Below are 72,089 nucleotides of genomic sequence, written 5' to 3'. Positions count from 1 at the left end.
CCTGACATACATGATGAGAAGTGTTCAGAAAAAGAAAAAAGCCAAAAAGAAATCTACTTGGATTCAACTGAAGCACCAGCCTGCTCCATCCAGGGAAGCACACTTTATGTGAACCAAAAGAAAGGACCCTAAGCAGTTGGAACCATTCCCTATGAATTTATGAGGCATAGTAAGTGTTCAAAACAAAACCAACAAAAACTTCTGAACTGTAAAGACAAAACAAAACAAAAACAAACCCCTAAACTTACTTTGCTTTTGCCTGCTCAGACTTCTTTAGTGGTGTGTGAGACAGGATCTTAGCTAAAGATCAAGGTACTGCAACCACACAGCCTACAAGATGGTTTTCTTTCTCTCCCCTACAAACCCTCTAACCCGACATGCCTCAGTTAGTAAGTGTCCTCTCAAATGTGCTGCCCAAATCCTAGACAGCATGGGACTAAACATACAAGAATGTTATCAGGGAAAATCTTCTGAGAGAAAATTAAGGAGACAGAGGAAGATAGGGGAACTAGGGGGCCAGAATGCAGTCAGACGTCCAGGGAAGGACAGAGGGGGCGCAGGGTGGGTGGAATTCTCAGATCTCTATGCAGGCTCAGGAAGGTGTAGCACGCTGCAGGGGAGTCATTGAGCTGAAGATGGCCTTCCAGGCTTCCTGTTTAGCTAAATTCTCAAATCGTTAATAAAGTTTCACAGGCCCTATAAAATCTGACCTTCACTCACCACTCCAGCCTTACCCAGCCCTGTTTTTTCTGCTCCAGCTATATCAGACTTCTCTCAAATCCAGGAACACAACCCACTACTCTTCCTCAAGGCTTTATACATTCTGTATCCCTTATGGAGAAAGCTCATTCTGATCCCACCCCCACCTTGGCTTATCTATGTTCTTTACTCAGCCTTTACTCGTGTCCTCATTTAAATACCGTCTCCTCAACTCCCCTGCCACTATCCCTCAGACTGGATTATGTGCCTCGTGATGTGCTCCTGAGATGGTTAGTTCTCTGATATAGAATAGGTCAGATGATTAAGCATCTGTCTAGTGTCTGACTTTGCTGCCAGAGGTAGCTGCATGACAGCTGGACCCATCTCTCACTCACCACTGGACCCCAGGGCCAATACATGGCTGATGCTCAAGAGATATGCAATAATCCATCTTGACTGTCTGCTCAGTAAAAGAAGATCATGTAGAAGGTGGCTGCTAGCAAGATCAGGACAATCACAGTCCTACAGTGCCAGCCACGGTGAAGGTTTAGGGGAAAAATTTAGCAAGCAGACTAAAGCAGGATTAGAAGAGAAAGTCAAATAAAATGGTTTATTCTGTAAAGGAAAATTAAGCCCAAGATCATACTAACAATGTGAGCATTTTGCTGAACTGAGTGTGAATCTAGGATATAACTATAGGTATCTTTCAAACAACATGGCACCTGAAGGCTGTTCTCAGTCAGGATTAAATTTATCTGTATATAGTAGGGAACCTAAATATGAAGCTCTATCCATCAGGGATCCTAGGGATCCATCAAATAGATGGCACATCCAAAAGGGTTTAACCAGAACAAAATTTAAGGAAGGCACTATTACAGAGGTATGGCAGGATGAAGGGAACCAAAAAGGAATGGGTGAGGGAGCTCCCTGAGGTTAGCAAGAGTGAGAAGCCATTACCACCTCTAGGCTGAAGGGACAGTGGAGCAGTAGTGTTACTGGAGCCCATCAGGAGCTGGAGCCAGGGAGAAGAAGCCACTGTGCAGGAGCTCTAGCCACAGAGGAACAAGCCTCTGCTAGAACTGAAACAATGCAAGCAGGGTGGTAACAGAAAAAAATCATCGTTCTCTTCTCCTCATTGATCTGCCAAGTGCCTCAATTGGCCAAACCCAAACAGAAGTCAGCGGGCAAGGGGGCCTCTTAGGGTATAGATCATGGAAGTCAAAAGTGGAGAATGGATCTGGGGGAGAGGGATGCAAATGGAGAATAAGCAATACAACAGCTTATTGATCTCAAATTATAGCAGATCCTGATGTAGGTGCCCCATGACCAAGATGCCAGCTCCATGGTCTTCAGCCACCCAGACTCCTTCTAACTTTCTGATCAATTGTCTTTAACAATTGGCTTCCTTCCTTACAGTCATATCATGGTCAAGATGGTTTCTGGTGCTTCTGATAACCATTCTCATTCCAGGAAGGAAGAAGGAGAAAAGAGAGAAGGCTGAAAGACACTTTCCAGTTGAGTAGGGATTCTCTAGTAGCCAACCCAAGACCTCCACAGATAGCTCATTCACTCCCCATAGCTGCAAGGGAGACTGGAAGAGGTATGCAGAACTTTGGCTGGGCATGTTATTCCCAGAAAAAAATCAGGGGAATACTAAGTAGACCTTCCTTTAAACAATGATTGAAGAAACATTGCCAGAGATGGACTTCCTGAAAGATGATATGAGTTTTCAGAAGGGAAAAACCTTTTTTTGCCTCATATAACAACTTTATGACCTAATATCTATTTAGGTTTCCACAGGTTCCTATGATTCATAATCTTTCTAAACCACAGAGACCATTTGCTTTACATCTTCTTACTCACATAGTTCTCAAGGAATATCTGTCAATTAGTGATTGGCTGATTTTCTCAGTTGATGGTAATGAATCATACATCCAGCTGATGAAAGATGAAAATTCTTCCTTCATTTGCTCAATACATATTGTGTGCCTACTATGTGCTAAGTACCATTCTAGATGCTGAGATACAGCAGTGAACGAAATAGGAAAAAAAAATGTCTTCATGGAACTTCACAGACCTTAAATATACATAGATACATGTCAGTTGGTTCACCTGAAGGAAAATAAAGCTTCAAAGGGAAAAGGAGTGTTAGATAAGAGTTGTGATTTTCTGCAGTCCAAAAGACTTATGAAGACAACATATAAGCACAACCCTACAAGAGGGCATGATTTGCAGGTAACTGAGAGGAAAGTAACTCAGGCAGACAATAGCAACAGGTAGAAGAGGTAGCTCCCTGGGGTACTTGGGTGGTTTAGTCGGTTGAGCATCTTCCTGTGGCTCAGGTCATAATCCTGGGGTCCTGGGATCGAGCCCCATATTGGGCTCCCTGCTCAGCGGGAAGCCTGTGTCTCCTGCTCCTTCTGCCCCTTCCTCCTGCTGTGTTCTGTCTTTCACTCAAATAAATAAAATCTAGAAAGAAAAGAAAGAAGAAAGAAAAGGAAAGAAAGAAAGAAAGAAAGAAAGAAAGAAAGAAAGAAAGAAAGAAAGAAAGAAAGTCTCCTAGGGAACGGATATAGTAGGCAGAATAATAGCTCTCCCAAAGAAGTCCAAGTCCTAATCCTCAGAACCTGTGACAATGTTAGATGGCAAAGTTGCTAGTTATCAGACTTTAAATGGGGAGATTATTCTGGATTCTTGGGTGAGACCAATGTCCTTAAAAGTGGAAAAGTTGGGGGACGCCTGGGTGGCTCACTGGTGGGGCATCTGCCTTTGGCTTAGGGTGTGATCCCAGGGTCCTGGGATTGAGTCCTACATCAGGCTCCCCATAGGAGCCTGCTTCTCCCTCTACCTCTCTCTCTAGTCTCTCATGAATTAATAAATAAAATCTTTTTTTTAAAAAAGTGGAAGAGCTGGAAAATGATATCTGACGGATACAATGTGAGAAGAACTCAGCTCACCACTGTGGGCTTTGAAAATGAAGGAAGGGAGCCACATGCTGGGGCAAGTGGACAGCCTCTAGAAGCTGGAAGGGCAAGGAAATCAGGTTCTCCTCTGGAACCCCCAGAAAGGAATGCAGCTCAGCCAACTCCTTGATTTTCACTGAGCAAGACCTATGTCAGGCTTCAGACTAACAGAACTATAAGATACTAAAATTGTGTTGTATCACACATGAAACCAACAAACATGGAAACACATCAGAAAGTTAGTGGACTAGCAAGGAAACATCACTGAAACAGAGTGGACAAGGGAAGGAGTAGAATACGCCCCTAGAGAAATAATTGGGGGCCAGATCATGTCATTTCTTCTTGGCCATTTTAAGGATGTTGACTCCCATTCCAAAGAGGAGAAGAGAAACATTACATGGTTTCCAGTAGGGCTGTTACATTGAAAATACACTGAGAAGGCAGGGCAGATGCAGTAAGATGGGTTAGAAAGCTACCCCAGTAAGCTGAGCAAGACTCAATGACTTCCTCCACACAGTAGCACTGGGCTGTGTGAAATGATTGGATTCTAAACGTATTTTTATGGCTGAGTTGACAAGATTTTCTAAAACACTGGATATAGAATATGAAAAATAAGAGTTAGGCATGATTCCATGCATTTTTGTCTACGCAGCTAGAGTTGCCAGCAATTGAAATGGGCAGGAATGAAAGAAGAATAGGTGTGGAAGGAAGATCAGGAACTCAGTGTTGGATATGTTAAGCCTAAAATGTCTAATACACATTCTGCTGCATTATGTTAGTGTTCAAAATAATTCACTCCCTTTTCAGTTGACAGAGTACACTTCTTTGTCACATTGACTTTGGTCTTGACCACATGACTTACTTTGGCCAATAGAATATAAGCACATGTGACATATGCTATGTTTAAAGGCATCAAGTTTCCACCTGCCCTCTTGTTCCTACCCTCTGCTACAAGAAAATAGTTCAAGTCAGATATAGGTAATACCTTTCGCCAGTTTAGGAGTCTGAGAATGAGAAGATAAGGAGAGAAGATTCATCTGTGGAACAAAGAAAATCTGGACCTAACACATAGCCTGGAGCTGAGATGTAGCTGAACTGCAAATCCATGAACAAGAAATAAATGTTTATCAGTGTAAGCCACTGAAATTTGGAGGTTATGTTCTTTTAAACTAATGCAGTCTAGAGTTTAACGGAGAAATCTAGGTTAATATATACATACAAAGCCATGAGACAGGATGAGATCACCAAGATGATGAGTAGAGATGGAATTAAGAAGAGGGTCAGGGGGCACCTGGGTGGCTCAGTGGTTGAGCGTCTGCCTTTGGCTCAGGGCATGATCCTGGGTCCAAGGATTGAGTCCCACATCAGGCTCCTTGCAGGGAGCCTGCTTCTTCCTCTGCCTATGTCTCTGCCTCTCCCTCTATGTCTCATGAATAAAAAAATAAAATTTAAAAAAAGAAGAAGAGGGTCACAGGCTGCACACTGGGGTACTCCATTGTTAAGAGATTAGGGAGATGAAAGGGCACCTGGGCAGCTCTGTCAGTTAAGCATCTGCCTTTGACTCAGGTCATGATGCCGGAATCCTTGGACTGAGTCCTGCGTCAGGCTCCCTGTTCAGTGGGGAGCCTACTTCTCCCTCTCCCTCTGTTGCTCCCCCTGCTTATGCTGTCTGTCTGTCAAATAAATAAATAAAATCTTTTTTAAAAGAGAGAGAGAGAGACTGGGGAGATGAAGAAGAACCCACTAAATAGGGATTGAGAAGGAGCTAGCGGCAAGATAGGAGGAAAAACTGTAACATGCTGTGTCCTGGAACAGGGAATGATCACAATATTAAATATTATTAACAATTTAAGTATGATGAGGACTGAGAGATGATAGTTTTAGCAGGTGGAGGTCACTGTGAACTTCTCAATAGTTTTAATGGAACGATCAAATGGAAACATCACTCTTTGTGATCATAGTCACCTATGCATTCAATAACTATTTCTTGAGCATCTACTATGTGACAAGCACTATTCTAGATATTTGGTATATACCTATGAAACATACACACACCCTCCCCACTTCTCTCCCTTCAAAATCAAAACAAAACAAAACAAAATAAAACAAAACCAACCCTGTGCCCTCAAGAGGCTTAGATTTTAGTGGAGAGAGAGACACATAAACAAGAAGCATAATAAATGATTCAGAAGGTGATAAATGCTATTTTAAAAATAGTGCAGGAAAGGAAAATATCAGGAATTCCTGAGGGGTTGCAATTTAAATAAGGTGGTCAGGGTAGGCTTCATAAAGAAGGTGACATTTGATTTATAGCTTTAAAGAGCTGATTCTCTGATCCAAGACTTTCTCAGGATTTTACTTTCCATGCCCTGTTTACAGCCCTCAGCTGGCATTAAGTAATCGAGTACATGTACAAGACCTGTGAGTGACTCTAAAGTCTATCTAAAATGTAATTAGTTGAATAAATAAACCAAGGGTAAAAAGCCAAGATTCAATCTCCACTTATTTCGCTGTTACCATTAAAATAATCCAATTAGTACTGTGCTCTATCAGAAACACCAGAGAAAAATTATTTCCTATTAAGCCTGACAGAGGTTCATAGAGCATTACCAAGAACAAAAATCCATCACTATTAGAGTATTTAAAACTAAATTAAGTATATGTTTCGAGGCTCATAGAAGAGACTAAACTAAGCGGGGATGTTAAGAGCGCCAGCTTAGGAAGTTACTTGACACAGACAAGGGTCAAATTAATCTTTTTTTTTTTTTAAGATTTTATTTATTTATTCATGAGAGACAGAATGAGAGAGAGAGAGAGAGGCAGAGACACAGACAGAGGGAGAAGCAGGCTCCATGCAGGAAACCCAACGTGGGACTCGATTCTGGGTCTCCAGGATCAGGCCCTGGGCTGAAGGCTGCACTAAACCGCTGAGCCACCTGGGCTGAAGGGCCAAATTAATCTTGTGTCACATGAGGCAGACAAGGGCCAAATAAGGCCTTTTCTGCTCCTTCTTGGTTCTATGACTGTTCTCCTCAGGCTGTTACTTTTGAATGAACCTTACACTCACTCCATAAGCTCCTGATACACCTCTTTCCAAGGATAAACAAAAATGAATAACAAGTAACAAAATCATCCCACACATTGTTTCCAGTTTTTTTTTAAATTTTATTTATTTATGATAGTCATACAGAGAGAAAGAGAGAGAGGCAGAGACACAGGCAGAGGGAGAAGCAGGCTCCATGCACCGGGAGCCTGATGTGGGATTCGATTCCGGGTCTCCAGGATCGTGCCCTGGGCCAAAGGCAAGCGCCAAACCGCTGCGCCACCCAGGGATCCCTGTTTCCAGTTTTAAATCACTTATTGGAATATATAGTAAGAAGTGAGGGGCCCATCATTAGACACTCTTTCTTTAAGGTTTTAAGTGGAGAAAAAAGAGCTTTGATGAAAAAGTCTAGTCCGAGCACGATCCAAGAAACTTTCTCTAGTGATGGAAATGTTTTATAATTGGTGCTGTCCAGTATTGTAGCCACTAGTCATGTGGCTATTGAGAACTTCAGATATGGCTAATGCAACTTAGGAAGTGGATTTTTAACTTAAAAATTTGTTCATTTGATTTGAATGGCCACCTGTGGCTAAGTGGCTACTGGACTAGATGACACTGTTCTAGAGGTCTTGATTCTAAGCAGTCTTTCTACTGTTTCCCTTTCTTTCCAGAAAGGAGTTTTAAGGTGCCTTCTACTTCTGACATTCCTACTTCTAATTTTTTAACCCTAACTACCTAATCTTAAACATGATCACCTTTTTCCTAAATGTGTAAAGGATGAAGGGACTTTTACCAATGGCCCAGAACAGAAGTAATTTCTTATGATCGAGATAGTTTCTTTACTTTAAAAAAATTTTTTTTTTTACTTTTAAAATTTTGATATTTGATTTTCCAAAAGGAATCCCCAAAGGAGCAGACATCAAAAATACAAAACATGATATAATGCATAGTATACTAGGTGAAAAGAAAAATTGTCTGAATTCTCCCACAGGTAGCTCATTTATGTCCCTGACATGTAGAATTGCCAGTATATTCACTTAACATTTAACAGACAGCTAGTGGGTAAGACCCTCTACTGACATTATAAATACAAGATGTCAAGAACATAGGAGAGCAAAATCAATGACTCGATATGGAATTGCATCATATAGTTTCTACAGCACAACAGCCTTACCAAGTTCTCTGTACCCCACGATGGAGCAACTTCATGCCAACACATCATCCTTGGTAAATGCTAACATTGTAATTGGTCAAAGCTGTTTTCATCTGGCCCTGCCCTCCTCACCACACTCCTACACCACCCCACCACCAGCTGCAAAGACACTATTGCCTTTGAAGAGCTGAAAGCTTTCTTCCTTGACCCATATTAGAAATGTGACCTGGGAGCGTATATATTCAAAATGAGCACATCTCCATGAACCATGAACTCCATTTACTTCATGACCTTTCAGACTTCCTTTCTTTGGGGTATAAAAATAAATTTTGAAATCTTCAGACTCATATTTAGTATCTTGTTAACTGAAATTATGTGTAAACCAAGAAAACTAAAAGTACTAAAGTACCTGTTCCAACCTCAAAATAGAAGCGGTTCTAATGACAAAAAATTTCAACTTGACCATTTTAAGAAGAAACATTCTTCTTCTTAGATAAAATCATCTCTTTTGAATTTTAAAACTTAGCAATTTTGAATAAGCTTTCTCACATAGCTTAAATAATTTGCTAGAGATATTTTCTTAAAACTTTCAACTAATGCAAATTTAAATATGCACATCAACTTTAAGAGAAATCATATAAAGTTTTAGCAACAGAAACAGAATATGCCTGTCACCTCTTCTGCAATGTTTTTACCCCAAAAGCTATAATAAAGCATTAGTACTTCTTACACTAGGCATCATATAAATGCTTAATGTTTTTAAAAAAATCCCAATTCTAAAAGAATAAGAACAGCCCATATCCTGCCCACCCAGATACCAGATTAAAGGCATCTGGAAAATGATTGAGATTCCAACACAATTCTTCAAGAAGCTCTTGCTTCTCTGCACACAACATGCTGCATATGCATTAATAAACCTGACAAAAATATAAATGACAGATATGCCAGGAGTGAAATTCCTTTCAGACTTTTTTCAGTCTAATAAAAATCTTAACCTAAAAACGCAAATCTTATAAGTCAAATGCTCTGTTAGAATTTCAATTAGTTCTTTTAAAAAGGATCTACATTTAAGCTTTCATTTCAATGTTAGGGTAATATCACCAATGAGCAGTCATTCTCAGCAAGAACTATTTTAGGTGTACATAACCTCAAGGAGCTTGTCCTCTCTCATGGAATGATGACACTTCAAAAGTAGAATTCAGTAAGAGTTTTTAAAAGATTTTCACAGCTATTGAAGATCAGTCAGCCTTCTGAACAAATAATCATACCTTGTTAACAGAAGCATGTGCACATAGTACATGCTCAGTAAACAGTGTATCTCAATAAAAGTTGAATTAGATAGCATTTAGCATGTCAAGGTTGACAGGTGAAAGTAACACAGTCACAGCTATCTAAAACCAGGGATCAAAGGCATCTGGGATAGATGCTACTGTTTTAAAGTAGAATTGGGCACCTGGGTGGCTCAGTCAATTAAGCATCCAACTCTTGATTTTGGCTCAGGTCATGATCTCAGGGTTGCAAGATCAAGCCCTACACCAGAATCTGCCTGCCCCTCTTCCTCTGCTCCTCCCACCCCTAGCCCCCTGTTTGCGCTCTCACTCATGTGCTTTCTCAAATAAATACACAAATAAACAAACATCTTCAAAGTAGAATTAAATGGAATATCACTGACTTGCTCATTTTAATAATGTCTCATGTCTATTTCTCATTGATGAGCTTATAAATTCATTTAGCCTATTAATTCATTAAATCTCACTCTAAGAACATTAGAAAGTTGGTATTTGTATTTGCTTTAAAGATTTTACTTATATATTCATGAGAGACACAGAGAGGCAGAGACATAGGCAGGGGGAGAAGCAGGCTCCCTGAAGGGAGCCCAATGCGAAACTCGATCCCAGGACCTCAGGCTCAAGCCCTGAGCCAAAGGCAGATGCTCAACCACTGAGCCACCCAGCTGCCTTGGTATTTGTATTTTCATGCTATAACAGAAAGCAAATGTTAAAGCATGCTGTAACAGAAAGATTAAGTGATTTGCCTGAGTGTAAGAGGCACAATATAAACCGGAGCCTCCTGCCTCTGAAACCAGCAGCACTGCTGCCAGGCACTGGCCCTGTTGGCTGAGCGAGTTCAGATGCCCACTGGGGGTTAATGACTCTCCAGCATTTCAACAGACATATCTTGCAACCTAGGACACCCAAGCTGGATGGGGCCAGTAGAAGCAAACCTCCAACACCAAAGGGCATTGTCCTGACTAGAAAGAATGATCATAATCTGTTTCTATCACATTCCAAGCAAGTATTATCATCTGCAAGTGGCATTCACTGCACTAAGTCATGAGTGTGGAGCACTGCCCATCCTTCATGGGCATGCTTCAAGTGAAGATATTATCACTATAACAAAACAGATGGCCAGCTCTTTGTTTTCACCACCAAGGGGAAGAAATGAACTATTTTCCAGCCCAAGAAGTAGGTTTTGGAGCGTAGGTCTCAGTTTGAAGCTAAACCCAAGTGGAGAAAAACAAATACGGCTTTCACAAAATTTCTAACCCACCTTCCTAAATCAGATTTCATGTTTATTCATCCCACAACCTTCTCAACTGCCTTCTTACCTTGCTGCCTTGCTTCACACGCCCACTGATTTTAAAATGTTCACAGCTATTGAAAGCGACCATCCTTCTGAACTAGGAAGACTGCTCTCGAAGCTCTTTTAGGAGTGACATAAGGTCTGCAATTCCTCCATAGTATCAGAGAACACCCTAGGTTTTCAAGAGCCCCTCTGTAAGAAGCCTCCAGAGAGCCTTCCTTTGGGTTACCCACTTTTGGTGACACACCAAGACCTTCAGCCCTGTATGCTGATGTGTTGAACCACGTTCTTCACCTGTAAAATAAACAGAGTGAGTCAGATAATCTCTGAGTCTTTCCTGCCCTGCCATTGTAAGAATGCTTTCTGAAATAACATACATAACCATAATAAGGCACATTTTCAGCACTTACTACATGCCAGGGATTGCAGAGAGCCATTTATTTACACTGTTTCACTTAACTCTTAATAATACCCTTGTTTCAGGTAGGGACTCTTAATATTTACAGGTGAAGAAAGTAAGCATCGAGAGCTTCAGCTCTCAACGGACATTTGCTTAGTCAATCCAACAAATGCACTGACTCTAACTCATGTCATAAAGCTGCACTGTGATGAACGCTTGTGGCTGGTAGGCTCTCTGCCTACAGTTTCCCTCCCCACTACACAGTTGTGTGCTAACCAAGGGTTAGTCCATGTTTGTTCCCGAACTTGTTCATGCCAGTTATATTTGTCACTGCAATAATGTAATTTAATACAAATACTATACCTACCAATCACGCTTAATTATAAAAAGAAAATACTGTTTCAATAACTCAGTAGGATGTTTGGAAATAAGGCAATTCTCTCACACACATACACAAAAACATTGTTGAACTAAATGTCAGAATAAAACACTTAAATATTAGAGGACAGAAATCCCAAAAGGGTAAAGAGTTATTATATTTATGGTTTCTCCTGTGTCTTTAAGTTCTTGTTCCGTTTTAAAGAAAACCCAACAGGAAGTACTCTTAGAGAATGCACCACAAAAGATATTGCAGCAAAGGCAGCAAGATGCCACAACTGCACCATTGTGCAGGAACCACACACTAAAACAAAAGAACAGAATATGTCATGAATGAGTATTCCTGATTTTAATTTAAATAAAATGTTTATGGTATAGGGCATCCCTTGGTAGGGGGGTATCTCTCTGCTTTATGAAGGTATAATTAACATACAATAAAGCACACATTTAAAGTACACAAGTTTTAACAAATGGATACACCTATGAAATCATCATCACAATCAAGATTATGTACATATCAGTAGCCCCCAAAAGTTTCTTCCCACCCCTTTGTCACCATTTTCTCTCTCTCCTCTCCAATAATAACTCTCTGCCCAGCCCCAGGCAACTACTGACAGCACACTATAGATTTATTTGCATTTTAGCAAGTTTTATATAAATGGAATCATAAGGTATGTACTCTTTTTTTCCTCTGGTTTCTTCCCTTCAGTGTCATCTGAGATTCACCCATGTTGTTGCATATTATCAATAGTTTGCTCCTTTTTACTGCCGAGTTATATTCTATTGTATACATATCCCACATTTTGTTCACCCAATCTCCTGCTGATGGACATTTGGTTTGCTTCTGTTTTGTGGCTATTACAAATAAAGCTGCTATAAACACTCAAGAACGAGTCTTCCTATGGACATGCTTTCATTTCTCTTGGGTATATACACAGAGTAGAATGGTGGGGACACAGAATAAGCACAATTAACTTTTTAGGAAACTGCCAGATGGTTCACCATCAGCAACAAATGTGAGTTTGGTACCTCACAACTTGGCCGCAACTGGTATTCTGTCTATAATCATAGTCATTCCAGTGGGTGCGTAGTGATATTTCATTGTGGTTTTAATTGGCATTACCCTAATGATTATGTTGAACGTCTTATTATGTGTTCATTTACCATTCTTATTTTTTTAGCAAAGTGTTCAGTTATTTTGCCTTTTGTTTGTTTGTTTGTTTTACTATATTTTGGGAGTTCTTCATAGATTCTGGACACAAGTCCTTTTCTTCCGGTCTGTGGTTCATCTTCATTCTCACCAGTAACTTTGAAAAGTTCTTAATTTTACTAAAATCCTACTCATTCATCTTCAGATTTTTAGATTTTCTTTTCATCATAACTGTACTCTTTTATCCCTATCACCCATTTCACCCACCTCCTCTCTGAACCATCAGTTTGTTATCTGCAGTTAAAAATCTGTTTCTTGGGGATGCCTGGGTGGGTCCGTGGTTGAGCATCTGCCTTTGGCTTGGGGCATGATCCCAGCTTCCTGGGATCGAGTCCCACATTGGGCTTCCCACATTGGGCTCCCTGCAGGGAGCTTGTTTCTCGTTCCTGCCCTGTCTCTGCCTCTGTGTCTCTCATGAACAAATAAATAAAATCTTAAAAAAAGAAAAAAAGTCTGTTTCTTGGTCTGTTTGCTTGTCCAGTTTGTTTCTTAAATCCTACATTGGGGTGAAATCATGTGGTATTTGCCTTTCTCTAACTTATTTCACTTAGCATTATACTCTTAGGTCTACCCATGTTGTTGCGAATGGCAAGATCTATTTTTTTTTTTTTTTGGCAAGATCTATTTTTATGGCTGAATAATATGCCGTTGTGTGTGTGTGTGTGTGTGTGTGTGTGTGTGTGTGTGTATACACACACACCGTATCTATTCACTCATCTTTTGATGGACACTTGGGCTGCCTCCATAGTCTGGCTATTATAAATAATGCTACAATAAACATAGGGGTGCATGCATCACTCTCAATTAGTGCTTTTGTATTTTGGGGGTAAATAGTAGTGCAATTACTGGATCATAGGTCAGTTCTATTTTTATTTTTTGAAGAACCCCCATACTGTTTTCCAGTGGTTGTACTAGTTTGCATTCCCACCAACAGTCCATGAAGGTTCCTTTTTCTCCATATCCTTGCCAACATTTGTTGTTTGTGTTGATTTTAGCAATTCTGACAGGTATGAAGTGATACCTCATTGTAGTTTTGGTTTGCATTTCCCTGATGAGTGATGTTGAACACTTTTTCACGTATGTGCTGGTCATCTGTAAGTCTTTTTTGGAGAAATGTCCGTGCATGTCTTCTGCCCATTTTTTAATTGGGTTATTTGGTTTTGGGGTGTTAAGTTGTTATCAGTTCTTTATGCTTTGGATATTAGCCCTTTATCAGATATGTCATTTGCAAATATCTTCTCCCATTCCATATGCTGCCTTTTAGCCTTATTTTTTCCCTCGCTGTGCAGAAGCTTTTTACAGATTTTACACTTAGATCTATTATCCACTCTGAATTTCTTTTTAATATAGTGTGAGTATAGATCCAGGTTTAGTTGTTTTTTGCATATGGATAGCAAATTGTTCCAGCATCATGTGTTTCACTGCCCTTTCTTCACCAAATTCTCTTTACACCTGTATTAAAAATCAATTGGCCACATATGTAAGTATGGGTCTACTGTATTCCTCTAGTGATCAACTAACTTGTCTATCCCTACGCCAATTGTAGGGATCTCTTTTTTTAACTAACTTTTCAAATGTGTTAACTAATTCATGTCTGGGTTGGTCAGGGAGCTTTTACCATTATTCCAGTGGTTAAGAAACTTGATACAACAGGACAGGCAGGAGAAAGGACAAGGTAGAAAAGACAGATGGGCAGGTATGAAAAAGATAAGGCAAAAGTATCACAGCAGATAGAAAAAGATTAGAAAAAGTAGACACTTCTAAAAAACGTCATTTTCCAAACTCTGCCATCGCCAAAGACCCCCACCTAACTTGACCTTATCCTGTTCTGAAAGATTATGTCTGTAAAATAAACACCATTTAATAGGTAGTAATTCATTTGTTTTCTCATATATTATTCATCAGAGACATATGCTACTGCCAGTGTCTCTGATGAGATAACCAAGGTTGCGACAAGTCCTGCCAAAAATAAATTGATCTTTTAGATATTCTGTGCAATCTCGTGGTTGGGCCATGTTACATCCCTTTTGAAATATTCACAGTAGTCCCCAGAACTGCCACCATTTTGCTCCCTTGCCCACTCTTTTTTAGAGCCAGGGGGTTCTGGAGCCTCAAACTCTAGTCTAGGGCTTCACTTTAGCTTTACTTTTTTATAAACCACAAGAGAGCTTCAGAAAAATGTGTGATTTGAAAAAAAGAAAAATGTGTGAAGTTAATGTGATGAAAACAAGTATAAGGAAGGCACCGATTGCCCACACATGGTATTACAGTAATTTGGAGTATTGCTAATTACTACCTCAAGATATAGCCCCTGTACCATGAAAAATCTTAAGTCTCTGAAACACATATATAACCAGCATTTCTAACCCCTAAGGCTGTGTGGAATACAAATAAAGTGCTCAGGTTTAGCAACTCAGAAAAGTCTGAGCTTCAGACAAAATAGTGAGAAGCTGAAAATGAAACACACCAAGACAAACTGAAAAGTTAGAAAAGAGGAAAACCCTGCCCAAATTGCAGAGACCAAGGCTATCAAATCCAACAGCAGGGCATGTTTGAATCAAAACATAACTGAAAATCAGATCACAAAGCGAATAAAATGATGGATTCTTAGTGTAGACTATTGAAGTGTCACCTTCCTCTCTCAAGCAATGCTCAACAAAAGGGAACAAATGTCAATAAATTAATGCATGAAAAATGAGGAAAGACACAATTACTGATTTCAAATACTATTTTTCCCTTTTATAAAAATGTTCCTGCTTATTTTTTTTCTTCTAAAAATAGGGGATGCTTTCAAATGTACTTGTCACCCTTATACAGGAATCAGTGGAGCGTCTCAGAATTATTTCCATTTTAGAACCTGTGCAGCCAAAGCAAGGGCTACTATACCTTTTAAATCTGCCTTCTTACAATGAAGAAAGCAAACCCAAAGTGATCTCTCACCTGAAAACAAAATGCCCATTCGTTGATCTTATCTGGAGGATTGAGAGGAAACCCAGGCTTACTACTCTCAGCTATTAACTATGTCAATTTATTATATAGATTTAAATTCTCAGGGTCTCTGTTTCTCTCTAAAATAAATACAACAGTCAATACAATTTAACATGCACTACTGTGAATACAACTGAAAACATAGCCCTTGCTCTAAATTCTGGTATCTCTTAAATTCTAGACTTTTATGGCTATGAGTTCTTTACTTTTAGGTTTGTGAGAAATTTAGCTAGATAGTTCTAAACTTGATTTTAAGATATGACCTAAACTATCAATCACGTGTATCAGAACCACTTGGCATGGTATCCATCACCAGGAAATGATGCAATGGTGGCCGATTCCATTTGCTGAACACCAACAAATGTAAACAGTGTCGTTCTACTGAACTCCATAAAACAAAGTGCTTTGTTAATTTTCATTTTGCTGTCCCTGAGGCATAGCAATACCAGATTGAGCTTGTATAAAGTCATTACCACAAAACTAGAGGCCATCATTAGAAGAAAAATATTCCCTAAAAACAAGAAAACAAAAAACAAACAAACAAAAACTACTTAAAATAATTTGTAACTATCTTCAAAGATATTTCATATTCATTAAATAGGACTTATCCCAACTATGGCCAGCTAACGAAACATGAAAAGAATACAAGCTCAAAGCCAGCTTTTTTCTTCCAAAATTTAACTCTTTACTAGAGAAATAGCCTGCATAATTAGCAATCTAACTGCTGCTAAATTTGAGTGAAAACAATATAAGCCAGATTTAAAGAAACTGGAAACCACTACAAACAAACAAGATTCTTCTCCCATTAAACTTAATTCTTATCAATCACTGCTTAACTTTGTTTCTTCTTTCAGCTCTGTCACAGTAAGAAGTGTATTTTTCTTACAACTGCAAAGGAATTTTGTTGACATAAATTACACCAGCAGAAACCACAATATCTCATGTCCTTAAGCCTTTAAATAAAATAAATGTATGCATAAGATGTCTGTAGTAAGTGGGAAGTCAGGCCTTTGAATCCACTGGTAGACTAGAGACACTTCCCTCACTCACATTTCCACATCTTATCCTATTCTAATGTTTTTTGTGGCTTTCAATCCACTAGCTGAGAATGATATTTGAAATGAAAGGAACAATGAGATTTAAAAGATAAAACATACCTGACCACAGTGCATAAAGTCACAATAGTTTTAATTACAACTCAGTTTTCATTTTCTTACAATGAAGAAGCATATGATCAAGTCTTTTCATTATGAAAATTGTTACAGGCCTCAGAACCACAGAAAAATCTGTAGAATAGGACTATTTACCCATTCAATAGAATTCTCTATAACCAGAACAATAATTTTGGACTATCCATATGGGACCAATCTACTAGTACAGCAACACTTATTTTATTGTGAAGGTAGGCTGCATGCAACACACCACCATCAAACAGCATATAACGTCCACAGTTCTTGTGAACTGCAGTAGTGACTGTGACCTTGAGCAGTGATCAAAACCCAGAAAGTCTTCCCTGTCTTTTCTGATCAAACAACCCCAAGCTCTGAAACCTTGAAGCCCAAATAAAAAATTAAGTGACACACTGAAGAGTACAATATTAGTTTCTGAAATTTTATTATTTTTAATACATACATTTCACAAACAGAAACCTTCAAACACCACACACAATTCCATAACCAAATGTTTCAGTTTTATCAACATTCTTTAACTATTTACACTGTCTTCCCTCAACAAAAGTGCAATCCAAGACATCTTGACAAGAAATCTTTAGGACAAGAATATATTTTTGAGCTGGTTTTAATGACGCCCATCCATTACATTTTCTTTCAATTACCTGCAAGAATAACAAAGTCAACAACAGGACATAGAAATGAGCTGGGTTAGGCAGCATCCTATTAAAGGAACCAAAACACTGAACAGATGCACTTTCTCCTCAAGTCCTCCTCAAAAGTCCAACTAAAACTGTTAAGAGCTGCAAACGGGAGACCAAAGAGGAAAAGCCAAGTGGAGGTCCTGACCTGAGCACAGGAAAACAGACTGTACGTTAAGGGTTGGTCTTACAGGACAAAACAGATTTCAGCAAATTAGTTTTCAGGGTCTAATAAGTTATGCATCAGCCTAAATGTTAGTAGTTAAACACCTAATAATATTCTTTCCTGATGAGCTAACGTCCCCTCAAAAGATATGAAAATACTTTTTACTCTGAAAATAAACTTCCTTTGCAAAAACTGGAAATTAAGACTAGGGAGAGCTCTTTCTCACTTAGAATAGAATAATACACTCCACTCTTCAATTTCACAGCCAACGTCTATCTTTTATTCAAGCAGTTGATAAACTCGGTGTATCACTTGCTTCAGATGCAACAAGAAGAGAGTGGAGAACTGAGTCAGCCTGAAGAGGAAATGATAAAGCCATCAGAAATGGTTTCTCACTGAACTCAAGCAGGTAAAACTTTATTTGTTCCAGGTACAGAACTCTTAAAAATAAATGATAGGGAAAAAAAAAGTTAGAACAGATGAAAAATCACTTTGAAATTATTAAACACTTCTGAGTGGTTCATTTTATTGAACACTATTTATCAGAAACACGGAAAATGGATCTCTTGGGTGATGATATCCTTTAATATCCACACCATAATAAAAGTAGTCTTTTTTTTTTTTTTTTTTTTTGACATGCTCCAATTTCCACCAAGGTCTTCAGAGCAAGGTACTTTGATAAAGTGTGGTGAAAATACTCAGGTCAGCAGATTTCCAAAATAAGATTTATTCTCCACACTATTGCATATTCATTATATTTTATTCTCAAATAAGCCAGATTTTCTACTTTAGCTGAGAATGTGATGCTTTAAAGGCAAACAATACCCTCAGATGATATCTCTGCCTCTCCTTTTACAGAACTGCAGCATCCACAGAATCCTAACTTTCTTGTCCAAAGAAAGGCCAAAAGCAAACTTTATCTAATTACAGGATAAATCTTCTCCTCCTTATTTTTCAGAGAGTAGAAACCAAAAGAAGGAGAAAATACAGTATGCATCAGATAACACATTCACAGCAGTTTTAGGCCAAGGGGCTTGTGAATGGGATCTATACATAAACTCTAAGATCCAGAACATCAATAATAAGCAATAATAGGGATAAAATCTTAAGTGGATTAAAAAATAGCATTACAAATATTTTACTATCCATTGTAAATTCAGAACTGAAATCCAAATATTACTCTCAGGACATGAGAAACTTACCAATTTTTATACTTGGTACATGACAGAATCAATGGGGAACCGGTTAATTCACAAATGCAGCTTTGTGTATTAAGGACAAATTTGCAAGGGCTATGTCCTACAGATATTTGCAGTTGCATCGAATACTGTCAGAGCAATATCGATTTGTGGCTTCGCAGAGACATTGAGCATTTCGCCCCACTGTGAAATATTTTTCAGACCATCAAACACCAAACTAGATGCAGTAAACCGAAGTATAATCATCCAAACTGAAAGATAAGAATTAGTCGATATACTGATTCTACAATGCTCTCTTGTTTCAAACAAAACATCAAATATTTCATACAGTAGAGCTGAAACTTGCTGGCAGTAATACCTAAACACTTCTGAGAGGAAAAACAGCTGTTTTTCTGAGGGAAAAAAAAATGGCATAAACCAAATGAGTCATACAAACTGTTCATATAACCCCAAATTTGGCTATCCATAAAAGACTGTATTTTCAGCATTTTACTAGCATATATGTGTGTAAGACTTGAAATTATCAAATTCATTTATAAGAAGTCATATTCCAATTCCAATTCTATGACGATATGGGATGTCAGTCATTTAAATCATCAAGCTCTAATTAACAAAAGGCTGGTTTTTGGAAAGCTCAATGCTCTGATTAATCAAGTTATTTAAATTATCATCTTTTTTCACTACTGGTTAAGTGTCATGGAGAGCTTCAAAACAATCTATTTTCAAACATACCGTTAACACATTACAATCAGTGGTTTTGAAAAATGAAACACACTTTAAAGTAAAATATTAAAATTATTATCATATTCCTCACATCCTCACAAGCAATTTTTTCCTTTCTTTCTTAAAGTCAAACCTATGATTTGGAAAACTCAGCATCAAATGGGTAAAATGTGGCCATAACAATTTTGTGGAAGACAAAGCATGGTAATGATGGTTCTGAAACCACCAGTTAGGGTCTATGGCTGTGGGACTGACCTGTGAGAGGGATGCGACATCAAACAGCACTTCGACAGAGCAGCCGACATACAACCATACCACCCAAACCAGGTCATTCGTGGATTCTCCTTATGAGCTCATTTGACCAACTTCAAGGACACAATTCCAAGGACAGGATTCTGCGTGTTCTTGGCCCCTGGAGTCAGTATGCATCACTTCCAAATTCATTTAGCATATTCTCTCTGTTACAGGTCACTTTACCTACAAATATCCATTAACACCATTCGTTTTCTTATGTCTTATGATTTGGATATATTTTCAGTAGGAAAACTGCCTGCTAAATCACAACAGTGATAGAAAGAACACTCATGTCCACTTTGAACGATCTGTGAGTCAGTGTGCACAGCTGAACACAGAACCCAGGCGACTACTATGCTGTCAGATCCCCAGGCACAGACTTACATTCACGCGTCACGGGGTTTTCCCAGGGCCCAGAGAAGATCTGAAAGTGGGTCTTTGGACAGTTAACATTTTAATAAGACTTTCCTTCCAACTCCTACTGTGCTTTTAGTTCCTAACCACAGAATCCCTTTGCTAGTTAAGTTCACCCTATCCTCCCCAGCAGTGAACCGCTACCCCAGAACCATCCGTTTGGGCTCTCATAGGGACCACAGACTAACACTCAGGAGTTGAGAGAGGGCAAGGGGCCAACCCCATGTTAGTGGCACACATACGCAAAGGAACCCTCCTTTAAATTAGAAAAGAAGGTAATGTCACAGAATGTTTCCCTATAAAAGATATGTAATAAAGAAATAAAGTCAATAAAATAGCTATTACTAAAGCAAAGCTTTCATCAATAAGCTTCAAGAACTTTGAAGGAGGAAAATGGCTTCACGAAATGGTAGTCCAGGTTCCCACAGTGCGGACACTGCTGGACGTTGCTGTACTCGGAGAAGTACTGCATCCCAATCCGCACGTCTATCACAGGCTTCCCGCAGTGCTTACAGTTCAGGCGGGCCTGGGGGGGGAAAACACAGATGCGTGAGCCACCATGCCCTCCTGCCTCAAGACACTGTCAAGGTCACCTAAGCCAAAGTGCAACACTATTATGCCTGAGAAGCCCCCACCAAGAGTTTGGCGAAGCATCCCTCTTATGATGGAAGGCAAGGTATACAGAGCAAAAGATATGTATATTCAAATATTCACCATCAATCTGACAGATTGACTCCTGATTTCTCTCTGGATAGGCAGCCCTGCTAGCAGTTGCATCTACTGGTAGGAAGAAAATTCTAAACTCGCACTGCCTGAACTTCTCCACTGAAGTTCCCCTAACAATAGGACACCCTTTCCCTGTGGGTTATAAAGAGTGGCTGATGCTGACTTCCCTCATTCAAAGCCTCATGAAACTTCATGGAATGTGTTGAGTTTATTCTAAAAATTCATATATATTTCTCATTCCGCTCCTTACTACACTTTTCTTTGATGTAAAAATAAAATTTCCTGAAAATACTCCAGCAAAATTAACAATCCACGGAGAAGTGCTCTGTCTATCCTGAGGCTTCTGGAAACCACACACACCAGATCTTCATTCACACCTGGGTCTCTAAGAGCACATTCAAAAGGTTCCAAGAACTTAAATGAATAATCAGAAATGATAAATACAACAGACTCTCAATTTAGAATTTGTTGTAATAACGTAATAAAAATTATAATCTCGTTTTGTCCTCAATACACTCATGGGTGGTATGTGGTAGTAGATGAATTTTTGATGAAGAAACAGGCATATAGTGATAGATGGCCAAGACCATGTAGATAGGAAGCAGAAAGGCTGAGAATTGAACCAAAGTAGCTATTCCAAAGTCTACATTCTTAGCCATGACATGGACGACCTTTCTGGAGCTAAGATAAATTCCCTTTTAGCTGACTAATCACTTTGAACAACAAAAGCGGGATTCTGGGCCAACCTCTCTCTTCAGTCTGTTATTCCTTTCAAATAATTAACCATTAGCTTATTTTTGGCTAAAAGTCTTATTAGAAGACTTCTCTTGATTCCTTAGTAGCATCTAACACTTGTACCTTCATAGCGGGTTGAACAACATGGTTCAGCTGTTCAAGCTGACCCTTGAACAACATAGGTTGCACTGCACGGGTCTACTTATAAGCATACTTAAAAAAAAATAAATACAGTAATATAATACTACAAATTTATTGCCTTACTATTTTCTTAATAATGTTTTCTTTCTTCTACCTTACTTTATTGTAAGAATACAGTATTAACAAAATAGATTAATCAACTATGTTATCAGTAAGCCTTCTGGTCAATAGTAGGCTACTAGTAGTTAAGTGCCAAGTGTTAAGGAGTCAAAAGTTATATGCAGATTTTCGGCTGCATGGGGGTCAGGGCCTCTAACCCCCATGTTGTTCAAGAGCGAACTGTAGTTGACTGACATTTTTCTAAAAGCCAAAGAGTAATTAAACATGTTTTCCATTTTAGTTGGAGGCCCAAAAACAAAGGTCTGGGCTTACATTGTTTTAAGGAAGAAATTCATGAGTACCAACAGGTTAGCTATGGCAGGATGCCATTCTACTTTCCTCCTTAAAGATAAGGAAATAAACCCGCTGCCTTTCAGTGGTATAGTATAAAGAACAGTAGACTGGGAACTATAGGTTTTAGCATGGCTGTGACACATTTGTAAAGACTTGGGTAAAAAGACCTCCACTATGTGTGGAAAACAAGGAGGCTGAACTAGCTCTCCCAGGTCCTTTCTAGCATCAACAAATGGCCCCAAACTCTTTCACTTCCTTGGTTTTTTTAAAAGAGAACCCTCTCTCGTGTGTGTAAAGAGAGAGGAACCACTTCCTTCTGTTTCTCTCATCTCAAGACCTGGCACTGCAGCATAGTGAGCATTACAAAATCCTACAGCACATACTAAATGAGATCCATTTCCAAGGCTGATGGAATTTTAAAACGGAAATGTGGTCAATATATTAGAATAGCAGAAAAGTAGTCAGTCCTATCTGGAGTCAAATGAAAGGCTATGGATGACCATTTGGGTCTCTCATGGCCATACATCTCTTTGAGAACACTAGTAGAGACAAAGTAGAGTTGAAATACCCACTCCACCAAACTTTTCACTCAGCCGACAGTTTTTCACAGGATATTCTTCTTAAAAAAATCAAACCATAGTCTAAAGATACAAAGCTATGTAGTAATTAATAAAGGTGTTTATCGGGATCCCTGGGTGGCGCAGCGGTTTGGCGCCTGCCTTTGGCCCAGGGCACGATCCTGGAGACCCGGGATCGAATCCCACGTCGGGCTCCCGGTGAATGGAGCCTGCTTCTCCCTCTGTCTGTGTCTCTGCCTCTCTCTCTCTCTCTCTCTCTGTGTGTGTGACTATCATAAATAAATAAAAACTAAAAAAAAATAAATAAAGGTGTTTATCAGTTATTTATATTAAAAGCCAACTCAGTGACCAAAGAGCAAAGGAAAATTCTTTCCTATCCGTGAATATTAAGGAATGACAAGGCTTTCTCTTCCCTTTCTCTTTCCCTAAATGAACCCAATGTACTTTCAAGGATTTTGTTTTGTCTCTGGTGTTTCCATGGACTTATTTAATGTGTTTTTACAGGCTATTACTTCCCTTTTTTTCTGGTGACGCCTAAGTTTTGGAAAATGCTTCCTCTTAGCAGTACTTTAAGGATTACAGATCTTTCAACCTCCAATACCACGCAGGCAGGCAGTTCCTGGCTAATTGTGCTATCCCACAGAAAGGGAACAAAAAGAAAATCATGTCTATTAAAGAAAGTAAAACCTCCTTCTTCCTTTTAAATAAGAACTTTTTCTTACTAGAACCGAGGTATGTGTTACTCATACAAACCATAAAAAATTACAAGCAAAAAAGAAAACAAAAGGAACCACTTAGTATCCCACCATCCAGAGACAACCTTTGGGTAACAGGTTACTAGATCCCTTTCCATTGTCACTTTTCATACTATTAGGCTATTTTATAAATTACCTTTTTCACTTAATACACTAAAAACATTTCCCATTAATTGTACATGACTCTACAATGTCTCCTCTTAATGGCTGCACAGTATTCCAGCAATTGCTTCATCACACTGTGCTAGGTCAGCCATCAGTCCTGGACTTTGTGTGAGATTTAGGACTGCTCACTACCTTCCTCACCCTCTCCCTATTTAACTACATTCACCAGGAGACAGAAGCCTGAGATCATCCGCTGCTCGCCCTGTGGGGTCCATACCAACCTGACAGCACGGAGAGGCGGCTAGGATGTCGTAGGTGTACATGGTGCCCAGCTGGTGCCAGCTGCCATCCCATCGCGACTTACACTTGATGCAGATGATCTTGTGAACCCCTTCCAGGCAGTCTACACACACCGCATATAGGTGCATGAGTCTCCCTGTGCACAAAAGACACAATGCTGAAGAGTGGCTGTCATGGGGCTAACGAGTGGCTTATCTACTGATTATAAGCAGACATGTTATGATCCAGATAAAATAAGAAGCAAAATAGGTCATATTTATCACATATCTCCATGCTGTCCTTTTAGAATAATAATGAATTACTAACTACTGTCAATGGGACATATACTTAAAATTTCTATCATATTAAATACTGCTTCAATTCACTTTTCTAAAAGGCATACTGTCAGGTTTATAATATGGACAACCAAATTCAAATGACCAAACCCTAAGTGCTAAAAACCAGCTAGCAATCATGAAGGACTCTCTGCACAGAAGTCCATGTGTGGCACGGAGACCATCCAACAATGCTGGTCTGCAGTCACGAGCTTTCATCCACTGACAAGTCCTGTCATAAAAAATTCAAACATCTGTCTTGGTATTGGTGGCCCAGAATTATACCATAGCCACAATTACTGTGTTGAGTGTCCCTGTCTCCAAAATTGCTCAGCCATCACCATATTTAATTTAGGAACCAGAATCGTATGTTATTTTTAAGTAGTTATTTAAAAGTTCAATGTCTTAGTATTTACTGGGCTCTTAAGAGATACAACCCCATTCCTCCATCATTTGTTTAACATCTAATGCTTGTGATGGAAAAGATGTCACCCTTGTTTACATGGAAGGGTTAAGATTCAAATCATTAGGAAAGACTGGGCATGTCCAGGATCCACCTCAACAGTGTATAACAGCAACACTGTTACTCTCTACGTAGAGACCAGGTAGCTCCACCATGCTGAAAACTATGCTCAGGAGAACACGTAGCCCTTCAGAATGTGCTGCTCCTTGCCAGCAGCCAGATCATGGGTCTTCACCTTTCAATGGTTAGGACCAGCCTGCTCCTTACCCACTGGAAAGAGGTATACAGTACTTACAGCATAGCTTTTTGTTGCATTTGCTTACAAAGCTCCCTCTTCCTCCTTGAGGGTAGGAACCATGTTTTCACACATCCATACAGACACTTCCCAGGCCTATCTCATTTTCGTCTTTCTCCATCAATTCCACGACAGGTACCCTTCAGATGTGGTCCTGGGCTTTGTCACATACTCTTCCCTTGCCCAAAGTCTAACACCCCTTCAAATCCAACACACACCAATGCCCCCGTCTTCCTTCCCCTAAGACAGGTCCCCTTCCCAATGTTCTCTGCTCCTGTCCATTGCAGCATCATTTATCTGCTCTAGAGCCAAAGGGAGCCAACCAGGATGCATCTTCATCCTCTACAGGTAAGTTGTCCCCAATACCACAATTTTTTATTTAAAATAATATTTTGTAGCTATTCCTTTCAGTTCCCACTCTTAGCACCCAGCAGTCTCTCATCTCCTGCCATCTAGGTTGAAGATTTAAGTTCCACCTCTCTGGAGATAGGTTTCGCCCCTTTCAAACAACTTTTCCCCCAAGAGATCATCTGCTTTGAAGAGAAAAAATGAACTTCTTCAGTTCTTAAAGAACATAGCAAAACTCTTATTATGGCTTGAAAGGACATCCATAATCTGTTCTCCCTATGTATCCTACTTGTTTTCCACTGGAGAACCTCTGCTCTCACCAGTCTGTTCTCTCCAGTTCTCTTAGTCTCGACTTTTTTTTAACTACCATTCCTTTGCTCACATTGCTTCCTGTCCTTATCAACTAAGGCCTGATGTGGCCAGACCCTCTGCTTATCAAAATCTAGCCCCCCTTCTGATATCTGCCTTCACACCGCCTCCTTTAACTACCCAGGCCAAAGTGACCCCTTCCTCACTGGAAATTATGGGATGCTTAAAGTACATCATTATCCAAGTGTTATTAATTCCACAGGGGGTACTAGAGCCTTAGGCCTGGCGAAGTTAGTTACACTTTTCTAAAAGAATCTTATATCCTAAGATTATAAACTGATGAAAGGCAATGACAGAGTACTCAACACATGTATGAGATTCATAAATTTGATTCACTGATGAATGGGTTAAGTGAAAAGAATCTGTCCATCACAAATAGAAAAAGAACAACACTCCTCTCGTGTATGCTGAACCCCTGTACTCTCATCTTCACAGAAAATATTTCCAGCCTTAAAATGAAGTGAATGTAGTTTCCACCTACTTCCCTCTAAAATTATCCCCAACCAGGATCAAGAACAAGAAATAAAACACAAACTCCATCTTCCAGGAAACTAGGAGATATCTGCAAACCTGAATCAAAATAGGTCAGACATCAGATGAAGGAATTTTAAATTGCTTAGCTCTGAAACTGGACAGCAAACAGAGTGGAGAGTGAGACAAGGTGCCAAAAGGGAAACAGTGTGGTAGACAAGTAACCATACACTCTATGCAACTTTTTCCATCAAGAAGTAGAATCTATTTGATCATCCCGTAAATCTGGGCTAGCCTTATTTTGAAAAACACAATGTGATGGAAGTGATGATACTCAGTTCCAAGCTTACACCTCTCGAGAGAGAATGCAGCCCCCATCCTCACCACCCTGAATGCAGGAAAAAAAACGGTCTAGCCTATTGGAAGATAAAAGATCACACAGAACAGTCATGAGCCATTCATTCCAGCTGAGGCTCTCTGCTAGGCCAACCAGTCTGCCAACCGTCAGACATGCATGTAAGAGGCCATCCTAACCAACTCATAGAACCATGAAAAATCATAAATCATCACTCTTTTAAAACACTGAGTTTTGTAGCTGTTTGCCTTTAACCAAGGCTAAAAGATATAAAGGATTAGGTGAAACTCTAGAAAGGAATGAGGCCACTCCCTGTAACTTCACTTCCTCTTCCCTACTGAGAAAGTTAAGACAAGAAATTGTATCCATGCAACAAGAACAAGATGCTATTAAAAAGAGCTCTTGGAAATTCTAAATTATCATTTATATATTTACAGAACAGAAAATCTGAAGCTCAGTAAAAATACTCGGATATGAAATCAAAGAAATATTCCAGAAGGCAGGATAAGGATAGAGATAAACAAGAGGATATATAAGAGCTCTCTCTATATCTCAATCAGTTTAAGAGGTCCAATATTGGGTGCCTGGGCAGCTCAGTGGTTGAGCATCTGCCTTTGGCTCAGGTCGTGATCCTGGCGTCCTGGGATCGAGTCCTGCATTGGGCCTCCTGCAGGGAGTCTGCTCCTCTCTCTCCCTCTGCCTATGTCTCTGTCACTTTCTCTGTGTCTCTCATGAATAAATAAATAAAATATATTTTTAAAAAGAGGTCTAATATCTAACCAATAGTTTCACGGTTGTTTTAAAAAATGAAAGAGGAAATCATCAGGGAAATAAATCAGAGGAAAATGTCCCCAAACTAGGCCATACATTTACACAGCCAAAAATCCAAGAAGGGTGCTGCACAATGAATGGGGGTAGAGGGGAAAATCTATGTCACAGTGAAACTTCAGAACACTCCGTATAAAGAGAAAATCCTGGGACGCCTGGGTAGCTCAGTGCTTAAGCACCTCCCTTCAGCCCTGGGTATGATCCTAGAGTCCCGGGATCGAATCCCACATCGGGCTCCTTGCATGGAGCCTGCTTCTCCCTCTGCCTGTGTCTTTGCCTCTCTCTCTGTCTCTCATGACAGAGACATTTATTTATGATAAATAAATAAAATCTTTAAAAAAAAGAATCTTAAAACCTTCAGGGGATGGGAGGGGAGAACAAAAAGACAGGAATAAAATCTGACTTCCCAACAGTGACACTGGAAGACCAGAGACAGTAAAGAAATCAATGCCTTCAAAACCTACGGGGAGAATATTTATAACTTGGAAAACTATACCCAGCCAAACAGCAATCAAGTGTGAAGACAGAATCAAAATATTACCAGGTTTCAAAGTCTGAAAATACCTATTCCCATGCTTCCTTTCTCAGAAAGCTCCTGGGGATGTTTCTTAACAAACTGAGGAAATAAACCAAGAAAAAAGAAAACATGAGATCTAGGAAACAGAAGATAAAAAACAGAAAAGCAAGTAGAAGGGCAGCCATGTAGTATAGCAGGTAATGAGTGCAGCCCGACAGATGGGAACAGGAAGAGGAAAGGCTCAGTGAAGGGAATTTCTACAAAAAGTAATTCATTAAATGGATGATAGGTATGTGCAAATGCCTCTGAAAGCTCTGTGGGAGCTGCTGGAGAGTGGGAACAACCAGACAATGTTTCCAAAAAGACTAAGCAAATGAAATTGTGAAACAAATATTAGCTGTAATAACAAAACAAAAGATGTCCTAAAATATACTGTATTCTATATAAGAAATACACCTATACATCTTGCTCAGCACTAAATATTTACATAATCCTAACAACAAAAACATTAAGGATTTCACCAAGAATGGTGATATGTTATCCTGAGAGAAAGGAGATTTAAGAAAGCACAGTCATCCACCTTAAAAGTCAGTCAACAGACAATATCAAAAATTGGATATGAAGGGCAGCCCGGGTGGCTCAGTGGTTTAGTGCCGCCTTCAGTCCAGGGTGTGATCCTGGGGACCCGGGATCGAGTTCCGCGTCAGGCTTCCGGCATGGAGCCGGTTTCTCCCCCCGCCTGTGTCTCTGCCTCTCTCTCTCTCTCTCTCTCTCTCTCTCTCTCTGTCTTTCATAAATAAATAAATAAAATCTTTAAAAAAAATTGGATATGAAGATAGCGGTTTTCAAATTATGATGGTAAGAACCTGAGAATTGATTATAATTGAAAAGTGCTCATCCCTGGGAACTGAGACAGCAGGGGCTGGTGAGAAGAAGATAGGTATGGATATACTGTTTCTAGCACAGGTTTTTTAAGCGTATTTTTAAAGTTACAAACAGGTTATACACCATGTATCTCACCTTTATGTAAATACAATAATTTTACATGAATTGACAGATTTCTCATTTATACTAACCAATCCCCATCATTCAAGTTGTGGCTGAAGTTATCCCTAACATTCTTAAATGTCAGCCACAGCATGAAGTTCCCCACCCCTGCCTTGGCCACCATGGTGATGTCTCAGCTTTCACTAACCATCCACTTTCCTTTTGCCACTATCAAGAAAGCCTGATCTTCCATAAACTTCAAGATTAATCCAACTAATCTAAAAACAATTTAGCCCTCTCTGACATTCCTTTTTCCTTACTCTGTTATGTTTACAATGATCAAAAGATAATACACAGCATACAGGGCACATTACTACAGGTTTCAAAGGCAACTATTTTACACCATGACGTAATTATGCAATTCCTAAATTCCCTCCCAATTATAGAAAGCTATACACGAGGCATCCCCCCTTCAAATTACAGCAGAACAAAAACATAAAATTACCCACCAGAACAACTGTATTTCGTACAGTGACAGGAGAATAGAGAAAAAAAGAGCCAACGCCAACTACCTCCACCACCTCAATGGGCAAAGCTGAAATATTCAAACATTGCCTAGCATCTGACTAGAACTAAAAAGTACCATCAGTAAAAACTAAGGCAGAACAGAGTAAATTCCATCTTGCTTTTCCATTTTTTAACAAAGCAGGCAAGGTGAATGAACACCTGTACCTTGAAGATGACACGGAACATCATATTCGATCTCATCGTGTCTGGATGGGCTCAAGAACAGAGTTCCGTCCACCAAAGGGAACTGTTCGAACACCGGGAGCGCCCGGTGGCACAGGGCACAGTTTACCACGTTCCTGTGGCTGGCGCTGAGGGCTGCAAGAATGAACTTCCGCAGATCCTCGCCCTGGCCCATTTGGGCATCGTCTTCCATCCGCACGTGGAAAGTGTTCAACTTATGCCTGGGGATGTGAGTGAGCAGCTCGGACAGGTCCAGGCGCCGCAGGAACTGCACCGGTGCGTCGAAGTGGCCCCCCCTGTGCACGGATATCCCAGCCGGACTGTAGTCAAAGTGGGTGTTTCGGAACACGTGGCCCCCCGCCATGGCCTTCTTGTGAGGCTCCAAATGGATGGCATTCTTGAGGAATTCCCCGAGGTACCTGGAGGAGCGGGGGCCGCTGAAGTGGGCGGGGGAGAGGATGGAGTAGCCGGTGGGCGGCGACTGGCCCGGGGAGCCGCAGGGCGAGCGCGCCCCGTAGGCCGCTGTGCCCACTGTGCCCACCGCCTTCTCCTGCGAGTTCTGCCGGTCCATGGAGTGCCGCCGGGGGAGGTCGTGGCTCAGGCCTTTCTGGGGCTTGTTCGGCGGCCTGCACTTCTTGGCCTCCTCCCCTGCTTCGCCGGAGGGCCTCCCCGTGTTCTTCTCTGACCCAGCCTTCTTCTTTTTCTCATCCTGCATCCGCTTCACCTGGTACCAGTCTGTGTCCTTTTTTAAGTGGCCCTGTCCACAACGGCAAGAGCAGAAGCGGAAGGCCAGGTCGTAGCCCTTCTTTGTCCACATGTTTTGGCGGCACTGTTTCTCGTTCCAGCTGCGGGCACGGCCGATGCAGTTAAACTGGACCAGGATGCTGCTCTCCCACTCGTAGAAACACTGCAGGTGCATCCAGGTGCTGTAGGGGCAGTGCTCGTTGTTGCACACCACTTTCTGGTAGTCATCCTTGTCTAGGTCCACAGGCCTCCCGAAGCTGCAGATCAGGGGTGTGGCACAAGGGGCTTCTGGGAAGAGACACAGAGAGAGAGGTTCAGCACCCGGGGGCCAGGGTTCCAGCTGGCACCGAGTCAGAGACCAAAGCCACCATCCTCACACTAGCCCATGCACACTGTTCTGGTGTCAACATTTCCACCACTGTAATAACACCAGACGGGATTAAAAAAACATTTACTACTTTCTCCTGGTATTAGGTTGTGCCAAGGGATTTAATTTTCAAATATTTGTTATCAGCTGAAAAACATACCAGTAAGCTTCAAAAAGTCCAAATCCTTCACAGTACAATTAGCCGTATGTCAGTACTTGCAACAGTATAGTGTAGTATGAAGTTTTTTCCTAAGATGTGGGCATAATGACAGGCAGTTCCAAGGTTCTTTTAAAAAGGAATCACTTCAGTGAACTAGGAAATACTATGATGAAGCCACTTAATCAACCAGCTCCAAAAGGACCCTCAAAGCCCTATATCACAAGCTTTAGGTTATCCTCAATACCACAGAGAAGCTAGAAAACAGAATTACCTCGTCCCCTCTTCTCTTCTAGAATGGTCTGATACCTGATGGCAGGAATGTTTGGTCCAACTAATTGTTGGTCTACACAGAACAATTACACTGCTAGGACATGGAAGGAAAAAAACAGAATTCTCCTAAAGCCATCAGGACAGAAAGGAAGAAGACAGAAACACCAAGATATTTCTACCCTATTTAGCCACATGCTGCTCTGGACATCTAAAAAGCCAATCAGTTTCCCCAAAAGGAGAGAAAACTTGGTGGTACAAAGCAGAACCCATTTCTGAGATTGGAATTCCACTAGATTCCAGTTACTCCAACATCCATAACATTTTTAAAAGGTTCTTTTGGACAGCAGTTAGTACTCCTAGTTGGGAACCACTGGGCTTGATCTGGAAGGTTCCACATGCCAAGCTCAGTTTATACTTTATCTGTTGTAGCTGAGAACGCTCAGAGTTCTTAGAAAGCTCCCCCTGGTTGGCAGTATGGGACATGAGGCTCATGAGAGATGAGTGCCTGAGTTACAGTAGCAGCAGAGTAAAATGGCATTCAATGTTGGGGGTGAGCAAACGCTGAAGGACAGCAAATATGGTTTGCACCATGACAACTTTGGGCTGGCCTTATTTTGGACCTGCTGAATTGAAAGTGCCTGTGTACCACTGAGGTAGAGAAAGACAAGACAAAAGAGTCAAAAGAGCTGGAGACGAAATACAGATGTGTGGCCACACACCCAGGGAAGTTAAGTCCCTGGACTGAGGAGCTAGCCCAAGAAGAATGGGAGAGGAAAAGAATCCGGAGAAGCAACATTAAAAAGGCTAGAGGAGTTCTCCACAGAGGCTGGTCAGTAATGAACTAAGGATTCACCACAAGGCAGGAGAGAATTATATCAAGACAGTTGCAAAGTTATAAAAACAGAGGACTGACTCAGAACAACTGTGACATCCAAAAATATCTCCAGACATTGCCAGATATCCCAAGGGAAGAAGCAGCAAAACTGCCCCTGGTTGGAAACTACTGGGGAAGTTAAAAACCAAAAGGTCCTCACCAGAAGAAGCAGTAAGCCAGTCAGTGACACCTTAGTAAGAACAGTTCCTGTGGGGTGACAAAGGACAGATCAGACATGGATGGTGAAGATCGTGCAGTAAGATAAAGTAGCAGCAGTTTGGATGATCTTCCAGAAAATGCTTCCCAGAAGTACAAGGAAGGGAAGGAAAAACAAGGGGAAGAGGCCAGCAAGGGCTGAGCCCTACACATGTTCACCCACTCCAGAAATGAATGCCAGAAATTCAGGACAGCTTGAAGAGGAGGAGGCAAGGAGCCCTACAATTCCAGTCCTCAGGGACTCTCACAACTTCACCACTGCCCACTGAATTACAAATACAACCTTCCACTCGCACAGGTGATGGGATCCCCTAAAGCCTCTAAAGCCTATGACACTTGCTCTTGTGTTACAATCATCCCCTTCAGTGTGGGACTCCAGGGCAACAAAAGGCCCTAACCAACTTGTCTGCCTCCATTCCTTTGATCACTGTGGCTCCTCCATCTATTGCCTGGGAGTCTTCATTTGTCCAAATCCCTCTCATCTAGTGCAGTGACTCACAACATGGACTCCCAACCAGACTGCCTGTGCTAGAATCCTGGCAGTACCATTGTTGAGCTGTGTGCTCTTGGACAAGCTACTTCCTTTTATCTTAATTTCCTGTACAGAATGTAGATGACAAATGAATGTACTTTATATGGTTGTTGTAAGGATAAAACCTACCAATACCCAGGTGGCGCCTCAGAGCAGGGCCTAGCACACAGTAAGCCTTCTCCCCTTCCTCCCAACCTTCCAGGCCCAACTCTAGACACGGATTTCACCAGAACAACCCCTTCCCCAGCTCTATCTGGTGTGAACCTTACTTGAGTCTCCACCGTGGTCCTACCAGGTTGGTGACTCCAAATAGGATGCCTCTGATTCATCTTTGTGTCCCTGGCACCACTGAGCTTAGGCCTGACACACATCTCATGCTGAATAAAGCTGCATTAAAACGACACTGGCACATGAAACCAAATATGACAAACACGGCAGAAGAAGAGAACAAGCTAAAACCCTAGACAGAGAGAGAGACCTACATGTACTGAACCATGCAGAAAAGAAGTAGAAAAATGGTCTGTAAACTGAGTAAATAAACCGTAGTCACCTGGGCTGTGACCTTTTGTGTCCTTTAAAATGTTAATTAGCCAATTAAACAAAGTTCAGTTGCTTTTATCTTCAATACTTCAGAGAAACAGCCTTGGAGAAGTGTCTCTGAAATGTAATGACAGTAACCAAAGTACTATTAACCCAGGAATAATGAAATCAAATTGAAGAATGGCCTAACTATATCTTTGCATTTACAACATCCAATATCTAAAATTTTAAATGCTGAGATTGGCCTGATTTTTTTAATGTCTTTTCATATTAAAGAAGGTAGACTAAGAGGGGAAAAGTCCTTTTTATATCTTTCTCAAAAAGCTGCAAATGTATCATTTAACCAATACTGAGCACTTCCCGTGCACCAGGTCTTTGGAGCTGAAGAATCAGCAATGGTGCTAGGGGCTCTAACAGAAATATTTGTGGGAATCAAAGAGGAGGCAGCACTGCTCCAGGTCCCTGTCTCTCTAGCATTGCCCATCCTCACCACAGCCGTCCTCACCTGCATTCCACCACCCTCCACAGCTCTGCAATGAAGAGCTCCCACTCCAACCTGCCAGCCTGCTTGTTGACATCTCAGCCACTCTGATGTGGTCTTTGTGGCTAGGCCTCAAAAACAAAGACAAGGTCTTAAGACCAAATACTATGTGTAACAGATACCTGACCCTGTTACATACCTCCAGCCCAAGGGTGAGGCTCCAAGGAACGGGGCGAAACAGGGGGAGCCTTGGGTACCACACAAGGGCTGCTGACATGCTTTTATATTTCATGCAGCCTTCTGATGAGGCCACAATGGGCTGGCCTCTGAACTCAGACATGATTACCTTTGTGGCTTAGTCCAAACTTGGCCTCTCCCTCCCACTGTCCACACTGGAAAGGCAGGTGGGAATAGTGCAAGAGGGGTTTGGGTGACTAGCTGTGTGACATGGAGCAGTTTCCTGCTTCCTCATCTGTAGAGTGAGGACAAAAATGCTTGCCTTCATTCACCTCAAATATATATGTGGAAGCGCTCTATCAAGTTTCCTCACAACTCTCCAAAGCTGTCTTCTGTAGCTTGATATCCATATATCTGGCATCTGGCTCCACAACTAAATGTAAACTGCTCCAAAAGATTCCCTACTTTTTCTATCTAGTGTTTTGGACATACAAAAGGGGTTCAGTAAGTAACAATGAGGCTATGCCTCTTCTTCAATTTCCTAAGTCTTATAGTTGACTAAAACATACAGGAAAGATTTTGGAACTCTAAAAAGCAGCACAAGATCCCTTCAGATCACACCTATAACAAATGAGCAGTCTTTTTTTTTTTTTTTTTTTTTTTAAGATTTATTTGAGAGAGGTGTGGGGGCATGAATAGGGAGGAGAGGGGCAGAGGGAGAGGGAGAAGCAGACTCCCCACTGAGCAGGGAGACCAATGTGGGGCTCAATCCTGGGACTCCAGGATCATGACCTGAGCTGAAGGCAGACACTTAACGGACTGAGCCACCCGGGTGCCCCACAAACAAGCAGTCTTACAGAAATGCATTTGATTACTTCCTGAAAGTGGTCTCTAAACTTATAAAATTCCTAGCTCTTAACAACTGCAGTCCCACAAAAGTAAAGGTATAAATATAATATAGACTGATCAATACAACAAAACCTCTGGGAGAGAGATGAGAAAGGAATCCCACATTCAGTGAGGGTTTGTGTCATGTACACCCCTTAGGACATTCCTCAAAGCTGTGATGGTTGAACTAACAAGCAATATGAGAAAATGTTCCTTTATGCAGTCAGCACTGCTTTACAAATGTATAGAAACTCTCCAGTGTGTTTGTACAGCTTCACTGTCAGATATTCAGTACTCAGCTTCTATTTCTCCCTGCCCAAGTATAAATAATTAGGGATCACCTCATTCCAGGCAAAAATCTCATGTAGTTTCAAGTCTGGACAATAAGATAGGTATGCTGACATCACTTAGGCAGTCACTCCTCCCAGCCTTCTCATCCTGAATCCTGCCTCCCACACCTATTAAAAAGGAGGGATCTGACAGTAGTCATTTACACTGGCTGCCCAACAAAACCCAAACCCTTTGACACACCCATTCACACCAACAGGAGCCCTATAAACCAGGCAGATATTGCCACTGTCAGCTTCTTAACTGTAAAATTAAATGTTTTCACCCCTCTTAAAATAGTTGCATCACAAGCAGGTGGAGAGTTCAGCAGGGTGGTGGGGTGAGGAGTGTCTTCTGAAGTCACAGGTTTCCTAGGTGAAATCTAAGGTAGGCACTTGCTCATATTCAGCCTTGTAAGCCCACTACTGTAAAAATCATATCAAGTGTTGAGTGAATGTCTTATTGAAGGAAAATACAGGGACTGAAGTGCTGAAGGATAGAGAAGGGAGGAAAGGTGAATCCCTGAGGAACACTGTTCTCAACAGGTCTTCCATACCCAGCCCCAGGACTCCCACCAATTTCAGAGCACAGCCTGGCCCTCACCACCCCCAAACTTACCAAAATCTATTCTATCCTCCTTCTGTATGCAGTTACCAAATGCAAACCGTGCGGTTTCTGAGCTGCTATTTTATTACACATATCTTTTCCATACAGTAATTCTCTTACGTGGGAACATAGCCCCTTGTTTTTAGAGCAAATTCTCTTCAGGGTACAAAGTTGCTGACTAGAGAATCCTCAACTCCAGTTTCCTGAAAGGCCACAGAGATTGGTCAATGAGCATATAGAGACTGGAGCCAGCCTGCCTGGATTTGACTCTGGCTCTGCAACTTAATAGTTTTTGGATCTTTAGCAAGTCACTTAACCTCCCTATGCTTCTGTCTTAACGTGTAGACTGGGAGAAGAAATAACAGAACCTGTCATCTCAAAGGGTTGCCATGAGGATTAAATAAAGCAGTTCACACTGTGCCTGGCACATAAAAACCACCATTTAAATATAAGCAATTATTATTAAAAGTCCTATCACTTTATATTACTTGACGTAAAAACTAAAGAACTTTAAAAGCATTTAATGCAAATCTACAAGCAGGAAGAGGTGAGTGTTTTTTAAGTTTTAAGGGAATAGATGCAAAATTTTCCCCTTCGAACCCCTTAAAGATATTCTACTCTGTGTCAAGACAAGTAAGTACCTTGCTATATGTATATTTTTCAACCTAAGAAATCTTTTCCAGTCTGGGCAGCAAGGTTTCATAAAGCAGGGCTGCAAATATACAACACAAACAACAACAACAACAAAAACCTAAAGCATGGCTGCATCGGATTCATGGGATGTGTCCCTGAAGAACTCACATAATTCAAAACTGATTATCCCAAAGTGTGGAGGTAGGGCAGGGGAATGCATCCTCAGAACACATAAATCTGCAGCCATTGTGTTGTATTTTTCTTTACTGCTGCTTTTTAATATTAGCATTATCTCTAATATTTCTCAGTTTTAGCTCATAAATTGACAGCATGGCATATCATAGTGTTTTTATCACATTTCTGTTCAAAAGTTACTGATTTTCAGGATATTTTTCAGCACCAGCATTAGCATACCTGGGTATTTTGCAAGATAAATACTTACTCTGTAATAATTAATTTAAAAATAACACAAAAGGGGATCCCTGGGTGGCGCAGCGGTTTGGCGCTTGCCTTTGACCCAGGGCGCGATCCTGGAGACCTGGGATCGAATCCCACATCGGGCTCCCGGTGCATGGAGCCTGCTTCTCCCTCTGCCTGTGTCTCTGCTTCTCTCTCTCTCTCTCTCTGTGACTATCATAAATAAAAAAAAAAAGAAAAAAAAATTAAAAAAAAATAACACAAAGGAAAAAGCAAAAAGAAAAAAAAATAAAATAAAAAAAATAAAAATAATACAAAGGTCACTAAAATCCTTGAAGAAGTTCTATAAACAAAAAGTTCACATAATATTGCCAAGGGTTAGAAGATATTTCTCTTTATAAGAAAAGGTGATGCCACTGGGTATCAAAGTATCTTTATAATTCAATGGACCTAACTTTGAAAATATGGCATAGCTTGATACACAATTTGAAAAGTAACCACTGAAATTTTGCACATCATATGAAGCTTTTATTAATAGTATTTGTGACATTAGTTGAAATTTGCATACAATGGGATCACTGTACCAGGAAATCTTTTAGCAGGCTGCCTTTTCTTCTGCTTGAATTTTTTTGATCCTAAGGATGCTGGATCACAGAGAACCACACAGCACCCTAGCATTACATGTATTGCCTGCACTCACCCTGAAGGTAAGGTAGGTTCAGGAGCTCTCAGAACCAAATCACATTATCATAAAATGGAAACACAACTCCAGATTAAGTATGTGTGTACATGCAGGAGTGTATGTGCATTTGTATGTAACTGCAGAGAAACTGTCCAGACAATTGTTAAACTATCCCATTTATTATTGAGGTATAATTGACATGCAAGGTTTTTATTAGTTTCAAGTGCACAACATAGTGATTCAACAATGTGAATCTGTGACCATCTGTCACCATACAAAGTTACTACAATATTACTGTCTATCCTGTACTTTTCATCTCCAGGACTTATTTTAGAACTGGAAGTTCATAGCTCCTAATCCCCTTCACCTGTCATACTCATCCCTTCACCCATCTCCCATATTTAACCAGTTTGTTCTCCATATTGAAGAGTCTGTTTATTTTTTAAATTCCACATATAAATGAAATCATATGGGATTTGTCTTTCCCTGACTGGCTTATTTTACTTGGAATACACTAGATCCATCCATGTTGTTGCAAATGGGAAGAGCTTACCTTTTTTAGGACTAATAATTCCACTGTATATATTTGCCACATCTTCTCCATCCTTCTATGGAGTGCTTCCATCTCCTAGCTATTGTAAATAATGCTTCAATGAACGTAGGTGTACATCTATCTTTTTGAACTACTATTTTCAATTTTCTTTAGGTAAATACCCAGTAGTTGAATTAATGGATCATACGGTAGTTCTATTTTTAATTCTTTGAAGGACCTCTGTACTGTTTTCCACGGTAGCTGCACCAATTTACATTCCCACCAACAGTGCAGGAGAGCTCCCTTTTCTCCATGTTCTTGTCCACGCTTGTGGTTTCTTATCTTTCTGACTCTAGCCATTCTGATAGTGTGCAGTGATATTCTCATTGTGGTTTTAGTTTGCATTTCCCTGATGATTAGTGATGTTGAGCATCTTTTCATGTGTCTGTTGGCCACCTGTATGTCTTCTTTGGGAAAATGTCTATTCAGGTCCTCTGTACATTTTTTAATCAGATTGTTTTTTTAGTGTTGATTTGTAAAAATTCTTTTTTTTAAATTCTTTATATATATTGGATATCAACAGTTTATCAGATATATCATTTGCAAATACCTTCTCCCCTTCAAAAAATTGCCTTTTATAACAATCCCATTTTAAGGATTTGAGAAGAGATCTCATGTCATCCTTCAATACTATATTCCAATTTTTAAAGCATTTTCCTTGCTCTTCTGAAACACCACAGAACATGATTATCTTTGTCAATGTCCTCTCCTTTGCTGGCACAAATATTCAGAATGTGGCCATAATCAAAACTCCTACATTTCTTTTGTATGTGATACCCATTTACCATCTAAGTTATAGCACAGCATCCCCAAAATGATGGCTCACCTCTTCTCTCTTGGTGGGCCCAAAATGATGCCTGAAGACCAAAAAGTGGAATCGGCCTTCTCCCCTTAACTCTCGATCCTGATAGAATTGGCCCTCTCCCCTTACCTCTAGATTCTGATGCAGTTCAAGGCAGGTCACCCCATAATGTGCCACTCTGGCATGCAAATTATTTTGAGCTTAAGATAACCAAGGTACAACAAACTCAAGAAGAGCTTTTTACCTCCCCACTTATCTAAAAAAAAAATTTGACTGGGAGTCTGTACCAGGAAGAGAGCTATTACCAAAGATAACCTTTTTTTTTAACATAAGAAAGACCTCTCTGTAGGGTAAACACTTGCTTACCAAACATTTGCTCTTCCCATCTTCCTGTAAACTGTCTTCCCCCTCTCTGATGTCCCAAATTCCTATACCTACCTCTCTTTAGCTCCTGGTGGCATATAAACTTCAATTGTCTGTCAGCCTCTCATTTGTCTATTAAATTTGTTCTGCTCCTGTTAATCTGTCTTATGTCAAATTAATTATTAGGCCAACCAAAGAACCTAGAAAGGAAGAAGGAAAAAGTTTTCCTTCCCTACAATTTCCAGTGGCCTCAGTTGAAAAGACAAATGGCTTTAACTCCTCCCTAGTCTGTCCAACAGGTAAAACATATGGCTGCATGATTAACTGGCAACATGGGTCATCTGCAGACCAGGTACCTATCAGAGAATACAATCCGTAACTCATTGCTGTTCAATATTTTCCAAAAGCTCAACTGAGAGAAACAATTTTTAAGAAAGACTTCATACGTGATGTCCACATAATCTAGATCAGAGTTCCAGTGGGTGTGTTGGCCTGCAGTGTGACTTCTTAGACCAGTACCAGTTTTTTTTCTTTTTTTGTAATGAAATAAAACCCAAATGCCTACTGGGGTGCATCTCGTACTTTCCAGGTCGGTCATCCAAGCTTCCATTCTAGCCCCAATCACACTTATTCATGCCAGGGCTCTGGAGGCATTTGGGTGTAGGACTCCTATGCTAGATAAAAGCTATCCTTCATCTACGCTACATGTCACGCAACTGGTTATCTAGACCACATTATTTCATTCTCTGAACAGACTGCTTTTAATGATGCAACCTAATAAAATTTTTATATTTATAAAAGGATACTGTCATGGACATTGCTTAGTATTTTACAATGCCTTATAAATGGCTAAGTGACTGTTTTTGTTTTTTAAGATTTATTTGAGAGAGAGCGAGAGGGGGCACATGCACATGAGCAGCAGAGAGGGAGAGGAGAAGGAAAGAGAGAGGGAGAAGCAGACTCCCTGCTGAGCAGGGAGCCTGGCCCTGGGATCATGACCTGAGTTGAAGGCAGACACTTAACCAACTGAGCCACCCAATCACCCTGTTTTTGTTTTTTATCTGATGGACACTGTAAAGTATACACCGCTTCTGTTTGCCTCTTCCTTTTGTTAGAAATATGAAAGCCTAATTTGTGACCTACCTCTTAAAATGACTCAGAACATCCATTATTTTTCCTAATAGTACTGCTCCTAGTACTAATATTCTCGTTTATTATTTATCTTATGGTATTAAATGTATTTTTTAAACACCAGTTCAGGAAGGAGAGTATAAAAGATGAAAAAGCAAAAAATCTATTTGCCACCTCTCTCCAACTTTACAGTCAGTCTTGCCTACTAGATATTAAAATCTATACTTGACTGGTGCCAAGGCACCCCCACCCCTCCTCACTTTTCAAAATCAACCAGAAAAGAGTGCAAAGGAAAAGGAGAGGCCAGGGTGACCCACTGACCCCCGAGGTCCCAGAAACATAGCACCTTTCAGGAAGGCCACTCTCTCTGCCATGCCCTGGGCTCTTGTCCTCAGAGAGAAACATGTGGACAAGCCAAGTACTCTCCATCCTTGAACCACTCACCTCATCCATTGCACACCTCTCCTCTCCTTCCCCTTGGCTCAGCTCCCTCCACCTCAGACTGCTATTCATACCCAGACCTCCACCTATTGCTCTCTCACCTGGTTTATTTCTCAGCATTTCTCTTCTCTCAGACTCAGCTGGGCTGTTCCTGTCACTCTACTCTGCCAGCCAACTCTGCCCTCAGTCCACCCGATCCACACAGGTGCCTCCCCCCCACCCCCGACCCGCTCCCAGACGCGCTCCCAGACCCACTCCCAGACCCACTGGTGAACTGAGACAATAGTGAAATGGACTCAAGTTGCTCCCAACTCTACCCTGCCTTGTCTTCTGTCAAGAGATCCCCCCTTGGCTCCAACCCACAAAAGTCAGACTTTTTGGGGTACTTATCATCCTCATGTGGGCCCAGTCTTGTCTTTGCTTTGCTCTTCTCAACACCATTATCTTTATATCCTTTGTACCCATTCTCCTCCCTCACCTATCAAACCTGGGAATTCATATTTCACAAATGCGAAAAGGAGAGTCTCATATTTATCTCAAAGTCTGTATCTATGGGATGAACTGAGAAATGACAAGTGATAAACAAATGGCCACATAATTTGAATGTACACCTGTCATCACCACTGACAATTATGGGAGACCAACAAATTCTACCATCTTAGGATGGCTACTTAAGAAATATCAGCGTAGGGGCACCTGGGTGGCTCAGTTCATTATCTGACTCTTTAATTTCAGCTCAGGTCATGATTTCAGGGTCATCAGATTGAGCCCTGTGTTGGGCTCTACATTCAGCATACAGTCTGCTTAAGATTCTCACTCTCCCTGTCCCTATGCCCCTCCCCCTTTAAAAATTTTTAAAAGAGGGGGATCCTGGGTGGCTCAGTGGTTTAGCGCCTGCCTTTGGCCCAGGGTGTGATCCTGGAGTCCCGGGATCGAGTCCCATATCGGGCTCCCTGCACGGAGCCTGCTTCTTCCTCTGCCTGGGTCTCTGCCTCTCTCTCTGTGTGTGTCTCTCATGAATAAATAAATAAAATCTTTTTAAAAAAATAAAAATAAAAATAAAAATTTTTAAAAGAAAGGTCAATCTAGGGGTACCTGGATAGCTCAGTCAGCTGAGCATCCCACTCTTTTAATTTCAGCTCAAGTTGTGGTCTTGGGTTGGTGAGATCAAGCCCCACATCAGGCCCCACCCTCAGTGAGGAGTCTGCTCCTCTCCTTCTTCCTCTCACCCACCCCTCCCATCACACTCACAGTACACATGTGATGTGTGCTCTCTCTATATATAAAATAAATCTTTAAAAAAAAAATGAAACGTCAATGTAGTAACTTAGTAGGGAAAATAACAGATTATTGAAGTTATCTAGTCTTCATCAGTGGCACTAGCAATTATAATGGCAATTTGTTTTAATAAGAGAAAGTCATACCCATTGGTAATCACAGATACATATACTCATATATAATAGTTATAAATTTATAACAGATGTCAATCTGAAATATGGCACACTCATGTTCATCAGTGTATCTATAAAAAACTAGATACAACCTTATCCACGTAAGCTTATATATACGTACATGCATACACATGCATATGCACACATCTATACATAGACAATACCATTTCCATAGCGAAAAACAAACAAAAAAACCTTGCATTTTATTTTTACATACTCTAGTACAGAAAACCCAAACTGTGGGGTGCCTGGGTGGCTCAGCCAGGTAAGTGTCTGCCTTCGGCTCAGGTCAGGATCTCAAGCCCCTGGGATGGAGCCCCACATCAAGCTCCCTGCTCAGCAGAGAGTCTGCTTCTCCCTCTCACTCTCTCTGCCCCTCACCCCTGCTTGTGCTTTCTCTCACTCTCTCTCTCTCTCTCAAATAAATAAAGTCTTTAAAAAAAAAAAAAAAAGGAAAGAAAACCCAAAATGCTCTTTCACAAGAAAATTACTTATCATATGTTCTTACACATTTACAAACAGAAAATTGTGAAACAAAAACTACAAAGAAAGGGCCTTCAACTTATTATGAACCCAAACTAGTCCTTGAAAGGGAATTATGGTTTTGCTAAGCAAGTTCCTTAACAATTAAGTTTTAACCTCAGGATCACTTCATGAACCCCAGTCATTTCTGGCCTTGTTTACAACTGCCAGTAAACAACTGTTTATGGGTCCCCTTTCCTGTGTCACTCTGGACGATGATCAGCACAGCATTAGCCACAACAGAAATCTGTCATCACCATTCAGAATGCTGACCACATTCTCCAAGACCCTCATCAGCCTCTGCCTCCCTGGCTGGCATTAATGCAAATTCAATCCACATCTTCCCCTTGCAGTGACGTAGGAATTTGAAGCTTGTCAGTCTAGTAGATTTACTTCATCTTTTATCAGACACTAGAGTAAAAAGAGAATGATGAAAAATATACACAAATGAGTATTTGGAAACAGGAAATATTGATAACACTGTGCACAGATGTGATGACTTCAGTGTTTCCAGTTTCCTTTTTTCTGCTCCTGGAATGAATCGGGGAACATCAATATGGTACATGACAACCCTGAATATATTCCATCACCACAACTGATCATGAAAATGGTAAAAGTCTGCTATCTATAAATACTACGGATTTGAGTTGAGGCCAGATTTTTTTAAATCAGCATGTGCTGTTAAGCAGTCTTTTTTTTTTTTTTTTTTTTTTTTTTAATTTTTTATTTATTTATGATAGTCACAGAGAGAGAGAGAGAGGCAGAGACACAGGCGGAGGGAGAAGCAGGCTCCATGCACCGGGAGCCTGATGTGGGATTCGATCCCGGGTCTCCAGGATCGCGCCCTGGGCCAAAGGCAGGCGCCAAACCGCTGCGCCACCCAGGGATCCCGCTGTTAAGCAGTCTTAATTCACTGGGTCTGACACACCAAAATCCTCTGAATCAAATAAATTAAATTAAATTTAAATAAATAAATACATACATACATACATAAATAAAACCGAAATCCTCTGAATCATTAAATGAAGAAGTCAAATACAATATAATATGAGTACCTGACTATAGGTCACTAGAGATCTGGACATCTGAAAACAAAGTATAATAATTATATTCTCAAAATCCTTTAAAAATTCAAACTATAAAGATAAATTTCATATAGGAAACATTTCAGAATGATCTGGTCTCTAAATAAATCAGTTTTCTTATCATGTTACTGTATATAATTGCCTAAAGAAAGAGCTTTCAAATTTTCCAGGATACTCAATCATCACACAGCTGGGCAAATGTATGACTTTCTAAAATGTCATTTAACAAGGACCCTGTTCTAGGAGACATAATAAAAATGCCAGGGTTTGTCTTGGGGTTAAACACTTATTTCAGAAGAAAGAAAATACATAGGGGCTCTCAAAATCAGCTAATTACAACTACTTGCACATCAGTTCAAATAATGTTTTTGAATACCTATTATGTAGCCAGTGCAGAGTTTAGCACAGGAGATGCAAGTGCTGAATAAGATCATAAGCCATACTTCACTACTTCCTTGAGTATCTTATACTTTTATTGAAAACTGAACACTTTAAAAAATATAAAGTGGCAACTCTGAAAACCAGATTCCTTCTCCTCACGGGACATTCTGCTGTTGCTATTGCTGTTTATTGGTTTAGTGATTTTCTTGGGCTAATTCTGTAAAGTCTGGGGTTTTGGGTTTTTTGGGGGTTTTGTTTTGTTTTTTGTCATATGCAGCCACCAAAATTCCTCCTCAGCTGACTTAGTGATAACTGAGCTAATAACTGAGCAGAGATTTCCTTAAATGCCTTGAACTGGTAAGTCTCCCACCCTTCAACCAGGAGCTGTATGTTGTGCTGGGACATGCTTTCAATGCTTCAATAGTTCACAACTGTGTCAGCCTCTACTTGCTGATAGTGCAGAGCCTGAAGGCCAGAGGTAAGAAGGAGGACTTTCTCAAGTATTTCCTGGGCATGCATGCATCCCTCCCCATGGGCATAGGCTTCTAGAGCACTGGAAATACATCAGAGCTTTTCATATGCCCTCTATGGACAGCTCATTCCCAAGATTTTCTTTTCTCAGTTATTTGGCCAACCTCTTGTTTGCTCCAACTGCTATCACTGCCACAGGCAGTTGTGATGTTTAACAACTGCTGCTGACTGTTTTCAAATGAAATCCTAAGAATAGGACTTTACCACAGGGCAATTTTTGAGCCAGGTTAAATAAAGACAAGCCCTATGTATGAGCTTTTACCAGGGAGCTTCCAGGAAAGCCAATAGTGACAATTCTCGGGGGCTAGGGCTTTTGGGGAAGCTCCAAACTTGTTTTTTCTCCTCCAATGACTACTAGGCTACTTGTTTAAAGCTACCCCGGAGCCAGGGAGAGGGAGTGGGAATAGAGCAAGTTAAAACACAACAATATTCAGTGTTCTTACAATGATTGAATCCTTTTCCCTGAATAAACACTCCTAGGAGTACTGCAAGCCTATGGTTAATTTCCAGAGTCCTGAAAAGTTGATTTTATTGTTGCCTTTGTTCTCTTTGCTTTTATGGAGAAGCAGATCTCTAGAGGTCCTTACTCTGCCATTCCAGAAGTGCTTCTTAACACAAAATTAAGTTTAGGATGCCTGGGTGGCTCAGTCGGTCAGGTGTCTGTCTCCGGTTCTGGTCCATGACCCCAGGGTTCTGAGACTGAGACCCACATCCCACTCTCTGCTCAGCTGGGAGCCTGTTTCTCCCTCTCCCTCTGCCACTCCCCCTGCTTATGCTAAAGCGCGCGCGTGCTCTCTCCCTGTCAAATAAATAAAATCTTTAAAAATAAGCAAAATAAACTTAAGTTTATATACATATTTTGTTACAGAAAAATATGATAGAATAATCAGTAAAAGACTTCCAAGCAGGGCAATATTTGTTTGTTTGTTTTTTAAAGGTTATTTATTTATTCATGAGAGACAGAGAGAGAGAGAGAGACAGGCAGAGACATAGGCAGAGGCAGAGGCAGAAGCAGGCTCCATGCAGGGAGCCCGACATGGGACTCGATCCCAGGACTCTGGGATCACACCCTGGGCTGAAGGCTATGCTTAACCACTGAGCCACCCAGGCGTCCCACCAAGCAGGGCAATATTTGGTCTTAGAATCAAATTCTGGGTAAGAATTGAATAAAAATAAAGAAAAAATGTAAAATTTCTGAGTATTATTTTTTAAATAGCTAATAAATGGTCATCAAGTTACTATGATATTGGCATTCTCTTTAAATATATTTAAATGATGTTTTACAATACATTGGAAATGGTAACCTCTGCATTTATTTAAAGCTTTAAAAACTGGGTGTAACATTAAATGTGCAAGAGAAACTCTGTGTTTTTGAATTCTTTTAGGGGTCACAAAAGCAAAAACGTTGGACAACCACTTTGAAATCAGCCTTCTAAAAATTACCCTATGATTATATCATACACACATTCAGGAAACTCAGAAACTCCCAGACTAAAGCCCCAAGTCCCCAAGTCCTCTGAGTATGTTCAAGTAGCTCCACGATTAGGCCCTAGACTGGCCTTTCTCACCAGATAACCCACCAGGCCCAAAAGCGAAGCCTGTGCTTTAGCCATGATCTCTGGCTGTGGTCACAGCCCGCACAGAAAGCAGATTAGAGGGGAAGGGACAGATACAGCCTGTAGAAGGCTAACTGCAGCCCACCGCTGCCCCACACCACACCTCAAATTGACTAGGTGTTGGCATATCATTTCTTGATGAACTGGTATTTTTTTAAGTGAAAACTAAAAAGTTTTCTTAACTTTCTCAGATATTTAAGACCTTTTCTCTATTACATAAAAAAAAGACACCAAGTTTCATACATAAAAGGAAGCTAATACAAAAATATTTTGTCAACTTGTTTTAATTAGTACAGGAGCTACAAATAAGCTCACTTAAGCACATCTGTCTTAACCTCTGATTTAGATTATCCTCCCTTATGTTATTTTAGTATCTGAGACTACTCCAAAGTGGGTAGCAAATCCAGTACACAGTGATTACATTCTATTAAACATGTTTTTAATGCTTTGAATGGGGTTTAAACATATGCTTTTACTCAGACAAGCCACTCTATACAAATAAACATGGAAGTTTTACATTAAAAAAAAAGAGCTCCTCAACTATATTTAACAACTTGGGTTTTTAACATTCTCTCAATATATTGTTTATTCTCTGGGACCTATGCTTTCCTTACTTTCATTTAAAACCCACAACCTATCTAGCCTCAAGTTCAAACTAAATCGAAAGCTACAGGCTTCTATTATACCTATTTTTTATTTCTATTCTGGCTTTATCATTCTGTTATCAGTTAAAAAAAATCTGTATCAGGGATGCCTGGGTGGCTCAGTGGTTGAGCGTTTGCCTTTGGCTCAGGTCTTGATCCTGGAGTCTTGGGATCAAGTCCAACATCAGGCTCCCTTCAGGGAGCCTGCTTCTCCCTCTGCCTATGTCTCTGCCTCTCTCTGTGTGTCTCTCATGAATAAATAAGTAAAATCTTTAAAAGAAATCTGTATCAATTATGACTATAAAATAGAAAAGTCATTTTTCCTTTTCTTAACAGAGGCCATGTCAAGATCCCAAAGGACAGAGACCCAAATATGCCTGGTTTAGGCTGAATATCAGAATGAAGATAATGGTTCCATAGTTTTCCAGAATGTTTCTTTAAAATACTGAAGTTCAGGGCACCTGGGCGGCTCAGTGGTTGACCGTCTGCCTTTGGTTCAGGTTTTGATCCTAGGGTCCTGGTACTGAGTCCCGCATCAAGCTCCCCACAGGAAACCTGCTTCTTTCTCTGCCTTTCTCTCTTTGCTTCCCATGAATAAATAAAATCTTAAAAAAAAATAAAATACCAAAGTTTCACAGAACAGAATTAAGACAATGTCTTCATTCATATTCTACATTTCCTGAACCCCCAGTAACCTTTAGTGATTTGCCAAGGTCACTCAGTTGGTAAGAGGCATTCCTTCTTCTACTCATACCCATCTGCACACAGATCAATAAAGAGCATAAAGTCACCTTATAAAAAGAGGCAGTGACCAACAAGCTTTGCGAAACCAGATCAAAATAAGCACTTCTATAATTTGGAATGGTGTCTCTTTTTTTTTTTAAGATTTTATTTATTTATTCATGAGAGAAACAGAGAGAGAGAGAGAGAGAGAGAGAGAGGCAGAGACACAGGCAGAGGGAGAAGCAGGCTCCATACAGGGAGCCCGACATGGGACTCCATCCCAGGTCTCCAGGATCCCGCCCTGGGCTGAAGGCGGTGCTAAACCGCTGAGTCACTGGGGCTGCCCTGGAATGGTGTCTTATTCAAAATTGTAGCACTACTTACTGTGATGTGATTACCCAAAAGCTTATTCAAAATGTTCAATACCCATATTACTCCTCAGACTTACCTTAAAACTAGGTATATATAAGGAAGCCCAAGTTAAGGAAGCAATTGCTTAAACTCAATTATGATATAGAGATTTCCTGACCCCATCTTTGTACTTCTTAAAAACATAGAGAGGGGCACCACAGTGGCTCAGTCAGTTGAGCATCAGACTCTTGATTTCAGCTGAGGTCATGATCTCAGGATCCTGGAATCAAGCCCCAGGCCAGGCTCTTCATACTTCATAGGAAGTCTACTTAAGGATTCCTCTCCCTTCTCCTCTGCCCCTCCCCACACACAAGTGCTCAAAGATAATTACATTAAAAAAAAAAAAAAAAAAAAAGATGTGATAAATCTACTCTAGCTAACAGAACTGCTAAACTCAGGGAAAAAAAAGTCATGAGCAAAGGTTTACATAGTCATTAATGAGAATAAAGCAATTTTCCTTGAAAAGAATGTAAAGAAACATACCATTCTTTTGGTATGGAGACTAGTGAACTACACAGCAAAAAAAGCAGATGTTCAGAAACAGAAGCTCAGCCTGTCTTGTCTGAACCCTGTTTGAGTCAACAGACTGGGTCAATATACCAACTCTCCAGACTATTTAAGACTAGTTTATTTAAATCAATAAAATCGTAATACACCGTAACTAAGTTCATTTCCCTACCCTATCCATCCCCCAAACTAAACTAAATCCTTATACTCTTGTTTTCCATATGCCTTTTCTGCCCGGTTCAGCTCCCTGAAAAATACTTTCTGCTCCCTTGCCTTCCCTTCAAAATAAACCTGGGAAAATGCTTCATAGCAATCCCTCCCAGCCTGGCAGTCACTCTGCTGAGATCCAAGGAGAAAAGACAAAGCTTTTGCCTGGGGGCTGCACTGGTCTATTTCTGAAATGCTGCATCAGCAACCAACAAGCAAGTTACAGAATCTATTGCAACAAGAAAAGACTTGTCAAAGAAGAGAGCATGTCTAAGTCTTATACATACCTCAGTAAGAATAAAAACTAGACTCAAGAATCAGTCATGTCTCCTGGTCCAACAGTTTACCACATATTCACACTCAACACAACCTGCTGTTATATGACCTGTTTTCAATATATATTTCATAAGATTTTCTACTGCTAAGGAAACTCAGTTATAGACTGCCACTGAGATATTAAGCCAGTGATGTCATTCTAGCCAGACATTCATTCTTTTCTCAACTACTTCTGTGGAACAAAGATATAATTTTATAGTACGGCCACTCTCAAAGACTCAAAACTATTCATTTCTAAACTAGAGGGAAAAAATAATGTATGCCATTTATAAAGTTACCAAATATATCTAGAAATTTCTTTTTGCTATAGGAGAATATGTCACAGTAAATATAATTCTACTGAAATATATATAATGTATATGGTTATATGTTAAATGAATTCTAAATAGTATTTCCAAATCTGTCAAGAGAAAAACATTTCCAATTAACTTTTTTAAATTGGAACATTAGGAACGCCTGGGTGGCTCAGCGGTTGAGCATCTGCCTCCGGCTCAGGGCCTCATCCCAGGGTCCCAGGATCGAGTCCAACATTGGGCTCCCCCCAGGAAGCCTACTTTTCCCTCTGCCTGTTTCTGCCTCTCTCTCTCTCTGTTTCTGCCTCTCTCTCTCTCTCTGTTTCTGCCTCTCTGTCTCTCATGAATGAATAAATAAAATCCTTACTAAATAAATAAGTAAATAAATAAAATTGTAACATTAAAAAGTTATGAGGAGGGATCCCTGGGTGGCTCGGCGGTTTAGCGCCTGCCTTTGGCCCAGGGCACGATCCTAGAGTCCCGGGATCGAGTCCCGCATCGGACTCCCTGCATGGAGCCTGCTTCTCCCTCTGCCTGTGTCTCTGCTTCTCTCTCTCTCTCTCTCTCTCTCTGTCTCTCATGAATAAATAAATAAAATCTTTAAAAAAAAAAAAAAAAGTTATGAGGAAAACTGATTTAGTCCAAAGTCAAATTTCAAATCTGAATACCTCAAGGATGAAGCTTACAGTGTTTTTAATCGGGATCCCTGGGTGGTGCAGCGGTTTGGCGCCTGTCTTTGGCCCAGGGCGCGATCCTGGAGACCCGGGATCAAATCCCACATCGGGCTCCCGGTGCATGGAGCCTGCTTCTCCCTCTGCCTGTGTCTCTGCCTCTCTCTCTCTCTCTCTGTGACTATCATAAATAAAAATTTAAAAAAACAACAACAGTGTTTTTAATCAATCAAATCTCAAGAAAAACAATCATTCTATATAGATATATTGACATATTTATGCATACATTAAAACTTACATGTAACCTAGCAACATATGCCTATAGAAGATACTTTGATAAAATCTATAATATAGTTTGGTATATCCAAAATTCTTCAATGTAATTTAAAATGCAAAATCTAAAAGGGAGTTAAGGAAACAAATGAAAGCCACATATAAGCATTTCAAATGTTTTTACAGTAACACAAACTCCTTCTCCATAGGACCCTAGAGGCAGGTAAAGAGCAAAAAGTAGAAAGGCCTGAGTGAATCAAGGTACAAACTAAGTGAGGCAAGATTACAGATACAGGCAAATACATGTAAATCATGAGTACAATAGCCAAAAGCAAGGCTCTGTTAATAAAATGGTTAAAATCACAGTGGAAGTTGCCGTTACTGATGAAACCTGGTTACCAGATGATTCACAGATCACAACAGAACAATCCCCAAGTTAGCCATCCTCACTCTGCTGAAAGAATCCTACCCAACGCTTCACCACAGTCACTCCTCATGGCAGGGTCAGAAAGCCCTTGCAGAAACTCCTAAGGGCTCCCTCAAGGAGCTGGACTTGCCCTGAGAACAGCAGGCAAGCACTGCAGATTCTCCTGGAAAATCTGCACAGCAGAGCTCCTAGACCTGAATGTGGAGAGAAACTAAAGGCTTCCCCAATAAGGATTTTGGAAGAATAACATTCACTGAGAACTTAAGGAGGCAAAGCCAAGGCCTGCCCTGGGTTCTTTGAAAAATTAGAGTATGCAATCAACGCAGTGGGAAGCAACCACACTACCATACAAGTAATTAAGGACCAACAATTCACCTAGAAAACCCTAAAACTCCCAAATCATGACCCAACAATCTGCTTTGTCAAATAGCTCTATATTTTGTTTGCAAAGAATTGGTCACAAACGATGTATCATTATCATCTTTATTTTCTACAGATTAGAACATTTGGGCTGAGGGACACCTGAATGGCTCAGTCAGTTGAGTGTCTAACTCTTGATTTCAGCTCAGGTCATGATCTCAGGGTCCTGAGATTAAGCCCCACATGGAGCTCCAAGCTCAGGACAGAGTCTGTTTGTCCTTCGCCCTCTGCTCTTCCCCCTGCCCTCGTCCCCCCCACCAACACACACTTTCTCACATAAGTAAATAAATAAATAAATGAAATCTTTTTTAAAAATAAGGGGAAAAAAAGAGCATTTGGACTGAGAAAAGTTCATTGGTCTTGCAAAATGCCAGATCTCAAGTTATGACCCGTGTGTGTCAAATCTCACACTCTTTAGAACAAGCAGTGAGTTTGGGAACCTCTTCCAAATCACAGACATTTGAGAAGCACAAGGGCTGACTGGATCAGCATGATGGAGATGCGAATAAATTTTAGTTCAGTTGAGTGCTATACCTTCATTTTACTAACACACAAATGTAATTTCAATCCAAGTTGTAACGAGAAAAATGAGAACTTTCTTGTGACTTGGCATTTAGTGTGTTATCACAAAGAAGTTATGGGCAATTTTAGCCTTAAGAGGACTCGGTTTGCAGCTTTATTCTTAAAAAGAGGTGGTAAGTAACGAATGGACCTTTACCTACAAGTTTCCAAGTCCTCTGTAACTGGAATAGAAAGTGCAAGGGACTTTAGCAGTGTGCAAGAAGTGACAGGTGTTGAGCACTGCAGCTCAGCTGCCAACTGGATGGACAATAGCAGTCAGGGAAGTGGAGGGTCAGAGAAGCCAGCAGGAACTGCAACGCATTCTATGAAAACAGAGCCTCGAAAATTAAATACAAAAAGGAAACAGAACCTAATGTAAGAGCACTGCTGTGCACTGATATCCCAGTGAGCTCAGTCATTAAGCTTACGCCATGCTCACACTCCTTTTCCTGCCAGTACCATCGTCACACAGGCTACTTTCCTCATACTCCCTACCTTTCTCTCAAGTCCTCTCTCTATGTGGATGTTCTGTGATCATACAAAACCATAACATTTCTAACCAGGAAGGACACCTGAAATAAGGCAAAAGATGAAAAAAATAAGCCAAGGGAAATGTATATGAAAAAAGTATCCTGAATATACAAAACCCTTGTGTCAATCAGTAAGAACACAAATATCCCATTTGTAAAATGATGAAAAAGCACAAACAGGAAAACACACAGAAAGGCACTCACTCACTGACAATCCAACAAATGCAAATAAAAGTAACAATGACTTGTAATTTTTCAAACTATCTGATTGGTGAAGATGAAAATGATCCTCAAAACCCATGCTGAGGGGCAGCCCTGGTGGCGCAGCGGGTTGGCGCCGCCTGCAGCCTGGGGTGTGATCCTGGGGACCTAGGATCGAGTCCCACGTCGGGCTCCCTGCATGGAGCCTGCTTCTCCCTCTGCCTGTCTCTCTGCCTCTCAGTCTCTCTCTGAATAAAATAAATAAATCTTAAAAAAAAGAATTAAAAAAAAATATGAAGAAAGGCGTACCCCATGGAGGGCAGCGGTCACACAAACAGCTAAACCCTTTCCAGGGGGCAGTGTGGCAATTTGTCTTGAAGCCTTAAAAACCATATGCCTTGTGACCAGTGATCCCACACCTAGGACTTTAGCCTAAAGAAGATAATCACATCCTAGTTACAAACAGTGGTCCATTAAGAACAGGAAGCGTCAGTTCAAATGTTTCACAACCTTCACAATTCCAAGACCAGGAAATCCTTCCATCATAATGAGAAGGAATCAGATCAACATGAATGGAAAACGTATGAGCGAAGTGCTTCCTTCGTCAAGTGTTTTGCTTCACAAACTTGATCTTAGTTTCAAGTACCCAAATGGTGAGCATAAGGCCTTTTAAAGGTAATTTAAACAGCCCTATTGCTTCCTTGATGTTTATATACCGCATTTAAGTCTCAACTTAAAAATTCACTCATTGGGCAACCCTGGGGGCGCAGCGGGTTTGGCGCTGCCTGCAGTCTGGGGTGTGATCCTGGGGACCTGGGATCGAGTCCCACGTCGGGCTCCCTGCATGGAGCCTACTTCTCCCTCTGCCTGTCTCTCTGCCTCTCTGTCTATGAATAAATAAATAAAATCTTAAAAAAAAAAAAACTCATTCATTTATGCACATGTATGTGTGTCAGTCAAGATGGACCTAATGCCACACAGAATCAAACTGTGGCTTCAGGGTCAAGCACATCTCTGTAACCCAAACATGCCTTTTCTACAAAAAATGAAAGAGGTCACACGTAACTCAGGGACCTCATCTTTAAGTCCAGACTGCCAACTGCACGTTTTGTATCTGGCTCCTAGAAAGCAGTTAACAAAGGGCAGTTGTGGTATCATCATGGTTCTGACTGCTGGAAGCAGCTGCTTCTCCTTTCTGTGGATTCTATGGGTTCTGCAGCCCCAACACACTTACCACCCAGCAACCTTACCCAATTTGCTCTGGAAGCCAGACATTATCTACACATCTAAAACTAAATGTCTAGGGATGCCTGGGTGGCTCAGTGGCTAAGCATCTGCCTTTGGCTTAGAGCGTGATCCCAGAGTCCAGGAATTGAGTCCTGCATCAGGCTCCCTCTAGGGAACCTGCTTCTCTCTCTGCCTATGCCTCTGACTCTCTCTCTCTCTCTCTCTCTCTCTCTGTCTCTCATGAATAAATAAATAAAATAAAATGCCTAATATAGTGAAACCATATCATTCATTACAGAGCTAACAGTACTGCAACATGTAAGCACTGCCCAATAAGAACAGATCTGAGGAGCTGGAAACCATTTGGAATAGTTTTAGAGCTGCCCCGTATGTTAGATGTACACATTTCTGCCTCTACCAGAAAAGGACACTTCGTATTTCTCAATACCAGGCTCTCTCCATGGCTTCTGGCAGCAATGTGTGTGTTCAGTAACAACCATCACCAACCATCCTCGGCTCAGCCTCTCAGATTACAAACTGCACATGCTGCCAATCAAAAATAACCAGAACTTGATTCTGTACATCCCTGTTTCCATTTCTGCCCAGACACTGAGCTTCGTCAGGCACTGAGACATAACAAATAATATGTCACTTTAATAAGAAGCTGTATTATAATAGTTCTACTAAATATTATACTGAAATAACCACATTCAGGAATCCTCATTTAGAAACCTAAAAGAGTTTGTAATTGAGTTTCAACATTAGTGTCAAAGGACTCTTCTGAGATGCTTTTATAACTAGAAAGGACATGATCTGAAGTATCATCAAACTTATGCTTATCCCTAGGGAAAACATACTTTTTTAAACAGCTTCCTTAGTTATATGTGTAATTTGATACCCTGTTAACTTTTGCCTAAACTTATCCTTTTCATTGGTTTTATAAAGGCATATGCTTTAAGATCATCTATTTCTAATAAATTTCCAACAAACTTAAAAATAGAAATCCTGGGGATCCCTGGGTGGCGCAGCGGTTTGGCGCCTGCCTTTGGCCCAGGGCGCGATCCTGGAGACCCGGGATCGAATCCCACATCAGGCTCCCGGTGCATGGAGCCTGCTTCTCCCTCCGCCTGTGTCTCTGCCTCTCTCTCTCTCTCTCTGTGACTATCATAAATAAATTAAAAATTTAAAAAAAAAAAATAGAAATCCTGAATTATGACACTGTCTTTTGCTATCTGACCACCTGCAATTGTTATTACAGGGGTAATGTAATCTGAACTGCAAAATATTTTGAAGAGATCAATGTGCCACTATAGACTAAAAATTAGTTTCAGCTGAAGGCATCGGAGTTCCTAAAATCTCTTATCTGACTAAAAGCAGAGCCTCTCAAAGGAACTGTCTCCTTCCTGGGAGCAATCAGGGAAGACTGACTCTTATCACCAGACATAAGTCTTGACACCAAACCTAAGCAGCCACTGTCACTAACCATCATCTCTCTCATCTATTCTCTAACGGCACATTTCTTTTCCAGAAAGATATTTTTCCCATGGGTGCCTTTTTTCTTCTCCACTTCTCTTATTAAGAAGTCCTCTGTTCTCCCCATAAGTGATTTCTCTCCTCCCCTTCTCTTAAGTTGGTATAGAAGCCACAAATTCTAGCCCCCTACTTTGAGTCCCTTTTTCTGTGATTAAATCAGTCTTTTCTCTTGTTAGTCTGTCTTTTGTCAGCTTAATTTGCAGACCCCAATTCTTACACATAAGATAGAGGAAAATCTCTTCCTCCTGACAAATTAAACCTACAAAATACATTATGTGAGTGTATATGAGAATCATGCTTTCTTATTAATTACCGTCAATGCAATTATGATTAACATTTAACACTTCCTCTTTAAGTCTTCCTCTTATCTTATTTTAAACTTCCTCTTAATCTTTGTTTCTAACTCTTAGATTGTTTTCAAGTATTATCCTCCTAAGTATAATTTAGCAAAAAGAATTTGTTCCCCTTTTGTACTTCTAATAAATTAGGACATAATTAAGCATTAGAAGCAATATTACTCTTTGCAGTTTTATAAAAACTCTCTACTACAAACTGAAACATCTTGTTGATTAAATAAATCAAGTAGCTATTTCAGCAACCACTGAAAACTGGAAGCTTTCTAAAATATACAGAATTGGGCAGCCCCGGTGGCCCAGCAGTTTAGCACCGCCTTCGGCCCAGGGTGTGATCCCAGAGACCCGGGATCAAGTCCCACCACGTCAGCCTCCCTGCATGGAGCCTGCTTCTCCCTCTGCCTGTGTCTCTGCCTCTCTCTCACTCTGTGTGTCTGTGATGAATAAATAAATAAAATCTTAAAGAATAAATAAAATATACAGAATTAAGATACACACACCTATACACAAAGTTACTTTGTACAAAACAATGAGAGCCAACCTCAACCAAAGTTTGTTTTAAAACTGATCCAATGATAATAAAAACAGAATGAGAAACCAAGAAAATTAATCCAACTTGGCACAGAGATATACACTTTCTACCAAGGTATGAAAAAATAAACCATAGGGACAATTCTCCCTCCAGAGAAAACGGTATCTGCTCAGATGGCCCCAACCAGTGGGTTGGCAGTTGGTTCTCTTAAGCTTACCTCAATTAGCTAAGCTCCCATGGCTCAGAAAGCACAGGGATGCTGGTGCCCACAACAAAGACAGACTCTCCACATGGCAGCCTTGCGTACTGTGACACCATTACCGCTGTCCCCACTTACTAAAAAACCACAATCAAGGGTCCAAAGCAGGTTGGGCCAATAATCCTTGACTAATTGTATCAAAAGAAAAATTGCTAAAATACCATTCTGTAGAAATTACAACTTCATAAGCTTGTCAATACCTATGAGGACAAACCAAGCTAACTGAACCTATGTTTTTTTGTTTTTTTGTTTTTTAAGATTTTATTTATTTATTCACAAGAGACACAGAGAAAGGCAGAGACATAGTCAGAGAGAGAAGAAGTAGGCTCCATGCAGGAAACCAATCCCGGGACTTCAGGATCACACCCTGAGCCGAAGGCAGACACTCAACCACCGAGCCACTCAGGTGTCCCTGAACCTACTATGCCCTTTTGCAGTTCAGTTGACCCCTTGTCTACTTACAAACCTCAGGGATGGTCCTCTACTGGCCACAAAACATCCAGATTTGACCATCTGGCCCCACTCCCTTTCCAGCCTCCTGTCCTACCACTGTACCTGACACCAGTCACAAACTCCTGGCTACAACCAAAACTTAATCCTCTTTCCCACCTCCCTCTGTTTGAAACATCTTTCCTTTGCTTTCAGGGCTAACTGCTTCTCTTCCTGCAAGACTGAGCTCAAATATCCCCCTTCTCCAGGAAACAAGTCATTTTCTCCACTGGGCACCCACAGCACATTATCATGGCTCCTGGTGTTCACATGTCTCTGTCCCAGCTTCACCATGAGACTGTTGGAATGTAGATTTTTATGCCTTCAAGTACAATTCAACATTAACTTCCAATCATAGAAGAGACAATAGGCACATAATAAATGTTTAGTAAATGGAATACACAGATGAACAAAACAATGAATGAGCAAACAAATGAACACTCAAACTAATGAACCCTCTAGTTGTGGCCTGGAGAGAGGGGATGTTAATATTAATATACCAGTAACATTAAGGCCTGGCTGAGCCCCAAAGAATACCCTGAGCTACCTACCTCCTTCCAGCTACTCTTCAACTCCACATGTTTATTTCACTTCTCCATATCACAATAATACAATCCCATCTTTTTTTCTTTTTTTAAAAGATTTATTTATTGGGATGCTTGGGCGGCTCAGCAGTTGAGAACCTGCCTTCAGCCCAGGGTGTGCTCCCTGCTTCTCTCTACCTGTGTGTCTCTGCCCTCCTCTCTCTGTTTCTCACGAATAAATAAATAAAAATCTTAAAAAAAAAAATGTACTTATTCATTTGAGAGAGATAGAGAGAGGTGGAAGGGAGGGGCAGAGAGGGAGAGAGAATCTCCAGTAGGCTCCCTGCTGAACGCAGAGTCCAACATGGAGCTCATGACCCACAAGATCATGACCTGAGCCAAAACCAAGAGTCGAAGAGTCGGAGGCTTAACCTGAGCCACCCAGGCCCCCCATAATCCCAATCTTTTAATTCAACTTTTTACCACCTCAGAAGCCCTGGTCTTTATTTCTAAGCTGCACTCGTGTACTGCATGTAATAACCTACTTGTACTTTATTCTATACAGGCTCCCAAGTAGACCATAAGCCCCTTGGGCCCAATTCTTCTGTCCCTGTAATCCCAGAGCCTAACACAGTGCCTGATGAATAAATATATGAGATGAATAAATAAATGAAGGAAGATGTAACCGTTTTCACATTTTACTTTTTTCTTTTCTGTTTCTTTTCTGCTAAATCATCTGATCTTTCCAGGTAAACTATAATCAGAGATGATAAAGGAAGAATAGATCATTTGTAATCAAATCAGTGCTTGAATAAAAACCTGTATGATATCCATCTTTTCCTATATTAATATTCACAGACCTTTCACCTCCATCTTATTGTTTCTTGGTATCTATTCTCAATTCAGAATAGTTGAAAAAGTCTTATAATTGAATAAAGTTGAACAAATCAGAAAGCTTATAAAGCTATTACTGATAGTGCCCATATGTGCCAGGACCTGAGCCAAATCTTTAGTACGGTTTTTCTTCATTTTCAAAAACTCACTAAAGGGTTGTATTTAGAAAATGGAGTCTGAGAAAGATTACGTAACTTGCCCCAAAGTCACTTTGCTAGTAAACTAGGGCACCTAGGTTTGTACCCACGCCTGTTCAGATTGCATGCCTGTTGACGAAAACTTTAAAATTTTTAGACCTTATTTCTTAAGATTAGAATAGTGGTGCAGACAGAATTTGAAGAGCTTATGCTTTCATCTTCATTATTACCAACTACCAAAATGCCATTCACCATTATCAGGTATCTTGTTGAATCCTTGTTAACCACCAAATCAGTAAAGAGCACAGAAGTCCCCAAAAGAAATAAATGCAGTCCCCTTAAGTGTGGTAGCATCTGCTCCAGGCTCCCAATCCCACTGGGGCCCTCTTATTGCTGAGACATTCAGGGATACCAGCAATTCTCCCAGCATGCCTTTAAAACAAGAACTAGAGACTAGTAAGGCTATGGGGAAAGGGCACTCTGACCACCGCAGGGTCAAACTGCTACAACTTTTCTACAGGACCATCTGTCAGCATGTATTAAGTAATAATTTTTTTAAATGTATATCCTTTAACACAGAAGGTCCACAAGTAAAAGTTTATCATAAGTAACTGGATAATGCCTACAGATGTCTAAATAAGGACCTAAAATCAGACAGTAGAATGATCAAAGTATCCAAGATGTGGACATAGGACGGCCTGTTATGCAGTCATGAAAATGGTGATGCACCTGTGTATTTACCACCCTGCTAAAATGTCCACAAAATACTGCATATGTAAAATGCAGATTATAAAATATACTATACTCTTTTTTTGAAAACTATATATGTACTTTTGAAAATTTGTAAGAGAAAAAATTAAAAGCGTACAAGAGTATGCATCAAATATTAACAATGGTGATCTACGCAGTATGCTTATGTGTTGGACTAGAAAGTAAAACAGAACTTTGCCTATCTTCTTTATTTTTAATTCTTTTTCCACAGTGGTCATTTTATTACTGGTAAAATAACGAAATAACAACATTTGTAATTATATCAATCCCTTAAAAATGCCTAAGAGAAGGGCTTCTGGGTGGCTCAGTTGGTTAAGCATCTGCCTCATCTGGCTCAGGTCATGATCCCAGAGTCCTGGAGTTGGGCTCCCTGCTCAGTGGGGAGTCTGCTTCTTCCTCTTTCTCTGCTCCTCCCCCCAACTCGTGCTCACTCTCTCTCAAATAAATTAAATATATATTTTTTTAATGCCAAAGAGCTTGTGAACAAAATCGATCAGAACAGATTTTTCTCTTCCTAAAGTTTTCCTTTTGATGCCTTCAAGTTTTTTAAATTGTTCACAGCTAATCCTGGAGTAAATTCATAGGAGGATTAAGCTGCAAGAGACTTCCTAGTTTTATATCCTGTTTTCAATTCTCTACGGAATGATATATATTCTTGGACTTACAGGAAAGCTGACATTGAAGGTTTAGTTCCTAGAATTTAAACTCAGGTCCTCTAACAAATAAAGAGTAAAGACTGCACAAAACTCCATCCGCAGAGCAAAGGATAGTCTTCCTAAAAACACACAAAATAGATCTTTGATGGATGAGGCAATATTTTCTACCAATCCTCATTACAAAGGTGAATTTCAAAAGACAAGATCCAAAAGTAGCAGATATTTTTAAAGACCTGACAAAATTAACTTCTAAATAAAAAAAAAATGTATTCCGAGATGACAATCGTACTCGACATACCATAGACCTGCAATAAATATTCCTTGATTTGAAAATAAACAGCACTCTTTTTTTTCTGATGAATATAGATAATTTAAATGTAGTAAGAATTCAAGTAAACACCTAAAAAGAGAAACTATTTAAAATGTACTATAAACCTAGGGTTATAAAAAAAAAAAAAATGTGTTCACTGGTCTAAGTACAGAGAAAAGCACAAATCTTGCTTATAGGAACAGGTGGGAGTCCCAAAAACCCATTTGTAAAGAAGTATTTCCCATCAAAACAATGTCACGCTGGTAGTGAACTCCCAGCCTGATCCATAAAGGGTAGTGAGAACTATTTATCCAAAAACTGTGTCTTAGGTGAATGGCACTAGTGGTCTAAGAGAAGAAACAGATAATACTAGGGGAATAAATAAACCTTTCAGCTGAGCCCCTCTCCACAGAGGGCTCTCCAGCTAAGAGATGCCACTCCCCAAGTCATACCCTCTTTCTGGGGGCAGCCCATGTCCCAATGGTCAATGGAGGAGAGCAAGTTTAAAGGCCCCGCCTCCATGCTTCAAGGTGAAAGAATTTCTCAGGACCTTCCCCACTAAAGAGCTCCCTGTTCTAACTGTGTGGCAGTTCAACTCCTCCCTCTGCTCAATCCTGCTTCCCTCACTGTCCAGCTAGTGCATTTCCAGTAATATTCCTACACAAAGATATTTCTAGGATCTAAGATGCATTTGTAATTCCCTTGCTGTCAATTTTGCACGCAGATGCCTTAGCATCCATGTTCAGTCATCAACTGCAGTGAGAGGTTCTTCAAATTAAGGTGGATCATTCACGGAGACTTCATCATGTCAGAGCCAAGTGGGGCATCGTAAAATACAGCTCACTGGTCGAAGTTTGTGCCTTCTCTAACCCTGACTAGGGCAATGTTTGGCCCATTTCTTCCCTTTTTCCCCCATTCATTTCATAAAACAAGCTCCAAATAAGAAATACACAGCTTCACACAGATATATACATAACTGCTAAATATACCTGAGTTTGCCATTTCAGAGGAAAGTAATAATAGGAACACCATAATCAGCTTGAAGTTTACAAAGGAAGAGGTATCACCAGCCTAATAAAAAATTTCCTCACACTGCCTTAAAGTGGTCTAATCTTTCAGAGAAAAAAAAAAAGGAAATAGCCAACTTGAAGATTCCGTACAAACAAAAAATAAAAAGGTAAACCAGACCACCAGGACTGGAATGCAAGCCCCATGAGGATCAGGATGTCTTCCCTCCATTACCACTGTACCCTTTAATACTTAGCATAGTACTGGTAACACTGTAAGTGCTTACTATTTTTTGAAGGAGTGAATAAGAGCTATCGTTCATAGATCACTTCTCTTGAGGAACTTTGCTAAGCATGGAAGAAATGTAACAAGGCTTTAAAACACACTTCGAACCGGGCAGGAAAGGGACGCTCTGAGCCTCACAATAACCCTATGAGGGAGTCAATGTAATAAATATAGATTTTTTTTTTTCCCCACTTTAAAGGCGAGGAAATCCAGTCTGAGAAATCAAGTTTGCCGAGAAGGCAGAGCTCTAAGGGGGCTGAGCCACAAGTTTGTCTTCCTTCCCCTCTGCCACATCAAGACCAAAACAAAGTTGAGAGCTTGCAAAACCAAAGAACATGGAGAAGACTGCCTGGCCAAAAACTGTACTATCAAACAGTCAAAACCAGGATTCCAAAAAAAAAAAAAAAAAAAAACAAAAAAAAAACCAGGATGCCTGTTCCTGGAAAAAAAGAAAAACGTTCCTATTTCAATATTGTACAGACACAGTCAGTGGGGCCTATGCCTCTGTTCTTGGCAGGCTACGCTTCAACCTTCTATGTCCAGAGCACTGTGGGGTTCTAAGAAGTACCGGGGTCCGTTTAAAAAGTGACTGATCGGGATCCCTGGGTGGCGCAGTGGTTTGGCGCCTGCCTTTGGCCCAGGGCGCGATCCTGGAGACCCGGGATCGAATCCCACATCGGGCTCCCGGTGCATGGAGCCTGCTTCTCCCTCTGCCTGTATCTCTGCTCTCTCTCTCTCTCTCTCTCTCTCTGACCATCATAAATAAATAAAAATCAAAAAAAAAAAAAAAAAGACTAAAAAGTGACTGATCTGCATAAAGAATGGCTTCAAAAGCTGAAAAGCTACAAGGTAAAAGCCAGATACAAAGATCCTAACCGTCCTTCATTAAAATACCCCTCTATTCCCTTCCCTGAAAAACTGCCTGACTGCAGGAATTCAAAGAACTGTCCGAGTAAGAGGAAAAAAGTCCCTGCCGGGCAGGCCCCCGTGACGGAAGCCACGTCTCTGGAGTGACAAGGGCAGGTCCTGTCACACCACCCAGTCCCCGGGCGCCCCTCGGACGGCGCTTCCAGGCCCTGCCTACGATCAGCAGGCTTCCTTCTACAGCGGCAAAACAGATCATACGGAGGATGATTTTTTTTTTTTGAACTCCGGCCTGAGAACGGAAGTCAAGTTCAGATTCTCTTCCTTCCTCAAGCGAGCAGAATTGAAGAGCGCGCGCGCGCACACGCACACACACGCCCGGGAGCAGGAAGGGCTCGGGGCCCCTTCACCTGCGGGGTCGCCGCAGCCGGCCGGGATCCGCGGGCACCCGCCGTAGCTCCTCGCTCGGGGGCGGAGGGGGGCGGGGGCAGGGGCCGCAGGGCAGGACGGGCGGGTGTCGGAGTTGCCGACCGGATCATCTTCGCAACTTGGGCGGCTCTCTCCTTCCCTGCTCCCCTGCCCCCGCGGCCCGGGGCGCACGCACTCGGCCCGAGGGGCGCCCCCCGAGTCCCGGGCGCTCCCCACCCCGCGGCGCGCACCCCGGGCAGGGGCAGGGGCAGGGGCAGCCGCCGCGGGGCGGAGAGGCGGGGTGAGCACTTCCTGGCTCTCGCATTGTCCGCGCCCGCCCGCGCCCGCCCGCGCCCCCCCGCGCCCCGCCGGCCCCGTCGGGGAGGAAGTCGGCGCTCACCCCGCCAGCCCCGTCTTACCGTTCCTGGCGTCGCCCGCCGCTGCAGCCCCCGCGGCGTTGGCGGCGTTGGCGGCGCCAGTCCCCGCGCCTCCGGTGCCCGCCGCGCCCCCGGTGCCCGGCGCGCCCGCCGCCGCCGCCCCGCAGCCGGCCGCCGCCGCCAGGCCCCCCCCGGCCGCCGCGCCCGCCGCGCCCGCCGCTGCCAGGGCCCCGGCTCCATTTTCCTGCTCGTCCCCGCTGCTGTTGGCGCGCTTGTTTTTGCGGCCGCCTTTGCTGTTTTTGGGGTTGGGCATCTCGCGAGCGTCCAGGTGCCCGGCGTCAGGGAAGGCGGCTCCCCCCCCGCACGGCCGCTCCCGGCCCGCGCGGAGCCGGCCCCGGGAGGGAGAGAATGGAGGGCGCGGGCCGGCCGCTCCTCGGGCGCCCGTCTAGCCGCGCGGCCCGCGCCGCGCCATCCCGGCCGCCGCGCCCTCCCCGGCTTCCCGGAGCCGGCGCGCGGCCGCCAGAGGCTCGCAGCCGCGCGAGCGCCGCGGGCTCGGGACGCGAGCTGGGAGCTCCCGAGCCGGAGGGAAAAGGCGGGTCTCCGGCTTGTTTTGATTCGGCTTCGCTGACACGCTCTGGCCCCGCCCCCGCCCGTGACGACACTGGGGATTCGGCCTGGCCGCGCCCACCAGGTGACCTCACGGCGGAGCGGAGCGGACCGGCCGCGTGACGTCACGCCCGCGCTGGGCCGGCCGCTTTCGAGTGACGTCATCCTGACGCCCTCACGGGGGTCTGCGGAGCTCCTGGGCCTCTGCGAAGCGGCTTCGTCAAGTGGCGCCTGAGCCAACCCGGTGGCATCGCGAGTAGTTACTGGGTGACCTCCTGACCTTCGTGTAATCGAGGCTTAGAACAATATGATCCGGAAAAACAGGCGGCTGACTGGAACAGAAGTGAGAACAAAGGATTTCGGACTCATAATCCATCAAAACACTTTACCCTTCAAGAACAATCTTGGGCTCAGTGAGTACAGAAATAAGACAGTTCCCAGACTAGGGGAATGAACAGGGTCATGAATGCGAGGCCGGCACAGCACTGGGGTGAAAGGACCCACCAGCCAGGGCTAAAGCTAAACGTTGCCTGTGACCAAGAAGCAGACCTTGCCTGGTGGGGGGTGAGGGGGGGACAGGGGACCCACAGCCGCCGCGGATAGGGCTGGAGCGTCCTGAAGGAGAGATGGCTGCGTTGCGATGACACCTGTGAAGACAGGTGGTGGCGCGAGGGCAGGAGACAGCCCCTGGGCAGGGTTTCCCATGGGCTCCCGTTACTGCAGCTTTATTCTGCCTTTTCACAGACCAGCTTCTTCCCAAACCTCAGGTCCCAGATCAAACACACCCGTCCTTCAGAATGTTGTGGCAGAAACACCTTCCCGGAGGAGCTATCACAGGTATCACTGTTTATTTCTCTCATCCATCCCTCATTAAGTTGTCAATGTACATGTTTACTTATTCCTATCTGTCTCCTTCTCACTCCCATGAAAGCTCCAGAGGTAATAGATTTTATCAGTCGTGGGCACCTCTGGGAACAACAGCTAGCTTGTATTTACTGAGTATATAAATGAGATTCTTTTTCCCATGAACTATGGAGGAAAACTATTTTAGCTAACGATTTATAGTTTCCCCCTCCCATAGTGCAATCTTCTTTAATTAACCCAGCTCTTCAGTAAAGGCTCAGGGGCTCTGTGGTAAAGCATTGAGAGACAGGCAGGGAAGTCCAGGGAAGAGAACCCTCCCCATGCTCAACTTATGGAGGGGTTCTGACTCGGAGCAGAGTCCTAAGCAGAGCTCAGAGCTACTGGGAGGAGCACTGGATACTCAGGAGCAATCGCCAGCTGGACTTTCCCGCAGGAAAATGATGAACCTTTTCATTCCCTAGTATACATTGATGGTTACATTAGATATTTTGTGCCCATATTATCACATCTATTTTTCCCCCACTCTGACTTCCTCTAAGCACTTAGAGGAGCAGGGAGTGAGTCTGTCTTTCTACCCAACTCTGCAAAGTCTAGCAGAAAGCCTGATCCACAGTAAAGGGGTCAATAAAAATCTGTTGAGTGGAGAATGTCTAATGCACTTTTCTTCTGGCTACATCTTTCTGAACCTTGAAGTCTCAACTAAATCATCAATTCTCTAGGATATCTCCCAACGACAGCCCAACGTTAGATTTGCCGCCAGGTGCTCCCTGTAACTTCCCCACCAACCCAGCTTGCACACAAGGTATTGAAAATGCCTGTTTACTTGTCTTTTGTCTGGGCCCCTACTGGACTGCCAGCCCTGTGATGGCAGAAGCTGTGTCTGTCTTCGTCATCCTTGGTGTCTAGCACGGTGCGTGGTACACAGTAAGTATTTAATAAATGCACAACCAGTGCATGAATAAATGAATGGACAATTGCTTTGAAGGTATTTGCAGCAGGATTTGGTCACCACCTGGGCCTGTGAAGTCAAAATATTCTGAAAACTGGAGGGAATTTTGCCAGTGGTTGATTAAGTGAAAACTTCAGGTGGAGAATGGAGGAGCTGAAGATAATGAGTTAATGTGGCCCATTCAGACTTACCTTAATTTTGTTACTGGGATCCTTCACTAGAGGCGGCTGAGAGATCTCACAATATTTTGGTGACCTTGGCTTTGACCTTTCTTTTTCTTTCTTTCTTTCTTTCTTTCTTTCTTTCTTTCTTTCTTTCTTTCTTGAATGGTGAAAATAAAGTCTTGTGTTAGGATACAAGAAAATTGAGATAACTGTTTTCTTGAATAAGCACATTGCTGTCATGCCATATTGGATCAGAGTATGTATGTACCCTGCAGACAGATATTCACACCAGCTGCCTCCCACCTCTACATAACTGAGACTGAAGAATTGGAAGCTTTCCCACAAAAATATCATAATTGGCTCAAAGCACACAGTCATCCAGCCGGTTGCTGTTCTTGTTCATTGTGTAAGCCACCTCCTTCTCATTCAAAATAAAACAATCAAAAGGAGGAAAGAGAAGCTGGGCCACTGCTTCCATGCTTAACCTTGCTCATCTATTTTTAGCCTTAAGCAAATTTGATGCAGAGGCAATGGTTAAAATTTTATTTCTGAAAAAAAGTACTAAAATCAAGATATTAGAAACAAAATTTAGATAAGGTTAAGAATCTCCATTTCCTACTTCCATACAACATGTGGAATTTCCCTAGAATGCTAACCCTTTTTTCTTTCCCTTTTCACACATCTGACAGAGAGAGAAAAGGAGAAAGAAAACTTGTCTAAAGTACAAAAGGTGGATGGTAACACAAAGCCACCCCCCACAGATGCTTCCAGAAGGAAATATGAAGAGCTCTAGGAAACCATGGAAGCCACTATGCTCTGTACATCCACATTTGGCTTCTCTTTCTTTAATTTCCCTGATCAACCCATGCGCTCTGAAATAAATTTCAGAAAAAGTATTTCGGTACTCTAGGTTTCCTTCCCCCAAACTTCATCATGCACTCCCTATCAGGTCTTTGCCAAACTGGGCAGCAAACACAACAACAATCCAGATCATCATAGGTAAACAATTTATACCCTTGAAAAGGGACAACCTAATCTTCAAGGCTGATCAGAATAAGTGGTCATTGGTTGAATGTTCTTGTTCTGTTTGTGTTTTTGCTTGACATTTGTACCTGGTCTTCTAAACTCCGGGGGTCAACTAAGTCCTCTGAGCTAGAAATAGCTTGATCTGCTGAAGTCGCTTCAAGTAAATATGACTTGAGCAATGCCTATTATCTCTATACACCAGTTTCTTCTTCTAGAAATAGCGTCTTCTATGCCCAGAGGTGTACTTTGAGGAATAGTAATAATTGTGATTATAAAGAATTCTGACAAAAGGAAATAGTAATGCAAATAATGATATGAATTTTTAAATGTCATAGGTCTGCTGTCCTATTAAACTATTCCCAATTATCGTTATTAATATTTTTCTCAAATATGTATCTTCAAAATCTGTTTTCAGGCCCTTAGTTTGACTTTTATATTGTTTCCGTAATCTACAAAAGCAATCATATAAAAGATCAAAATTCTGTTCTCAGCGACCCCTGAACCTAATGCTTACTCTAATCTCTGTGCCTTCTTTGCTCATATTGTTGTCTCAGTATCGATGCTGTCGTGGACCCCAATAATCTAAATAGGACACTCCTTTCAAAAGATATATAAATTATCTTCTCCAGGACAGATATCTCTGGGTTCATATCATTCAATATTCTTTTACTTTATACCTCTGTGTGCTCACCACCTGACTATTCCAATGTTTTCCGAACTGTGGATCATATTCTCTTAGCAGATTGTGAGATCAGTTCAGAGGGTTTCCACCAGCATTTTTTTTGAAAACTGACACAGAGGAGAAAATATCAGAATTCATTCCGTATAGAAATTATTTTTTTGTAAAAATATATTATTTTTGTAAAATTTAGTTTACACACACACACATATATATGTATATATATGAAAATTGAGATAACTATTTTCCTGAATAAGCGCATTGCTGTCATGCCATATGAGATTAGAATATGTATGTATGTACCCTACAGACAAATATTCACACCAGCTGCCTCTCACCTCTACATAACTGAGACTGAAGAATTGAAAGCTTTATATATATATGTATATATATATATGTATGTATTAAGCTGTATAGATATATATATCTGTATTAAGCTTTATATATAAAGCTGTGTGTGTGTGTGTATATATATATATATATATATATATATATATATATATATTCTCATTGTGGTCGCAAGCCAAAAATATCTGGAAGCTACTTGCCATACCATACCATGAAATACTTGATTGATATGGGGCTGTCTTTCCATGGGCTTCTCACTTCAGGGTGAGCATTTTCTCTCTCCAAATATGTATTAAATTCTGCAAAGACAAGCATCATATCTTTTATCTTTTTTTAAAAAGATTTTATTTATATATTAATGAGAGACACAGAGAAAGAGAGGCAGAGACATAGGCAGAGAAAGAGACAGGCTCCATGCAGGGAGCCTCCACGCAGGGAGGCTCAATCCCGGGACCCCAGGATCACACCCTGAGCTGAAGGCAAACGCTCAACCGCTGAGCCACCCAGGCATCTCATATTTTTTATCTTTTATATTTCTTCCAATGAAGGTACCATCAAGAAGTTTTGCTTGCATGCTCCATACATACTCATACATTGAGTTTTGATGTAAAAATATACCAAACTCAAAAACCTGAAATTCTATTGGGAAAGGGGAAGGGTGCACAACAAAACAACAAAGGAAACAAATAAAAATCAACTAATAACAAAGAAAACAAAAAAGATGGGTAAGTCGTGTTTTATTTTGGAACTTTTTATTCTGGAGGGGGGTGGTCCCCTCAGGTCCCCAGAAGACAGAAAGGTTAATGGAGGCTAAATTGTCAAAGAAGGCTTCGTGGAGAAGCCATGAAGATCAGTCTTTTAAAAGGACATGAAAGTGGGACACCTGGGTGGTTCAGTGGTTGAGCGTCTGCCTTTGGCTCGGGGCATGATATCGGAGTCCCGCATCACATCAGAGTCCAGCATAGAGAAGCCTGCTTCTTCCTCTGCCTATGTCTCTGCCTCTGCCTGTCTCTCGTGAATAAATAGATAAAATCTTTTAAAAAATAAAAAAATAAAAAGGCATGAAAGCAAAGGCACCTGATTGGTTCAGTTGGAAGAGCATGTGACTCTTGATCTCAGGGGTTGTGAGTTTGAGCCTCATATTGGGGTATAGAGATTACTAAAAATTAAATAAATAAACATTAAAAATAAATTAATTAATGATAAAAGGACATGAAAGCAAGAATGAGTATAGAGCCTACAGGGGGACGAGAGGAAGCCATAGCAACTCTGGAGTTTGTTGGGTAGCATTGGAAAACAGATCACGATCCGCACAATGCAGCAATGGACACAGCTGATTATCGTCTAGACCTTGATAACTGGTACAGAAGCTACAACTCCCCCTCCTTTTTTCCCTCTCTTGCTTTCTTTTTCCTGATAGTACTTAATTACTATAGCACATATTTTTTTTTTAATTTTTTTTAATTTTTATTTATTTATGATAGTCACAGAGAGAGAGAGAGAGGCAGAGACACAGGCAGAGGGAGAAGCAGGCTCCATGCACCGGGAGCCCGACGTGGGATTCGATCCTGGGTCTCCAGGATCGCGCCCTGGGCCAAAGGCAGGCGCCAAACCGCTGCGCCACCCAGGGATCCCCTATAGCACATATTTTTAATTCTTATTACTATACGGTATATTTTATTTTTATGTTTATTTGTTTTATTACTGTCTGTCTTTCCCCACTAGAATGGAAGTTTCAAGAGCAAGAGGATTTCTCCATTGAATCCTCCGTGCAGGGGCCCCTGGCTGGTTCAGCTGGTGGAGCATGAGACTCTTGATCTCATGGTTGTGAGTTCAAGCCTTGCATTGGGTGTGGGGATTACTTAAAAATAAAACCCTAAAAAAAAAGAATTTTTAGTGCCTAAATCAGCACCTAGCATATAATAAGTATTTAACACATAGCTATGGAATTAAAGAACACATAGAAAAACACCTAAAAGAAATAATCCAAACCTCAAAAAAATAAAAGGGTAGGAGCCTTCTAAAGCCACATTACTATGCTGTTGGTAGACATAACATCCTTCCCCAGTTGCTAAAGTATTTAAACCAAAATGGGTGTCTTTGTTTAAGGCTAGCTTTTACAGCAAGGAGCCCTGTCATAACAATATCTTCTTCAGCAATCACATTGGCCAGGCAGCAATCAATTTCTACACCTTGCATTTCTGATATCTCCTCTGGAAGTAGCACTGAAAATTCAGATTTATATCCTTAGATTTCATCTTCAGGATCCTCTATGTTTTTTCCCAATTAAATCAGTATTTTTCTATGCTGCCATTCTAAAGCACAGTTCAACCAGTGCTTTTAGTCTTTCTTTTGGCTGTCTGCAAGGTTTGACTTGGATAATACAATATTGGCCCTTTCTAAGGACCTCTTTTAATTCTGCACTAATTATCTATTGCCACCTAACGAAGTACCCTACAATCTAGCAACTCAGAACAACACATATGTATTATTCACAATTTCTGTATATCAGGAATCTAGGCATAGCTTAGCTAGGTCCTCAGGCTCAGGATCTCTCATAAGACTGCAGTCATGTCAAAACTCAACTCGGAGAGAATCCATTTCCAGACTCACTCTTGAGGTTGTTGGCAGGATTCAATTCCTCAGGGTAGCTGCCTGGAGGCCTCCCTCGGTTCCTTATCATATGAGCCTCTGTGTACAGCAGCGGGCTTCATCCAAGTGAGCAAGTGAGAGAGTATGAGAAGGATAAACAAGATAGAAGCCAGTCTTTTTGTAACCTAATATCAGAAGCAAGAAGCAAGTCACCAGGTTCAGCCCATGCTCTAAGAGAGTGGATTTTTCAAGGGCATAAATACTAAGGACAGGGATCATTAAAAACAATCTAGAAGCTGCCTACCACAAGTAGGTTAATATATTGTTTGCAATCCAAATTCTAATTTCTAAAAGCTTCAGATTTAATTTATAGGACAAGGGTGGACTGTGATAATCATTTCACAATATATACATATGTCAAAACATTGGTCTTTGGACATTGTAAAGATATACAATTTTTGTTTGCTGATAAGACAAGAAAGGAAGCACCTGGGTGGCTCAGTTGGTTACGTGTATGCCTTTGGTTAAGGGTCTGCCTTCAGCTTTGGTCATGATCCCAGGATCCTGGGATGGAGTCCTGCATCAGGCTCCCTGTTCAGTGGAAAGCCTGCTTCTCTCTCTACCCCATGCTCATGCTCTGTCTCACTATATCTCTCTCTCTCTCTCTCTCTCAAATAAATAATAAAATCTTTATTTTAAAAAAATTTTTTTTTTATTTATTTATGATAGTCACACAGAGAGAGAGGGGGTGGGCAGAGACACAGGCAGAGGGAGAAGCAGGCTCCATGCACTGGGAGCCGGATGTGGGATTCGATCTCCGGTCTCCAGGATCGCGCCCTGGGCCAAAGACAGGCGCTAAACCGCTGCGCCACCCAGGGATCCCTAATAAAATCTTAAAAAAAAAAAAAGAAAAAGAAAAAGACAAGAGATAAAAGGCATTAACTTATTTTGGTTCTTGCTTTCTAAATTACCATTTCAAGTAATTAATCTTTGATGATCTTGGTTGAGTCAATTTCATGAATCTAAAATAATTTTTGCAAAATAATCTTTATTTTAACTATTTTAGTCTTCTGTATTCAAAACACTATCGATGTATGGAATGAAACCAACAGTATAGTACATTACATGACAGAGGGCCTGCTTCAAGGACACCTATTTTTTTAAGTTCTAAGGCTACAGTCTGCCTGTATGTTGAGTTAATTTTGATCAAACTTGAATAGAATTCTTTCAGGATTCCTCCTCCTCCTTTATTTCCACTTAGAACAAGTTCTACCAAGAGTGCCCTGAAGAATACCAATTATGTGAGACAATGCCTCTATTTCTGTGGTTAAATAAGTCTAGGAAACACTGTATATTTTACTAGTCATAATATACATGACTATAGTAAAGACCCTAAAAACTCCAGCAATAAAGAAACCAATCTACTGTCAACTTAGAATTTCCCAAGTTTATACAACCTATAGACCCTTTTACATACAATGCCCATTAACAGTCTGTGAAACTAAAGTTCTGCTAAATACTGTTTTTTTGAGAAATAGTGCCTTAGAGCAAAAAGTACTTACTTCTATCTTTAGCATTCAGGTGAGTTGATGCACTAGCGAAAATTCAAGTTGAAAAGATAGACACTA

At 41.2% G+C, this 72,089-nt stretch overlaps 1 protein-coding gene across 1 annotated transcript; it reads right to left on the bottom strand.

Annotated features, from left to right (window-relative positions):
- Nucleotides 1-17,014: 17,014 nt before the first annotated feature.
- On the bottom strand, nt 17,015-63,845 carry HECA (hdc homolog, cell cycle regulator). The gene is made up of 4 exons (XM_041742784.1): nt 63,276-63,845; nt 29,556-30,605; nt 23,858-24,012; nt 17,015-20,609 (listed from the first exon to the last, which is right to left on the bottom strand). The coding sequence occupies exons 1-4, from the start codon at nt 63,544-63,546 to the stop codon at nt 20,445-20,447; spliced, it is 1,641 nt and encodes a 546-aa protein (XP_041598718.1). The 5' UTR covers nt 63,547-63,845; the 3' UTR covers nt 17,015-20,444.
- Between the last annotated feature and the right edge of the window lie 8,244 nt (nt 63,846-72,089).

This window comes from Vulpes lagopus, chromosome 2, assembly GCF_018345385.1.
Source record: "Vulpes lagopus strain Blue_001 chromosome 2, ASM1834538v1, whole genome shotgun sequence".
NCBI lineage: Eukaryota > Metazoa > Chordata > Mammalia > Carnivora > Canidae > Vulpes > Vulpes lagopus.
Note: the sequence above shows the minus strand (reverse complement) of the source record. Positions and strands in the feature narration are given on the sequence as shown.

Bases quoted from the DNA above. Each gene is read 5' to 3' on its own strand.
- HECA (XM_041742784.1), bottom strand. From the start codon at position 63,546: ATGCCCAACCCCAAAAACAGCAAAGGCGGCCGCAAAAACAAGCGCGCC. The intron at 24,013-29,555 runs GTACAGGTGTTC...TTTTGTGCACAG, and splicing joins TGTTCCGTGTCATCTTCAAG to GGAGACTCATGCACCTATAT. The intron at 20,610-23,857 runs GTTGGTATGGAC...TTCCCCCCCCAG, and splicing joins CCGCCTCTCCGTGCTGTCAG to GCCCGCCTGAACTGTAAGCA.